Here is a 60948-nt window from a genome sequence, read left to right on the forward strand (position 1 = left end):
GTAATCTCCCTGTGAGGCTGCTGCGGCACTGAATTAACTATTCGACAATTTCGCTTCCATACTCATCCCTTAGTCCTCCTGCTTGTTTTTCTTTGTGTACGCCCTTCCCTCTTATATGGAGCAGCAATGCAAGGCCATTCCTGCTGTGCCACCCATGTCTCACCCCACCCAAGCCTCTAAAAGTGGGTGGCCAGTTTGCCCTTACACACCAGCAATGGCTGGTCGACCGGGTGACCTCCGCTATCAGCACTGGGCTCCACCCAGAGAAGTTCTCCTAAATAAATATTTATTCAGTCACTCGACCCGCCGCGGTGGCTCAGTGGTTACGGCGCTCGGCTGCTGATCCGGAGTTCCCGGGTTCGAACCCGACCGCGGCGGCTGCGTTTTTATGGAGGCAAAACGCTAAGGCGCCCGTGTGCTGTGCGATGTCAGTGCACGTTAAAGATCCCCAGGTGGTCGAAATTATTCCGGAGCCCTCCACTACTGTACCCCTTTCTTCCTTCCTTCTTTCACTCCCTCCTTTATTCCTTCCCTTACGGCGCGGTTCAGGTGTCCGCCGATATTTGAGACAGATAATGTGTCATTTTCATTGCCCAAAAACCAATTATTATTACTATTATTCAGTCACTCGAAACTGTGAAGTATTGAGGTAGACACTAGTAGGGACTAGAGCTTTTTCTCTGCTGCGTGCGTCTCTGAAGTGTTTCGCCTCTAATACACGTGTTTATGCTGCCGGCTTAGCTCCGCTCGCAGCTTATAGGCACTCAAAAATCGCCACGAACACCACAACCAAACTGCTCGGCTTGAATAACCCGGCTAGTTCTCGTAAAGCGCTCTTCCACAGTCTCCTTGGCTATGCGTTAAAACTGATCTCTCGAGTAGCCTGTCTCCCTCATTCTAATAACCACTCTCCTCCGTAATGATTGGGTCATCCTCACTGAACAACACTGACTAAAATTTCAGAGCTCTTGGCACCCTAAGCTGGTCCTAGCTGTGTCGTTTCATATGAGGTGGCATTTCACTCACCCTTTGAAAAAACATGACACTTATTCAGCCAGTCAGAATACCAAAGGTGCGGTGCTAGCGTCACACGTTTATTGTTCTGCACTTAAATGAAGCGAGCGAAAGCAAAACAAAGGTGAGGACGCGCAGAGATGCGGATCGTGCGCCATATTGCTTTCATCATAGAGGTCCTGGAAGCCGGGCCTCTTAATGAGACGTGCGCTAAGTTTAACCCGAGTGCTTTAACAGTCTCATTAAGCGGAAAACTCGGGAGTCACCGTCGTCGCCATTGGCGGTGGAAGAGGCATGAGTAACAAATTCCCACAGACGCAATGTCAACCACCTGCCACTTTGATCACGTGACCATGTGGCGTCATCACAACCCGCCCACTGTGCTATGTGGCAGTTAAATCATTCACTGCTCGCCAGAGGTCACTCGGAAGTAGCAACCTGGGTTCACAAGCCCCACCCGGTGACTGTGTTTGGCATAGCAATCTGCCTGGGCAGTGGCACACCGCTTAACGCTGCGCCACTGCGCCGGGAGTGGTATACGAGGACTGCCAGCGATTTATGAATCTAGATTAGAGCAATTAAAACAGCGGCCAACGAGGGACAGCACACAGCAAAGAGACGCTACACGAGGCTGACTAACAAATGATCTTTACTTAGGCGCACAGAAGAAAATATAGGCGAAAGGGGGAAAAACAGGAAACTAAAAACACTGCGCAATCTGGATGAAACACAAGTCGTCAACGTCCATTTGCTGCGGGTTGGTGTCCCTCGTTGGCTGCTATTTCAATTGCGGTAGGAACCAATTAAAATCGAATACAACTCAAGAATGCAGCGATTCTTCCTCGGTCAAAAGGCCCCCTTCCAGCCAGTGGCGTCGGCCGATTCTCATGACCCTGCTAGCCTGAGAATGCAGGGAGCGGCGCCGCAATGGAGAGAGGGGTCTATCCTCGACTATACAGGGAAGAGATTATCCCTGTTCATCTACCACTTCCTGCTTTGCCACACTAACAGGGTTATAAGAATCGGCCGACGCCATTGGCTGGAAGGGGAAAATTCGCTGGGTTCTTGAGCTGTATCCGATTACAGCTCAGGTTCAGATCATCTCGTAGATTAGAGAATGACCAACTCCACATATATGGCCATGCAGGCAGAACCAAGGCGACACAGAAAGAGTAATGTATCGGGAGGGCTCTCCAATGCTATGGAATTCTACTCTCAAGGTTAGGGTAAGCGTTATGTGATGGTGAAAGCAAGAATTGTATCCGTGTCTACGAAGAGGACCGCAAAGAGGACTCCAGGCTGCTGAAGGGACCCATTAACGCTGTCGCGTCATACCCTTAAGGCGGAACTAAGTGTTCCATCAATGTCTGCTCCCTGCGTGTCCTCTGAAAGCTGCGCGCCGCACTAACTGCGCGCACACCCCAGAGAACATGTCTCGTTAACCGGTAGGCGTGTACGAAAAGACCTCAGGAGTAAAATTTAGAAAGAAAATTGCACGCTCCGTACTTGCCAAGCAGATCGCTGAGCGAGGTCCCGCGCGGATGAACGCTTGGTGGGGTCGTCTTCTTTTCCTTCTTCCGTTCTTGCAGGTTTTGCTCGCGCTATTCTTCCTTCACATCCCGACGAATGCTGCGAAGAAACGTACTAAGGGTTCACTGTGGATTAGTTGGTGTAACTGTAGAACAGTAACAGCACTGCGCAGCTACAAAAAGGGGGAAAATAAAAACCACAAGTGCCCAAGATGATCTGGCGACTTTTTTTCTCGAACATTAGAACGTCACCATCATCAAAAAAGAGCAGTGATGGAGTAGAGGTAGAACAACCGCCTCGCGTGCAAGAGGACCGGGGTTCAAATCCTGGTTCCGCGCAATTCTCCATCGGGTTTAAAAAAAAAAAATCCGCGTGTCGATGGAATTGCATAACCAGGCCTGGAGTGCGGCCTTATCTCGGTGAACAGAACAGACAACGCACTCTCTCACCAGAGCAGGATTTGGCCACCCTGGTGTAGTACTTGGCCACAACCTTCTATGATCAAACCAATTAACCCTTGGCCCTCAGTCCCCAGCGGCTGCAGAGCAACTGACCACGGCGGCGGTCAGACCTGTGACGCAGCGGAGGGTGCTAAGAATCCCTGGCTCCGGACAGGCCGCCATTGGAATCTGAACCTGGCAACGTTTAACGCTAGAACTTCAGCTAGTCAGGCTAGCCTAGCAGTGCTGTTTGAGGAACTAGCGGGAATTAAATGGGATGTGATAGGGCTTAGCGAAGTTAGGAGGACAAGTGAGGCGTATACAGTACTAAAGGACGTACACATACTGTGCTATCGCGGGTTAGAGGATAGACGAGAACTAGGTGTGGGATTCTTCATTAATAAGGATATAGCTGGCAACGTAGAGGAGTTCTACAGTATTAACTAGAGGGTAGCAGCTATAGTAATTAGGCTGAATATGAGGTACAAGCTGAAAGTGGTGCAGGCCTACGCACCCACATCCAGCCATGATGACCAGACCGTTGAAAGTTTCTATGAGGATGTAGAATCAGCAATGAATAAAGTAAAATAGCAGTACACTGTACTGATGGGCGACTTCAATGCGAAGGTGAGCAAGAAGCAGGCTGACGACCACGCGGTAGGTGACTATGGGATAGGCTCTAGAAGTAGCAGGGGAGAGTTATTAGTCGAATTCGCGGATAGAAATAATTTACGGATCATGAATACCTTCTCCCGCAAACGGGAAAACAGGAAGCGGACCTGGAAGAGCCCCAATGGTGAGATTAAAAATGAACTCGACTTCATATTATGCGCTAAACCCGGCATCATTCAGGGTGTGGCCGTCCTCGGAAAGGTGCGTTGTAGCGACCACAGAATGGTAAGGTCTAGAATTAGATTAGACTTCAAGAGGGAACGGAAGAAGCTAGCGAAGAAGAAGACCATTAACGAGTTAGCCGTAAGAGGGAAAGCACAGGAGTTTAGGATAGCGCTGCAAAACAGATATTCGGCTTTAACTGAGGAAGATGATCTTGATCTTCATTCAATGTACAATAATCTGATATCAATAATTACGGAGTGCGCAGTAGAAGTAGGCGGTAGGGCAGTTCGAAAGGATACCGGGAAGCTATCTCAGGTAACTAAAGATCTGATTACGAAGCGCCAAAACATGAGGGCATCTAACCCTACCGATAGAATAGAACTAACGGAGCTATCAAAGTTAATAAATAAGCGCAAGGTAGCCGACATAAGGAAGTTTAATATGGAGAGAATCGAGCATGCTATAAAGAACGGAGGTAGCCTAAAAACAGTGAAGAGGAAACTAGGCATAGGTAAAAACCAGATGTATGCATTAAGAGACAAGCAGGGCAATGTAATAAGCAATATGGATAAGATAGTTAACGTAGCCGAAGAGTTCTACACAGACCGGTACAGTAGCCAATGTAATCAGAGCGTTAATGAGAAAGACAGCAGTGCACAGCAATGCGTCATCCCGCCAGTAACGAAAGATGAAATAAAGAAAGCCTTAGAAGCAGCTGGGGAAAAGGGGAAAAGTAGCTGGGGAGGATCAGGTAACAGCAGATCTTTTGAAGGATGTAGGGGACATCGTGCTAAAAAAACTAGCCACCCTGTATACGCAATGCCTTATGACCTCGACTGTACCAGAAGCTTGGAAGAATGTAAACATTATCTTAATTCATAAGAAGGTAGACGCCAAGAACATGAAAAATTACAGGCCGATCAGCTTACTATCCGTTGCCTACAAAGTATTTACTAAGGTAATCGCTAATAGAGTCAGGGCAACGTTAGACTTTAATCAACCAAATGATCAGGCAGGCTTTCGTAAAGGATATTCCACAATAGATCATATTCACACTATCAATCAGGTGATAGAGAAATGCGCAGAATATAACCAACCTCTATATAAAGCTTTCATTGATTACGAGAAAGCATTGGACTCAGTGGAAGCCTCAGCAGTCATACAGGCATTGCGTAATCAGGGGGTAGAAGAGCCTTATGTCAAAATACTGGAAGATATATATAGCAACTGCACAGCTACTATAGTCCTCCATAAAGTCAGCAATAAAATTCCAATAAGGAAGGGCGTCAGGCAAGGAGACATGATCTCGCCAATGCTGTTCACCGCATGTTTACAGGAGGTATTTCGAGGCCTGAATTGGGAACAGTTGGGAATAAGAATAAATAAAGAATACCTAAATAATCTGCGATTTGCTGATTACATTGCCTTGCTGAGTCACTCAGGAGGTGAACTGCAAATCATGATCAATGAGTTAGACAGGCAGAGCAGATCGATGGGTCTAAAAATTAACATGCAGAAAACCAAGGTAATGTTCAACAGCCTAGCAAGGGAACAACAGTTCACAATTGGTAGCGAGAGCCTAGAAATTGTGACGGAATACGTCTACTTAGGGCAGGTAGTGACAGCTGATCCGGATCATGAGAGGGAGATAACTAGAAGGATAAGAATGGGGTGGAGCGCATATGGCAAATTCTCGCAGATCATGAGTGGCAGTTTACCAATTTCCCTCAAGAGGAAAGTGTACAACAGCATAATCTTACCGGTACTCACCTACGGGGCAGAAACGTGGAGGCTAACGAAAAGAGTTCAGCTTAAGTTAAGGACAACGCAGCGAGCCATGGAAAGAAAAATGATAGGTGTAACGTTAAGAGATCGGAAGCGGGCAGAGTGGGTGAAGGAACAAACACGGGTTAATGACATCCTAGTCGAAATCAAGAGAAAGAAATGGGCTTGGGCAGGGCATGTAATGCGAAGGCAAGATAACCGCTGGTCCTTAAGGGTAACAGAGTGGGTTCCAAGAGAAAGTAAGCGTAGCAGGGGGCGGCAGAAGGTTATGTGGGCGGATGAGATTAAGAAGTTTGCAGGCAAAGGGTGGATGCAGCTGGCAAAATATAGGTTTAATTGGAGAGACATGGGAGAGGCCTTTGCCCTGCAGTGGGTGTAGTAAGGCTGATGATGATGATGATGATGATCATCATCATCATCAGCCTGACTACGCCCACTGCACGTAACGAAGTAGAGACATTGGATCATTTCTTACTCTCTTGCCGGAGGTTTGCACATCAGAGGAGAACACATCTAGAAATTCCCATTACAAAATTGGGTCTCACCTTGTCGGTTTCTCTCCTCTCTTTCGGCGCGAGCGCCAGGGGTTTTGCACTGCATCAAGTTTATGAATACCTCCACAATTATATAACAGCTACCGGCAGATTCCCTTGCTAAATGTTTCCAAAAAATTTCCGCATTCAAAAAAGGATTTGGGTATTTTCATATCTTTCATTATTTAATTCTCAAATATTCTCTCCCGGCATTTTGTTCCTTCTTTTCCTTTTAAATTACTCTGAAATTTCACCCAAGGTTCAATCTTAAGCTTGACTCAAATTTTTCCTATTTTATGGGGTATTCCCACTGAACCCTGGCCAATCCCCCGTCGTGGGTATGTGCCATGTGACCAAGGCAACAACAACAACTGCCCGGCAAAGGCCTCTCCCATGTCTCTCCAATTAACCCTGCCCTTTGCCAGCTGCGCCCACCCTGTGCCTGCACACTTCCTAATCTCATCCGCTCACATAACCTTCTGCCGCCCCCTGCTACGCTTGCCTTCTCTTGGAATCCACTCCATTACCCTTAAATACCAGCGGCTGTCTTCGCATTACATGCCTTGCCCAAGCCCATTTCTTCCTCTTGATTTCGACTAGGATGCCATTAACCCGCGTTTGCTCCCTCACCCACTCTGCCCACTCCCGGTTTCTTAACGTTACACCTATCATTCTGCTTTCCATACAGCTCGCTGCGTTGTCCTTAAAAGTTCGATGTAGGAATCCTCAGGCCATCATCATCATCTCAGTCGTGTGCGAATACACGTATATACTCTTTCCCGTAGAAACGGCAGCACGTAGTTATCATGCGGTGTAAAATTCGCCTGTTAGGAACGTGTGCCTAAAAAGGATTCACACGCCACCCTGATGCGTTTCGCGACGCTGCCGCGGAGGCATTCCCTTACCTTATTCTTTTCCGGTCCGCCGATAATTTCGAGAGCCGAATGGCCACCGGATGGAATTTTGAAGCTACCGATCGCAAAGGAGTGAAGCACGCAGAGCACTGCGGCAATCGACCCATTCGTCCCGACTTCTCCTTCAAAATTGGCAGACAGCCTACAAGCGAGCGCCTTCATCGGCCTAAAGTGACACCGGAAATCATCCTCCGCCATGTCCAAGGCGTCGTTCTTTTCTGCGTGCCACCTTTATCGACTGCGACCGCAAACGCCGCGAAAAGTAGATGAGGCTTAGGCGCCACCATTTTTGCAAACAGAAGCGCGTAGCGGCTCGCCCAAAGTGTGCATACTTTCCACGGTTCCATCCTCACTCTCCAAAACGGTTCCTTTCAGCGCCGTGGGCACGCCATATGGCGTGAACGATAAGCGCGGAGAAAAATTGAAATTGAAAATTGGGTTTTGAGAAAAGGAAATGGCGCAGTAACTGTCTCACATCTCGGTGGGCACCTAAACCACGCTGTAAAGAAAGGGATAAAGGGGGCCTACCGAAGTTTGCTGCCACGCCGAACATGTTGACATATATTAGGTTGGGGCGAACTAAAAGGTTAAAAAATAATAAGCCCCTGCCTGCACCACAGTCGGGTACGTAGTACATATAATCTGCATAACGAAGGACAAGGGCGTCTCCCATATCTCTCTAATCACTTCTATCCAGTACCAGCTGCGGCCACGCTATCTCCGCAGACTTCCTGTTCTCATCGGCCCGCCTCATTCTCTGCCACCCCTTCCTTTGTTTGCATTCTCTTGAGAGCCACTGCGTAATAATTGTGGTCGCTACCATATTTTTTCGGAATCGGTGCGAGGCTGGAACTGGGCAGCTGGTGGCCACGACTGCTCTAGCCTGTAGCCAGATATTTTTCCCATTGCGCGAGCTCAACGCTTCCTATTCGTCCGAATGCTAGCGTCAGTGGTGGCGCTACACCATAACGGGTCATCTGTTATCGTCATTACATGCCCTGCTCAAGTCAATTTCTTCTTCTTGACTTCAACTAGGATGTCATTAACTCGCGTTTGTTCCCTGACCAGCTGTGCTGTCTTCCTGTCTTTACGTTACGGCTATCACCTTCATTTCCATAGTTCGCCGCGCTGTGTTCAGTTTAGGTTAAAACCTTTACGTCGGCCTCCATGTTCCTGTCTCTCGGGCTAGTACCGATAAGATAAACCTGCAAATCGGTTGTAAGTGTAGCACCCATCCTGCCCTCACCTTTTCTTTGTGTTGTCTCAACGCTGCGTTCTTCGTTTATACAATACATCTAATGAGCTGGCCCCTCAGTTTACTTTGTAAAGATACAGCTGCTATACACTTTCATCTGAGTAACTTTTGCTAAGCTGCTATTAATCATGTGGGAGGACGTATACCTGCCAAATGCACTCCACCCCGTTCACATTCTCCTAGCTATTCATTCTCGCGGTCCGGATCTCCGGTGATGGTCCGCCCTAAGCAAATGTACCTACTATTAAACACTGGTTTAGATTTCTTTATATTAATATCGAAACCCATTGTTCAGCCTTACGTGTCTGAGTCCTCTACGATGTTCTACAATTCGTCGCCCGAGTTGCAAAGCAAAGCACTGCAATCAGCAATTCACAGACTACTGAGGTATTCTGCATTGACTTGTGTCCCCAAGTTTCGCCAATCCAGTTTCCTAATTACTTCCTGTGAACACGCGGAGAATAATGTTCGAGAGATAATTTCTCCGGGCTCGACACTCTTCAGCTGCCGCTTAGCTACGACCAAAGGAACCGATGTCTGAAAGTAATCGTCACTGGATCCAGCCCCTTTATTTCACTTCATGCAATCGGCCACATCATGGCTGCGTACTGCGCATGAACTAGACCTTTGACCCTTTTGGAGGGAAAAAATTGTCAGTGGTTAAAATCTGTTAATCCTAGTTAGAGCGAGCGACAGCTCCATTACACTTGGCTGCGCTAGGTCAGAGGCTTGAAACGCCTCGCAGGCGTTTCAGGCGCACTGTCAGCTGCGCGCTCATCCATGGCGACACTGCATGCGAAAGCGGCGTCGCCTCCTTAAAGGGCCCAGAAATGGGGTCTCAATAAAGGTGCCATATGTCTTGGATGTTAAAAGACGACGGTTCACAATTATCCCCAGCAAGAATTACTTTAATGCGTTTTGTGGAAGCTGAGTTATATGCAGACAAAATTTGAGCTTCCGCGTCTTCGCGCCTTTCCCTCTCCTCTCGCACGCCAAAACGGCGGCGCTCCTCTGCCGGCCCCAGTCACTCGGCCCCTCCCCCGCCGGCTGCGGAGCGCGCGGAGTGGCCTCGGCCACGGTAGCGCGTGACGTCTGCAAGAATTTGGCGCTGTGAACCAATGACTACCCCCGGCTGCAGACGTCATTTGCAAGATGTGACGTCGCTTGCCAGGTTTTCGTGCGAAAGCCCGGCGCCGCACGTCGCCGCGAGGTGCGAAAGCGGGTATTTTTAAAAATGTATTGTAAATTTCCCGCCCGCTTCTGAGGTCTCGTACGCGGCATGACGCTCGGTGGCCTGTACTCTACATAGTGCAAGCATTTTAAAGCCAAGCTCAAACACCCCTTTCTGTGGCCCTTTAAGCGAATGCCGAGTCACGTGCATAACCACATGACCACATCTGGCGAAGCGGCGGTCGGCGCACCGTGGTCGAGTAGCGGCGCGGCGGCTGCAGCGAGTCACATGATCTGACGTCACAGCCACGCCTCCGGTGCTCCTACTGCTAAAGGTCAAACTGCAACACTCGATGACCTTGTCGAAACATGGCGTATTGGAGCTCTCGCTCCATAAGAAAAAACAGCCGCTAGCTCTGCATTGGATCGCGTGGTCATGTTGAGCGAATCAAAAATGAGGAAGAGAGAGAAAACAGACCGTACTTTTGCAAGAGCGAGGAAGACAGCCCGAATCTGAGACCAGCTGTGACTCCTTAGACAGATGGACCCTACATCTAGTTACAGCAAGACCCCCCCCCCTTTCCTTAAAGGCCACAAGCTAGTCGATATTATACACTCTTAGAAAAAAAGTAGTAAAAAGGTAGTAACGGCTGCTGTTGCCGCCTCTTTTAGCAGTTGCTACCTTTTTACTACCTTCTTACGACCTCGTTACTACCCCCATGCAAAAGAAGGTAGCAAAAAGGTAATAAGTACGTCTTTTACTACCTTTTTTGACTGTTACTACCTCTGTACTACCTCATTACCACCTCACCGAGAGCAAAGGTAGCAAATGTGGCTGCTACTCCTCAACCCGACTAAGAGAAGTATGGTATATGCATATATTAGTATGGGCAGAGAAAAAGAAAGGAAAATAATGTTACCCAGCTCACACCGCCTAAGGAACAAGTGAAGTCGCATGACACCACCAGCAGCGGTGTACAATAAATGGTTGCGCCAAAATTTCGATACGAAAGTCGGGAAAAACTGCCGCCAGATGCACGTGCGCCAGTGGTGCGCTCCCACTCCTCGCGCTCCTGCTCACAAGTGTGGCGCCCGCCTACGCGTTAGTAATGGGTTTTTACATTGATCTTTGTCTTTTCAGAGCCATATAAGAGCTCTCCTTCTTAATGCTTTTAACTCTGGAGTCATATCTTTGCAAAGCAAAGTGTTGCAGCGATGGGGAAGTGCATGCGTCTTACCCAGCATTCAGATTAGCCGTTGCTTTTATGCTATCTAGAGGTAAACGTCGCTAATGGTAGTTCCTGTCTCTACCTTCGAAGGTATTACATGGAATTAAACTACAGCCACTGTTACTACCTCAGAGGTAGTAAACGCTACTAAGGGTAGTTCCTGTTACTGCCTTCACAGGTATTAACTGTTACTAAAGGTAGTCCCTGTAACTACCGTCGAATGTAGTAACTGATATTAAACGCAGTTGCTGTTACTACGTTCTGAGGTATTAAATGCTGCTAAGGGTAGTTGAAGACAATACCCCAAGGGTAGCAAATGCGACTATAGGTAGTTCCTGTTGCTCCCTCTCAGAGGTAGTAACCGTTACTACCTTGAAGTTACTACCTGAAGTAACTACGTAGTAACATATGTGACAAGCAGTTAGTACCCTGAGAGTTAGTAACTACAGCTAACTTTTTTTTAGAGTGTAGACCTTTTCACGACCCTCGGGATAACCGCTTTTCTGGGCTGTGCGGATAACGGGGGGGGGGGGGGGGGGGGTGGAGCTTAATCCTCAACTCTTTCCTGTACTGCTTGCATAACCCAGTGCGCATGGACCTCTTCTTGAAAATGTCAATAGCTGAAGAGGGATATGCTAACGACAGGCGACTTCCCGACAGACATCGGCATGAACATCATGCTGCACAATACACCGGACCCCGCATGCACTCATCAAGCTTACACTCCTTGGATCATGGTGCAATACCCTCCAGACACTGGGCAGTGACCATTGCATAGTTCACACTAAACTGGAGCAAGGGTGCTACCGCCTACCGGAACAAGCTGTGCGAATCATGGACTTGGCTAGCATGTGCAAAGCCTGGCATGGCTGGGACAGACCATGATGCGGAACGACGCTACGAATCAAGTGCGCATTTCTTAACGGGGCCGCTACCGCCACCATTTGTTTTTTTTTTAATGAAAATTACGCGCTACACTAGGAATTGGACCGACGCGCACTGAAAACTGAGTTTATTCAAAAAAGGAGGGGGGGGGGGGGGGCATGTTGCTGTCTTGCTTACCGCCACCGATTCTACCAGCCACCGTGAGCGACTTACCGCATTGGAGAGAGAAAGCAGAACAGAACCACACGATGTGAGCTGAAAGTTTCTCTAACACATACTTACTGGACAAAATTACCCAGAAAAATACAAACCATAATGAAGATTCTGCAAAGGCAATTTATTCCACATGGTATGAGGATGTCAAGAGAAGCCACATCTCGAACTCACAGATGCAACAAGAATCAAGAAGTGGGAGGACGCGCTGTCTATCTCGGGCCTTTCATACCAGCAGCAGCTGCTGGGAAAGGCCAGGGTCGCTGCGCACGCCAACAGAGTTGTGGAGTAGGCAAGCCGACCATATAATCAATCTCTATCAATAAAAGTTTTGTTCTTTTCTGCCTTCTCCTGTCGACTGCGTTCGCCATCTTTGATGTTTCACTCCGTGCGCGTACGGAACTACTTCGCTGCAGTGGTCGCCTGGTTGCTGCCTCGTAACCTGCTCGAGTGTAATAAACTCTCCTCAAGCAGAAGATTCGACTTCGTTCCCTCTTGGCCTGAACCCACGGCTAATCGCACCGCAGGTTGGATGTCACAGTTCTGACTTCTATAGGGCCCTCACTGGGGTCCCAGAAGGCGCGACTACCGAATCTGGCTCATTGAGCGTTACTCGCAAGACTAACTGCCTAATTTTTACTTTCAGATGTCTAGATTCTCACCCACAGCCTTCTGTCCTTTCTGTTGTGGTTGCTATAGGTTCCCGCGCGTAGAGAAAAGAACGTTTGACGATCATTGTAACAGGAAACAAACTGCTGTGATGTGCCACCCCACGCGCATGCTCCCGGTGAGCTCTTAATTCTCGCTCCCGTTCTGCTGTGTTCCTAGGCGCAGTTTAAGAAGTGCGCTGCATGAATCGTCGTTCAGACTTGAATCCGAAACTGCATAGGACGCAGGCGGCGCGGGCGGTGTAATGAAGCCTGCGGCACGAAGAATGGTGTGTTACTCAAGTCGATTGGCTCAGTGAGCAAATAAATCGGGGTCACCAGATACACAGGGGAGTACTGAAGACGAGCTTAGCCGCAGGACACTGGAGGCCCACCCGGATAACGGCCCTTAAACTAAGTAGCACCAGAGGTGAACCGTCAACCGACTTGTTTTGGCTGGGCCGTGTATAGTTCGGGCAGCATTCAGTTGGCGCTGGAGACATCCCACCATGGCGCTGGTGCATGGAACGAACGCAGTAGAGCGACAGTGCTTGGCGAATGTTGGTGAGGCAGGCATACAGGGCAGACTCAAGCCATCGCATCGAGGTCGCCACGCCTGTATTACCAGTGTAGCTGTGGCGGCAGCTGTGCCACGCCTGTAGCTGTGCTAACGCTACTCTTGTAGATGGCTTAAAACCTTGTTCGGTAGACATTTTTGGAGCGAGCGCTCCACTACGCCATGTTTCGCCAAGGTCATCGGGTGTTGCAGTTAGACCTCCAGCAGGAGGAGCGCCGGAGGTGTGGCTGTGACGTCAGACCACGTAACTCGCCGTAGCTGCAGCTGCTGCGCCACTGCTCCGACCGCCGCTTCGCCATATGTGGTCATGTGACAATGCACGTGACTCGGTGTTCGTGTGTAGTGTCGCTATAGATGAGAGCGCGGCTGACAGTGCGCCTGAAAATGCCTGCGAGGCGTTTCAAGCATCCAAGCTAGCGTATACCCAAGTGTAATGGAGCTTTCGCTCGCTCTAACTAGGTTTAGAAGAATTTAACCACTGCCAATTTTTCAGGGATCAGACGTTCCTTGTTTATTTACAAATGGGTGCCTGGATTGTTTTACGCATTTGAAGACTGATTTTAGTGCTACCTTTAATTCCTAAAGATATAGAAATGTTAGAGTTCATTTCTCTGAAAGAAACAGCTTAAAACAGAGTTCAAAGCTTATCTGCGAGGACAGGAAAAATGAGCCTACATTACGAGGGATGAAGTTCTGCAGTCAGGAGCGCTAAATTCTTATGAAAACACGTTTTACAGTCGCTGTGTTACTCTCTATTAAATTCAATGCACATAATCCAATGCACTGGTTTGGTTGACATTAAATTGGCAAGCATTTGGAAGGCGGGAAAGTGTTGAGCGGCGATCAGTTGTTCAAATAATGTTTCGGCTCTGGGTCTTGTTCACAATGAATGCTTTAATGAGCTAGCTGCTCTGATGTAGATGGCAGGGAGGAGCTCGCTAGGTGTGTCCAAGATCACTTCTCTTGCAAGGAAGATGACGACTAGATGCACGTTAACATGGAAAAATCAAATCCAGCTCTGCTCAGCAGCCTGCAGAATTGAAAATATAAGGTGAACCGAAATCGCAGTTAAGTGAGCCAGGAAGGCTAACCAAGAGAGGCTAACCACCTGGGGATCTTTAACATGCACTGAAATCGCAAAGCACACTGGCGCCTTAAGAGTGAACTCGCCTCCATCGAAACGCGGCCGCCGCGGTCGGGTTCAAACCCGGGTACTCCTGATGAGTAGACGAGTGCCTTAACCACTGAGCCACCGCGGCCGGTAGAAAATTTGCATTTTGTGTTCTTTTGGCTCAACAGGATTGAAAAAGAGGTGCCTGCATCTCCCGGGAGTCTGCGATATATTTAGACTAAAGAAAAATATGTGCAGCCTGCGTCCCCCTTGTCGACACCTTGTCGTAGCGTCGAACTTTTAAAAGCTACGTTGACGCAAAAGTACAGCCACATGAATCAGCAAGCAATGCGGACACAAGCAATTTGCCCGCAAAACTTGGACTGCTTTCTTTTTTAATTTTTTGACTGCGTGTTGCAGACTGCTTGAGCGCTGGACACAAAGGTGACGCAGTCTATTCACAGCACTTCCTGAGCTGTATCTTTCAAACAGGCTTTCCTTACCTGCCCGATGTGGCTGAATAAAAAATTGTTAATTATTGACATCCTGCACCATCGTACGAGAATATAGCAGGGATGCTTCTGTGATACCTGCATCACTTCAATATACGCCGGAATACGGTTAAATCTTGGACCTTACCTTGAGAGCCACACAGGGGCACATCTGAAAGATGACAAATACAGTTACGTGTGTATAAGGTTCTTGACACTGCATCACTAAACATGCTCTTTCTCATCTGTGTGATACAGCTCAAATTAGGGCACTGCAGGCAAGATACATCACTCCACAAGAAGCATTAGTCCAGATGCTCACATCTCATAACTGGAACAATCTCCAGGCCGTCATAAAGATAGCCTTTTCACTGCAATCTCAACAATCCAGTTTGAATGTGCTGTGATTAATTTGCATGAAAATGGCCCAGGCCCTTGCTCCTCCGACCAACACTATCTATGGGAGACCTAAAGGTCAAACAATGGAGGTCGCAGAATGAACATTAGCAAACAGCCTGCGCCTATACAACAAACAAAGCATGAAGTGAAAGAAAAACACTATCAGCTGTGAAGAGTGCTTAAAAAAAGTTTAGAAGTTGAGCAGACCAAGATGTCCTCTGAAAACCACTGTTGAAAAGCCTGTACCCAAAAAAAATGTACAATCTGAAGCAAGGACAACGCCACCTGTGCCCGGTGCAATGGTTTGACAAAAAAACCAAGCAGCCCTGCCTACCAAGCCTACCAAGGGCCCACTTCATTACATTGTCAAACAGCCTGCACACATACAGAACAGCCCCACTGAGTACACTACCGCAGTGCCAGAGCTCTAAATCGTAAAAAGTAGTAACACACCCGGATTGTTAAGATTATCTAAGTTCTTTTTATCCGCTCTATTCTGGAACATTGTCAACTCCAATGCAAGAACACAATGGACGCTTCAGTGCCGCATTTCTAGCTTCTACAACGTTGTGAATGCCAACGCATGCAACGCACACGGGCGCCTTTGCGTTTCGCCTCCATCGAAACGCGGCCGCCGCGGTCAGTTTCGAACCTTGGGTACTCCGGATCAGTAGCCGAGCACTCTGTTCTATGCGCTGGAGAGATTCTGCGTGTGGTGAATGGCGTACCGAGGAAGCATTGGAGAAATGGGTGACAATGGTTGAAAGCATAAACGGGGTAAGACGCAGGAGTTTGAGGACCAGTGGTAGGCCCCGAAGGCATTCTGTGTGAGGCCGGCTGTGGTGTAGTGAATGGTGCAGAGACCAAGCGAACCGGGTGTAATCGAGGCTGGTCAGCACGAAGGGCAGCTGCGTTTGTCTTCGACGAGCAGTGGGCTTTTGCTCGCGGCGAGGCAAAACTGTGCGGCTGTGTTATTTCCTTTGGCGATAGTTGTTTAGCAGGCGCATGGTCCCGAAGGGAGGAGATTCGATTTCGGGTGGAGAGCAGAGGCCAGGCGGACTATCGACGGTCCGGGCGAGATGTGGGGAAGGGGGCCGGCTGAAAGGCAGTGTGGCGAGTAGCTGTGGCTTCATAGTGAGGTCCGTTGGCTGCAATCTTGACCGGGCAAGTCTTGTGACTATAGCTCCATGGGCGTTTCCACTGTGGAGGCAGCGAAGATCACATTCATGAGGGTTGACGGAGAGGTTCTTTCCGGTAGGACACTGCTGTCCGCCTGCAGTCCTCACAACGGCTGAAGGTGCCTGTGTAGGGACACCATCCATGCGATATGTCCTGTGGAGGCAGTTGGTACAATTGCGCAAGCTGTGGCTGGATCTGAGCGAAGAGGCGGCCGAACAGGCATCCCGCAGAAAAGGTGGGCCTTAGATTATTATTAGGATGATGGCAGAAGTCCCAGTGCAATGTGCGCAGAGAAGGGTTATCCGCGGGCGGTAGCTGGATCATAGCTGGCAGCTCGGCATCCGTGAATTAAGTCGGCTGCTATGCCCGTATAGGACCCCCCCCCCCCCCCCCCCTCTAGTGCATCTGCGTCGTGTGCCACGTAAGAACGCAGTTGCAGATTTTTCGCCGGCATACCGGACTGTCTGAAGCACTGGTAGCTTCTCACGTCAGCTTTCCGCAGCCACAAGATTCTAACGGGGGCGGACGAGGATGCAAACATTGTCCCCTTCCTATGGGGACAGGTCGACAGCGTGTAAAATAGCAGCGACCACTGAGGAATGTGGGGTCGTGGCAAGATGAATTTTGATACCCAGGTTGATGATGATGGTGCGAGGCTTGGCGTGGCGCCTGAAATTTTGTCTTCCATGACGTGTCCAGATTCAAAAGAGAAATTGGCCAATGGCCGATGGTAGGTAACTCGCCGGCCTCGAGTTGATAGCCGATGTGCTCGGCCGACTTAGCTCGGACCAGCATCAGGCAACAGCTGGCCATGCTGTGTCGGCCTATGATTGGCAGAAGGCAAACAACCGACCGCTGGCAAACGCCTGCCAATATAGTTGGCCGCCGACGCATAGGAAAGCAAACACAGGCCGACACCGGGTCACCGCTGGCCGCCAACCACTTCGGATAAATTTTGAGCCATATGCGCGTAATTAGGGCACAGCCACTGGTCAAAATGCTACATGTCTTGATCGTACGTGTAACAGCCGGCACAATATTTTTTGAATATACGGAAGTATGACCTCCATGACATGCGCGTGTGGCTAATTAGTCGTGGTGCCTGAGAAAATCTGGTCTCATTACGCTTGGATAATGTTCGCAACAAAGATTACATAGTGGACTATTAATTTCTTATAGAAGGTATTTTTCAACGTAATCAGCTCTTCTGCATTTATCATTTGTGTCATCACCGAATCACAACTGAATGAAATAATATTGCTTAACGTGCCGGAGCCACTGGCTCCAACAGCAGGGTCCTAGATTTGGAGTATATAAGCTCGGGGAAATTCTTCGTTCTGTGCATGTACGCTCAGCATGTTGGTGCTACATGACCTTTCCTGGTTTGTATAGTGTTTCTATAGCTTGATCTGTGTGCCGCATCTGCTTGTCTTTGGCATTTGTCTTCGTGACAGCATAATAATATTACTATTAAGGTTTCACCAGTAAATATATGTTGGAACTGGGTCAAATGTGGCTCCGTTGTGGTAAGCTGCAAATCTTTTTTTTTTCTCATACCTAAATTACAGAAAATGCAAATTAGGCTTTGCGAATATTTTTCCTGTATTCTGTACTGCTGCCATTTCTCTAGTATAAAAGGTAATTTATGGTTGGGCCATCGTAGGGCATAACATAGCCCGGCATTGGCAAGTGGTGATCAGCTCGTACAAGGCCAATGTCAATGCCCAACCACGGCCCGAGCTGGTTTGCCGAGCTCGGAGCATGGACGGCCTGGTTGGCTGTCGGAGACTGATCATCGACGAGCTATGCAAGATTTTTCCACTTGGGAGAGGTCAGCGCCGAAGGCTCATCTTTGGGGATGCAGTCCTGTTTCCATGCTGCGGCAATGGCCGAGCCAGGAGGCCCCGGTACCGTCTGCTCTCGAGGGGATAGGAAAGCGGCAGGCCAAAGTGCGGCCGGCGGAGAAATGTGGTGTTCCGCAGTGCGGCAGATTGCTCGGTTGGCACATCTATCTTTGGCAAGCACTCTGGGTTAACTCTCCACTCCATACACAGAGTCTGTCGACTTTGGAAGTTTGGGTAACCTTAACTGCCTAGAACATACAACTCAAGTCTACCTCACAGATGCTTTGCAATGCCAGAAAACCATTTGCATTAAAGTGTCATCTTTCCTTTTGCAGCCTATAGGCAGCATTCGTCCCGAATTTTCTGCAAAGGAGCATATATGCTGCTTAGAGAAAGATACCATCAATGTTTGTAAAGAAATTGGACAATAAGACTTATTTATACCATAAAAGTATTTTATTCTGCAATGATGACTGTGTCTAAAATTATCAGCCCATTTCTTGCAGCTTCCTAACGCGCGTATACATGCGGAAGCTACACAGTGCACGTGCTTATATAAATGAAAAGCCACAAAAACACAGGCCTGCCTTGCCACACACATAAGACTGGTGCACCACTACCAGAGGACAAAACATTGAGCAGAGAAAACTAATACGCCAACTGCAGGAGCTGGCTTTTTACAAAAGAGTGACGGGGGTGTGGGTTTCGTGAATGATCAGAGGAGCCATGATGCAAACAGCACTTTTACCAATTGGCAACATTCACTACGTGAACAATTATCACACGCTAGGTTGAGCCCACTGCAGCAGACGAATCTCTCCCAATTACATCCAATTTGCTTGTGCCTTGCGCCGACGACAGCTGCTCTTTCCCAACAGGTTTCCCGGCTAAATCTCCCCATTTTATTCCATTTCCTGCCAACGACTTCGTTTCTCTTCTCATGGTGTCCAGTATGTTAGCCTAACAAATTACTGATTGTCTCTTCTCCGCGTTGCTCTTCTTGCCCAGGTACAGTGCTTGTCAAAAGTTTGGAGCTCATCGCAACCATGACCGAGCCGCGATGCTGTTATCAGCGGCGCTTGCCACTACTGAGTGTGTGCCAAGCTAGGAGGCATGTCCCTCTCGCCATCTGGCTGATAGTGAGGTATCGCATTCGCAAGAACTCACAAGCCTCCTCACCAGGCATACTCTACGTTATAGCAAGGGTCGCGGTTTCCACTGTTTGCTCCACTTCCAACAAAGACTATGTTTTCTCCTCTGGTTTCAGCTAGAATGTCATGAGCTTGCATTTGATCTCTAATCCACGTGCACATTTCATGCAAATCTACATAAGCAACAGCTCCCTAAGCTTGCGCTTTCAGGCTATTATTAGCAAAAGTGCACAATTCTAAACAGTGGACGGCAATAGCCAGTAATGCAAGCAGGATTTAAGTTCCACACAATGACATATCAAGTTAACTTGTAAGTAGTGTTTGTGCAAAAACTTATGTGATTTCAGCCAACACTAGAAAATAGTCTGACACATGTACATTTCTGTCCATGGACAATTTTTGCTTTTCACCTCACGCTGGTGACAGAGGCTATGTTTAAGAGCAGTCTGTACACTTCCTAAGCTCTTTACGGCGTCACGTTGAAAGCTACTTAAAATCATCACTATGCTTGTGCACTGCAACAGTACCTGCAAGACAAAAAATGAATTCTCTGCATATGTCACCCATGATGACAACACCGTAAAACATTAATTGCTAATTAAGTTCTAAAGAGAACCAGCTATATAACCATCACTCAAGGCTTAAGTGCTGCGAGCCCAATATGCAGCAGTTACTCAAGCTGCTTCTTTTAGTGTCCCTGCAAGCAAAACAGAGGAATGTAACAGCTCGTTGTAACACTGCATATAATACAGACTTTCCTTATCTTCTTTATTGCTTTATGAGGTGCACTAATGTAGCACAGGAAAGCTTAGATTAACAGTCGCTCTTTATAGTCTTGCATAGGCTGAAACAGGAAAAAGTAAAAAAGTACGCTCAATCTATTGGTTTGCTATCATGGCTCATCATCACGGAATCTTTCAGCCCAGGAAGGCAAAAATGAAAGGTGGCGCTGCATTATGATCAAATGCCAATATTGCTGGCAACATATTATTTCGGTACAAATCAAAACAGCACGAAGAAAAGAATCACAGACTAGGAAGAACAGAGAAGCACACGGCAGCAATCACAAGTGGCTTGACGATTCCCTCCTCCCCAGCCCTCTTTGTGGCACATACCACTCACTTGACCAGCGCTTCATGAGCACATGAATCGCATCACAGACTAGATTACCACAGCATGAACGCCGTGCATTGAAGGTGCAATCCGGCACCGGAGGCACGGCCACAACTGCACACATCCATCTCACTCAGCGCTGAGCCAACAGCATTCCAGCTCGTTTTCAAAAGTCCCCTTTCCACAGAAAAAAAAAATGTGTATAATATATATATAAATATATATAAAGCAAATGCTGCATTAAAGTGCAAAGATAAAATTACAAGCATAGATAAAGTCTTCATTTCTCAAATGACCACATGCCTGGCTAGCATGAGATGGCTGATAAAATTAGCATAGATGTAAGCTGCTTTTCAACTTCACAAACAAGCAAATACAACCGATATACAAATGGGACAGGAGCGCTATACTTATAAGGAGCACAGGTATGCTTGAACACAGCCAGGCCCGCTAGAAACTGCAGTTTAGCAAGTTTCACAGAAGCGGGCTTCTCAGAACGGCAACTCTTTTGATAGCTGCGCTCACAAATAAGCTGCAACTCGGTTTCTGCCATCTAAACCGAACAGAACCGTAAGTCTCTCTTCTCCTCAACAAATTCCAAACTGCTCAGCATGCTTGGCACAGACAAAATTGTGCCTGGTGTGAAAGAAACACACATTTCTTCAAAAATCTATTAACACTTCCTTAATGCTACAAGTCTGCTTTCCTCTGTCTGTACAAAAGTAACAGCACAATTCAGACTTCAGTTATCAAACAATCATAAAAAAATGAATACAAATAAATATGGCAGTCAAATGCAAGAGTCAAGGACAAAAAAACTAAAAAATCGCAACCCCCTTCCCTTCAGGGAAGGTACGTATTAAGACACACTTTGAGACTTCATCGTCACCATATACACAAAATTATTTCCATTCAATGACCAGTGTTATACACATCACAAATGTCCATCAACATGAGGTCTCACTGGTAAGTGGACATTCAGCCCGCATTGCAATCCATCTGGCATAAAATGAGCATTTTTTACAATGACATCTTTCTGCTACTGCATTATTGGCAGCCTTCGGTCTTCATATAGGTAGGTACTTGGTCAACTCATCACAAGTAAGCAGGAAGCCAGATATCCAACGAGAAGTTTGACCTTTCAGGCTTTTGCCAACAGCTTCGTGTTGATGGAACGTCTTTTCGAAAGCAGGTAGCATTTCCAGCATTCTCAGCTTTCGGATATTTTTTACAGTTTCACCACATGGTCTTGTTCCAGCATTTCAAGAACACCTTCAGCAACCAGTACTAATCAACGCCTCTGCCCATCAAAAACTGTTAAATCTGCAAACAATATTTTAGCACCAAGGTTCCGCCATAAGCAACACCAAAATAATAGCTCAAGAACAGCTGAATACGAGCAAAAACTTCAATACAAGTGAACACAATAAATATTTCTGCACTTGAACCATTTCCATCAGAACATTACCTACCGGACACAGTACCTTAGAGGAGTACGGACACAAAATTTTCAACTTACTTTTTCTCTGGTAGCAACTCACCAAATAACTAAGTGGAAAACTGCAATCACTCCTGCACATTACGATTAAATAAAATCATTTACTATGCCTAGTTGTCGCTTCAGGTGCAATGTGCACTTAGCATAATACCAAGCACCACAAAAACCACAGCTGGTAAACAAATAAGCTGACAGACCCTCGCCACCCCACTGAAATACCAGTGCCTTAGATAAGCCACCAAAAGCTGCCAATATCAGATGCAACAAATCGTTCTTTAATGTGACAGAAGGTAGCAGACCGAGTATACTGTAAACTCAAATACCCTACAGTGCTGCCCTTTTGAGTCAATGGCCTAGTATTCCAATATTGGGTTAACACGGTCACTGCGGCAGCAATTTTCTGAGCCCTAATCCCTGTGTGTGGTGGGCCACCTTTATATTTCCTTCAGTGAGGCGTGACCCCCCTGTGAGCCTTTGGCAAAAGCCAACTTATTGGAACCCTTAACAAACTGCAACAGCAACCTGGCGCTTGTGTTTTTCACGGGCTGTTCGAAAAACCTTATCTGTCCCACAGATTCAGTGTGCCACAGAGCATGAATGCACAACGCGACCCACCGGTGACCAACGACGCAGTGAACATGTTACAAAACGTTCAAAGCTAGCTTCCTTATTAAAAAGTCTTCATGGGAATCAGGCCACACCGATATTCTGCTCGCAACATTTTGTGGCAGTACAACTTCTAAGGTTGCACAGGCCCTAAGGTCCTACACATGTATCAGCCAAGTCCAAATAGTACAATGCGGATCACAATAGCCCCACACTGGCAGACCTCTTTCCAATCTGCAGCAAAGTGCTGTATGAAACAGACCCAACAGGTAGTAGAATTCTGATTGGCACAGGGAGTGGCCAGACTGCACAGGTGTGGACAAATATGGCTCCAGCTCCAACAATTGTGAGTATTCTCTCTTTCATTCCTTTCTTTCTTTTCTTATGTAGTGAGTATTAACTTTTTGCAATGTGTGCAATTTTTCTCCTTGCCAGTTTCAATAACCATTTTGTTTCACAAAGCTAGGTACTTTACGGACGCGGTTATCAACCACCAAGTGCGCACAGCTGAACCTGAACGTGCAAAATCCAAAAGCAGTAGCAAAACGGTCCAAAGCAATAAAATGCTGGCACAGAAAAATAGCCCAAAGCAAGCTCTACAATTAAGTGCCTATGCCTACCTGGTAATTTATAAGGCCTGTTAGGGACAACAGCTTGCCGATCGACACAGGGAGTAAGGCCTAAATAGCCTAGGATAACACACTGGCTGCAGTCGTACACTACTGCATGAGTTCAGTGTTTATCTGGCCTAAACACACTAAAGATATTGTGGTAAAAGGAGTCCCACATGAGTATTCTTTTCCTTGGCATAGACCACTGCATCTTCCATGGCACTCAGATGCAACAGGCAAATAAACAGTTTGGCACAAGGAAGCAAGCCAGCGTTTACTGGCTGGCTAAATGGATCATTTATCAAAATACTCAAGATGTCAACGAGATTTCAGTGCCAGCACATTTGCAAAGCTGGTCCTTAGACAACTCAATGCTGCCATACTGCTGGGCTAAGCTCAGTCTACTGTCAAATGAAAAGTATGTCTCTGCATGTTAAAAAAGTCTCAATGATGGGAAGCAATCCTCACCACATGCTCAGCACAGGACAGCAAGTGTGTCAACACAACCACTGCACCGAGTAAATAAAAATGGCAGGACAAGCCTGCTTTTGGTCCCATGTGTAGCCAAGAGCTACCTCAGTATGGCCACCTCAAAAATCGAAAAACTTGTGCTGCACTAGCAACAAACAAGAACAACCACTGAGTGGCTGCAGTCGCCAATCTGAAAGCCCAGCTGGAAGGGCAACACTGCAGTGTGTTGTCAACAAAGCTCAAAGAAGGCGAGGCACTTGACTGGCTAAGCACTGCTAAGTACCGCAATCTAAGCGCTGACTCCCACACAGGTTGAACATATATATAGGCAATGACAAAACTATTGCCTTTTCATCCATGCTGGGAGTAGCAACAGTTTTCTGAATATAGACAATCCAGTTGTACTCGAACAGTCTTTTGCAGAAGCGAAGCATTTGCACCAATGCAATCCCATCACAACCACATTGCATTGACATCAGGGCAGCCAGCAGGTGCAATATAAGCAGAAGAGGCACTTGAAAGACCTGGATGGCTGCATTTTAACAGCCTACATGCACGGACGGCACTAAAGCGGGAGAAAGGCTTCCGCTATGTCGACCTGGCGACGCCCTCACTCTGTTCAAAAGCAGGTGGCTGGCCCACACTGCTGAAAGCAGCCAGGGTGCACTCAGGGACTCACAGTCGGGCCGTCAGCGCTCATGCGGGCAGCGAGTGCCAGGATGCGCTGCTTCTCCAGGGGAAAACGCAGCTCGCGGCCCGCGAGGCGCGCCGCCTCGAGCTCGGCCCTGGCGGCAGCAGCCTCGGCAGCCACGCGGCCAGGCCCCAGCTGGCGTTCGCGTGCCGCCCAGTCCAGTGCCATTTGGGAGCGAAGCTCGTCGTCAAGCGGCCGGCGTGAGTAGTGTGCCAACACCTCCTGGCGTGAGCACTGGCGTTCGCGCATCGCCTTCAGAGAGCCATTCCAGTGCAGCAGCTGGAAGACGCTCATCAGCTCCTGGAACTCGAGCATGGTGCGGCCCCGGTTCGCCTCCAGCATGAAGCGGAACGCCTCGACACCTTGGCTGCCCTGTGCCGCAGGTATTAGAGAGCAGATTTTGAAGAACGCCCTCGAGGAACGAGCACTTCGGATACGTCACTTTAGCAATCACTAGATACGCCTCCCTTTTTCCATTAATAATGGCCAGTTGTTTCCCTAGTGATAGAGCATGCAATCATGCATGAAACCTGATCGTGGCAGCATAACATAAAGAAACGACTGCCTGTGCCTTCACCATGTCATCATGAAATTGGACTCATTGCCCAAATGCAGACATCACATTCCGCAAAAGTACGACACTGCTTCATGAAGTCGGTAGCTTCTTGTTGCACTTCTCTTAATGGCGCTCCCATAGAGGCCCATGTATTTTTCTATGCTGCTGTGGTGCCCCCACTGAAGCACGCACAAGGAAGAAGAAGCAGTGGGGTCACATCTAGGCTCGCGCAGTAGAGAACGTTCGAGACCTTAGCCCCAGCCTGATGCTGCCACTGCCGTTCCACAGACCTCTACACTGGTGAGTTTTTAATATATGTGGCTATGGTCACTTCCTAGGAGACCTCAATCCACATTTCATTTACACTTGTAAACACAAGTACGCTCACATGTTACCCATATAAGCCCAGGACTGTATTGGTGAGGCAGGCTCCCGCTGATGCCCTCATGTATTACAGTGCTAGCTATGGATATTGCGATCAGGTACACGTTGACATCAAAACACCAGTTTTTTGAAGTGCCAGAAAGGTGCAGAAAGCTCACGCTACAGCTTATACCGTTTCAGCCATGTGCACATAACAGTCCAGCCAGCACAATGGCAATGCCCATGGAGCACTTGTCAGAAAGGTCTATGTAAGGAAGGGACATTAACCCGTCCGACAACGTGCGGCATGTGCACAGGTGCAACTGTGCAGATTGCTCCTGTGCTTGTTCTCTCCCATATTTTCAACGCACGAAATGCATTTCAAAGCTAAATTTTAGCTTTCCCATGTTTGCCTGTTTGCTTTGCAGTTTTTGAATAAGATAATGAGCACAAGCGCAGAGCAGGGGTAGACTGTATGACCTTTGCACACGTCTACATGTACACACAGATGGACAAAAACAAGTACACAAGGAAGACCAGACACAAGAAAGTCAAAATGAAACCGTTTAATGCATTTCATGCGTTAAAGATATGAGGACAACTAGTAAGGGCATACTATTCCATATCGGCAACATGAGCACATGCAGCTACTCCCCCAATGGGGAGCGCGCATGCCGCACGCTCTGGAAAGCAGGAATGCAACCGAGATAACCATGTTACTTTGGGACAACAGTCTCCAGCATGCCTCTAGGTGCATAGGTGCCATGTTTGCCAACAACTAGCTGCTTCACTTGATTACAGCAGATTAGAGCATGGGAGTCCAACTTTCATCTCTGCAAATAAGGTCTCAGAGCATCATCTAATAACAGAGCTATCAGCCCCAATAGCCACTCACACATCCTGGAGACGTTCCCTAATATTAAACCCAAGCGATATACTTGAAATGTACCTCTCAATATATTTTAATGTACAGAGGATGTTTGTGAATATCGAGGGTTTGTCTACTCAATGGCTATAGTAGAATACAACTTCAGAAAACAGCAGTCGGCAACAATGGGCCATGGCCTGCAGAGTCCTGTATTACTGCAGAGAACAAGATCAATTTTTAATGTATGACCCAATCAAATAAGCCTGAGGCACCAAATTTTTGAGCTTGTAATTTTTTCTTGTGATTAGCTTCTTGCCTAGGCAACAAGAAATGGACTACTTTTTCATCGTGAAGAAAATGTGTGTCTGCAGAATATCACAATATTAACTTGCAGACATCCTACACACTTTTTACAGAGCTTTTCACACAGGAACTGGGATGGCAGTTGCCAAAACACACACCCACATATGTGGAGAATGTTTGCATAGCCTCACTTGTATTTTCAGTAATATGAATATGAAGTAAAAATAAATGACATTGGCTTGCGAGAACTACAGCCAATGATTACAAGGGAGATGCTTAGCCTGCTGTCATTTTGACGTGTGGATTGGCATGAATGGCATATCTGATGCTTCCATGACAATCAAGCTAAAGGTCAAGCATACACAACATACAAAGCCACACAGACATAATGAAATGGAAAGGGTCATGCAACAACAATATGCTCAGTATAGGTCCTCAGAACAGTGACCTTCTCTAAGCTTACAAACACTAATACAATTCTGAGACCCTCCAAGTAGAACCAGTAGCACTCTGAGTGAAATTTAGCAAAGTTATTTCATTCAGTTATGAACCTATGCTGGTAAAAAACAAGAAACACAAGTGAGAGCATCATGCTAGTGGCATATTTTATCAGAAAAACCATATTAGCCCACTATGCCTTCTTTGTCATGGGCATTAAGCAAACGTATTAGGTAGCAACTAGTGCACTCAAGAAGACAGCAGTGAGAGGCCCATTTATGGAGAAACTTTGGTACATTCATAGCCACACGCACTCTTAACATACGAGCATACAAGCCGTGTTCAGTTCAGTTCAGTATCTATGATGACTGAATCCATATGTCTAATTTCTCAATGTTCATCTTAAAGAAACCTAAACATAAAAGGTATTCCAACCATTAGGTACATGGGAAGATGTCCAACAGTCAAAAATATCTATTGTATAGACATATTCCGCACAGCTAATTTTGGTCAATCACAACAAGCATTGTAAAAATACGAAGCCTAAGAACTATGGAACAAGGTCTGTAGACCTAGGGTACTTCATAACGTCTCTAACAACCAATAAAATGTCCTTCTTTCAGCACACTTCAAAATTCTTCAAGTCACTGTAGCTGTATAATGTGCTGTGCTCAGTGGGCATTTCACATGAGAGGCATTAATCATCTCCTGCCTACCCCTTTACCTAGATGGACACTCTCTTGTGATACACTCCGTGTATTTCACTTACATCTTGTGCTCACTAGTGTAGGAGCTTTAGGAAGTAGCACAGCTGAAGCACACCTCATGTTGCTATTATATAAAGTAGTGCCCTGCATCTACTGTGCTTTGTTCCTAATTTAACTCTTGTGCTTTAGCCGCTCAGGTTCATCTACCTATAATAGTGCATATATTGTATGACACACCACTACATGCAAGGTTCATGGGATGATATGGTAAATACAGTTTCTGTCAGGTGATTACACATCGACTGACCATGAAAACACAACATACAAATTCTCTGCTATCAATGCATGCATGTAAGCAGTACTGAAATAGCACGCTAGTGCTACCATTTATGTTCCAAATCTGGCAAAGTTTAGTGAAGGTAAATGTAAACAAATGCACAAAACTTGGTGCACACCAATGGGTGTAGAGTTGTGCTCTGTTAATACGGACTACTCGAATTGTGGACGATTTTTCTGCAGACCAAACTTCTTAAATGCATTTACATCTCGTTACTATGGAAACTCACTACCTGGGCAATGGACAGGGTGAAAATGCAGAGAGCCCATTCGGGTCCATGTAGTTGTAGTGCTAGTATAGAGAACAAAGATAACAAACCTTAACTGCTTTAACCATGCATGTATTTCTTTTCTTATGTTTGAGTGAAGGACACCAGCAAACGGTAGTGTGCAAGTGCCAATGCCTAAGCGATAGCACATTTTTTTTGTACCTTCATGCTTTATACGCGAATGTAACCAGTCGACGCGCTTCACTATTTGCCGTGTTACATGAACTGCTGTGAAGAAAACACTCTCTGCAGCTCGTGCTATCTTTGATCGCCAACTGAGGACACATATGTGCTATAGCAGTTCGCGGGGTGCGAAAACCAAGTAGGAGATCATCACACTTCAGAAATGTCACTTGCCCATCAGGCACCATCTCTCGTCTAACAGACTGCTTGATGCTCCAGACTGCATTGCATTATTTTAAGATAGTGGCTACTAGCATAATATATCTTGAGCTGCCAATAATTTGCTTTATGTCCACTTCACTGCCACCTAGCTATTATGCACACAAGAATACATTAATCATAATGTGGTATTTTTAGCATATTTGTCTGCTTTTTCTTCACGATTTTGCTTTATGGACAGTTTCGCTCAGGAACCAAAGTGTTTATATTAATGAGGTATGACTGCACTTCAGCCTGAAGTCCCAAAATTAAGACCAAACTGCCCTCTGTTGTAGGCAGTAGCCACATGCAGTGGCTAGGCCGTCTGCGTGGCTTGGCTTGGCTGCGTGGCTGTGCGCCCGCGTGAGGCTCCCGGCGGCTGGCTGGCGTCTTGGGCTCGTGCCAGCATTCGCAGGGCTGGGATAAAGCTGTCCAGTTGGCGTCTCAACACTCTCATTTTCCTCAACCAAACATGGCGTCAGAAGCAACGGAATTCCCACAGTAAGCCCAGCCGGGGCTGTGTCCTCTCACTCGGATACTCATCGACAGTGGCACACGTCACAGCAGCGTCTACGGCCTGGACTACGCAGCCAGTACATGGCGTCCTTCATCATTCAGCTGCCCGAGGCCTTCTGCTTCACGACTCCTGCCAACAGGCCGAAATGGAGGAAGTGGTTCGAGCGTTTCTACACAGCTTCCGGTCTCTGCGACAAATCAAGGTCACACCAAGTCGACACGCTCCTTTACTTGATGAGCGACCAGACCGAGGACGTCTTTGGAACCTTCAAACTCTCTGGTGAGAACGCTCAGTACTTGAAAGTCGCCCTAAAGCAGTTCGACAGCTACTTCATACCGCGACGCAACGTCATTTTTGAACGGGCACACTTCAACACGAGGGTCCAAAACGACGGCGAATACGTGGAAGAATTCTTAACTGCATTTCACACGCTTTCCAACCATTGTGAGTACGGCACCCTCCGAGAGGAACTGGTTCGAGACAGACTGGTCGTCGGCATTCAAGACCAGGAATTGTCAGCGAGACTGCAACATGACGCTCATCTTGCTCTTCAGAAGGCGCTTGAGAGTACCAGGCAAGTCGAAAGCGTTCGTCAGCAGCAAGCAGAGCTTCACCCCGAAACGCTTACCGTCAACAAAGTTGCATCAGGCAAACAGCAAGTCAGGCACCCCACGAACGCTGCTCACATCAACGACGGCCATGAGCACTCTGCATCAAGGCCACATCCGCGTCCAGCTGACAGCATTCCGTCATCGTGTCATTGGTGTGGGAAAGAACGACACCCGCGTTCACTGTGCCCAGCGCGCACGCAGGTATGCAGGGGCTGCCACAAAAATGGCCACTACGCGTCTGTCTGCATGTCACACCGGGTTGACATCATTAAAGCATCAGGACCCCACCATGCAGGTGGATTTCTCGGAACTGTCTCGTCCTTCGAGTTTCCTTCAAGACAATGAGAGAGAGTTGCAATGGACCTGTTCTTCTTCAATAGCCACTGGTGGTTAATCGTGGCTGATTATTACTCCAGATATCCGGAACTGACTCATCTAGAGAACCTGTCATCTAGTACAGTGATCAATCACTACAAATCAGTTTTCGCCCGGCACGACATTCCAGAGGTGGTAGTCTCTGATAATGGTCCGCAGTTCTCGTCCTCTGACTTCGTTAAATTTGCTCAAGAATACGGGTTCAAACACGTCACATCAAGCCCACAATACCCTCATAGCAACGGACTTGCTGAGGCTGTGGTAAAAATCATCAAAACTTCAATGAAGAAGACCCAAGACACGTACCTGACCCTCTTGTCCTGCAGGTCAACTCCATTGAAAAATGGCTACAGCCCCTCTGAGCTATTGATGGGGAGGCGGTTGTGGACAAAGATTCCTCTGACTTCCGGAAGGGTTGTTCCCCATTTGCCAGATGCCCCTAAACTTCGGAATTTTGAAACACAATGCCGTGAACAGCAGCGAAGAGATTACAATAGACGACATGGCGTACGGCAACTTCCGACCCTTCTGGAAGGGGATGAAGTCTGGGTTACAGACTTAAAGCGAAAAGGGAACGTGCTGTCGCCCGCAAGCGAGCCTAGGTCATATATAGTTGACACTGGGAACGGCACTATACGGTGAAATCGAACCCATCTTATCCCTTTTTCTCAAGCCTGCGAAAGATTAGAGAGACCACCAAGACGTCGTATACGACGAATCTCTCCCTGGGATTTCAGTTTCTCAAGAAGATTTACAAACAACCTGTGCTGACGCCTCCTATGAGGAACCTCCCCCTGGGACTTCAGTTTCTCAAGAAGATTCACAAACAACTTGCACTGACGCCTCCCACTGGCACACCAGGTGTGGACGTTGCATCATTCCTCCCAAGAGGTTGCTTTTTTATCAGGGGAGATGTTATAGGCTGCAGCCACATGCAGTGGCTAGGCCGTCTACGTGGCTTGGCTTGGCTGCGCGGCTGTGCACCCGCATGAGGCTCGCAGCGGCTGGCACGTGCCTCATGCCGGCATTCGCCTGACTGGAATAAACCTGTCCGGTTGGCGTCTCAACGGTCTCGTTTTCCTCAACCCAACACCCTCTGGCAAACGTCATCACCATCCTCCTTGGCCTGCTCACCTTTTACCCACACTGCCACGGGGGGTGGGGGGGGACTTTCAGCTTAGACACTCATAAGTAGCTAACAGAAAGGCAAACAAGCTACTGCTGAGCCAGAACCACACCTGTGTTTTGAAGCCAACTGAAGTGGGGGGCCCCAAGCTGATTTCAATTGCATGAGGATCACAAACCTCAATTTGCCAATGCTTTGTGTATTTTGCCTTCAATGAAACACGATCACTTGGCTAAGCTAATTATCATATGCACAACCCTGTACTCTGCAACAATATGCCGAAGCGACTATGCAACCGCAGTGGGTCATCTGTTTTGTAGAAAGATATTTATCACTTCACCTTCAGATCAGTTCTGCGTCGGGTTCAAGCAGTGACAGTTCTCACCCTGCCATTAAGCATGAGGCGTGTTCAAGTTCTCAGGTCTCCAGCTTGTTTCTTAAGAAAGTTGTGACTTCAGAAAGCTCAAACTCTCTTCATACTTCAACATAATTCACTTGCAGCCACACACTTTTCACAGCAATAACAACACAACTGCCTGGATACTGTAAACGCTTCTTTTTGGAAGTGTTTTGCTCATTGGAAAACTGCTAACACAAGACTGAAACAACTTGAATGTGCAGCTGCAGAGAGCTTTTGAGGATTGGAAAAAGCTAAAAACATCCAAAAACAGCCAGCCAATAAGCCAGAGCATTTTCTTCACTGAAGTTTACAAGTGCAACCCTTTCTGGATGTTTTCTCTGCAAATGCTTGCAGAAACTTCACCGACATCAGCCGCTGCTGTTGTGCCCTCTACACCGCAATGAGTGTGTGCAACACTTTCAATGACCCAAAAAATGGCTGCCATTATGTTCATTGCACCGATCATAACCCAGCATAAAGCAAAAGTGCCGTTCATGCCATTATCATGTGTTAGCACTGTCTGACACACTGCAAGGCCTGATGCCTTGCGCTTATCCTATACGATCACCCCATCCCATACACTGCCAACACAAGCTGCTGACCAAAACAGAATGACAGGGTGGCAACCATGGTCAGAGGTCAGTAGCAGCAGCATGACAACTTAAGGTTATGTGATCCCGGTAGCAAGCAATACTAAACTTTTTTTTATTAGTATGCTAACACTACTAGGGTCACCAGTGAAAAAGCCGTGGCTTGCCATGCTGAAGCCTCGGAGTTACTCAGGTAAGCTTGGAGGATGGCTGTGCCAGCTGTGGCCAAGTGGAAAGGGTGTGAAGGTGAAGGGAAAGAAATACAGATGCGTGCACATGCAGATGCCAGAAAGAAGAAGCAAAAGATGAAGTCGACGAAGGATTGTGCAGTGGAGCAAATGGTAAATCATGGGCGAAGCCAGTCCTTTGACTGAATCCGATGCCGGATGACGTGCACAGTGAGCTGAACAGCAACGCAAAAAAAGAGAGCGCCAACGTGACTCAATGGATCCATCGGATATAGCACGGCAGCAAGCTAAAGCAGAGCGGCAAGGACAGTACAACCTTGCTAAACAGGATGCGGGAATATTTGAAGAGCAAGAAGTGCGAAGAAGAGTGAGAATTGAAAAGGAGAGTGATGAAGTCGCCGGAGGAACATGCAGTCCAGAGGCTTCAAGCAGCTTCAGAGACCGCCGAGCAGAGGGATCGCGACTCAAATCGCAATGAGCAGCTCAGGCAGCTCATCACAAGAGGAACGCTAAGGAACCACCACAGGGACATTTTGGTGCAACTCGAATTGCCAAGCTTATGTAAAGCTAAACAAAAGTAAACAAAGCTAAAACAAGGGCAAATGTGCTGGCGCACCTAAGTCGCACTTAGCTTAACCAGGTAAATCAGGGTCATTCTTTTTTTTCTACGAGTTCTTCCTTCTCTCTTTCTTCAACAGCAAACAATGCTTTGGGCCTCATTTCTAACCTCTGCCTTCCATCCAGTTCCTAGTGCTACCAGTGCACCGAGAGTGTCCCGCTGCCTAGCCACATGGCAGAGGATCTGAGATCACAAGAATATAGCCTTTGCATCTTCCATCCCTCTTCGCACAGCACAGCCAAAGCCGTCCTGTTCAGCTGCTTATTTAAATACAGGTGCAGCCTGAATGCGCTTAAGGGCTAGGTGCATTTTTGTCTGCCAGAAGCAATGCATAACAGGTGACGCAAGAGCAGAGCTGAGATATAGATGGACAGCTCGAATTACGAACATTTTTTCTGGCAGACGAAATTTTTTCAATACATTCATGCCTCGTTAATATGGAAGCTCTCTATCCAGACAATGGATTGGGGGAAATGCACAGAGCAAAGGAGCCCGTGTATTTTTGTTGCGTTAATAAGGATGGTAACGACAACAAAAATTCTACTGCCCCAAGCAGATGTTTCATTTTCTGCGATTTGAGTGCAGAACACCAGATTAATGCAGTGAAAGAGTGCGAATGGCTGAGTGATGGCCCTTTTCTTGGCTGGTTTCATGCTTTACAGTACAAAGTTTCCGAGTCGACACACCTTACCATTTGTCGTATTGCATGAATGGCTGTGAAGAAAAAATTCTCTGCAGTTTCTGCTATGTAGAAAGCCTAATTCAGCAGTTGTCAGCCAACTCATTCATGGGCTCGTGGGATGTGAAAATTTGCAGCAGTAGTTATAGGTCATCTAGCCATGAGACACCATCATGCGTATCATAGAAAAATCACTATAGAGACATGAAGCTGCAATACACTATTTCAAGCATAATAGCAACCAGGATAATAGACTTGAAGCTCCCAAAATTGCGTCTGATTTCAACTCCACTGACCATTAGTATGCACAGAAGCAGACCCTTTCTTTTCTGATTATTTTTTTCTTTGTGATTCGTTATTATGGACAACATGCTTTATGAACAGTTTTGCTTGGGAACCAAAGTATTCATATTAACGAGGCACGACTCTATTGGCAAGAAGCTAAGGTGCGTGGTTCACCTGCTTGTAGTGCTGGGCCCCTAGCTGCCACCACTGTGCCCAAAAAACATTTTTCTCTCTTTCGTAATTCGAAAGTGCGGCACACCCCAAGTATATAGTGTGGAGCCACCAAAGCTGCTGCTGAATGCTGAAGTTTATCTTTCCTTACCGCACCTTTAAAATTATTCAATTTGAATGATGGCGTGAAATACGAGCCGCTTCTGGAACAAGTAACACTATCCAGTGTGTTGCAAAAGAGCTGTACATCAGTTTCAGATTGGCTTTCTTCGTCAGTCTTGCTAGAGAGTATTGTAACAAAGTAGCGCCCGTCGGCTCCTGGCAGCCTGTGCCCCAGAGGCTTCGTGGACCGAGAATCATTCGCCCATCTACTTCATCATAGCGGCCAGCCACTCATCACTTTCTCTTAACTGTTGAACTATCCCCTGAAGCCCTTTATTGTAAAGCTCTCAAGAAGTACAGAAAAAAACAAAAACGAAAAACAATGTGAGAGGAAGCCCGCACCAAACCATAGGTTATCACAGGCAGAACCAATTGGAAATAAAAAAAAGGGGGCCCCAGGTAGCGTGACGAAGACGACGAAGCTGGCAGTGGTGCGGGACGGAGCGCTCGCGCTAGGCCAGCGGCCATTATACATCATATCTTTGCCATCGTTCATCGCACCTAATTCTTCAGCCGCCCACCATGTAACATTTGGTGTGAGGTGCTGGGGAGTCATCCCCATCCTGGTCCCGGAGCTTCAGTGTCCTGCGCCTGCTGTGGTCATCGGCCGTGTGTACCTGTATCGCACTGCCAGTTGTACCCTGTCCTCCAGATCTAAACTGACCTCGCCGCTCACCCCAGCTCCGTCCTCCGCCGCAAACCCAAGATACAACCAAATGACGACGCTGCTGCGACCACCCGACCGACCGACCCCGACCGCCCCGAGACGCTGGCCACACGTGAGGAAACCTGCCCATGTCGTTCAGTGCGTCCAAGGGTCTCGGCCGTTGGCTCCTGGCAACCTGCGGCCCAGATGCTTCGGGGACCGGGAATCATTTGCTCATATCCTTGATCATGACAGCCAGCACCTCAGCACTTTCTCCTTACTGTTGAACCATCCACTGAAGCTCTTCACCATTTCGTACGACTCTTTGTCAACGATCGAGACGATCGCTCAAGGCCCTGGATAGTGCTACGAAGACGACAAAGTTGGCGATGGCTCGATACGAAGCGCTCGTGCTAGGCCAGCGGCCATTAAAGCATCTCTACCATAGTTCATCACGCCTCATTCTTCGGCTGACCGCCACATAACAGTATTAAGGAGATAGCCTTTAATGGCTCATACTCGCGGTGACCGTCCGCCCGTTACATCGCCACGTAGGTCATGTGACCTTGTGATGTCATGTGACCTTAAAGTCACGTGACCTATATTTCGGGGCAAAAATTGTTCAAAAACGAGGAAACGGCTTTCGTCTTCCCACAGTTAAGAGATATTTAAGTGCCTCCAATGAATTTTTTTTAAACTTCGGTCAAAACCTGTCAACACGGTGCAGTCATGGCAAGCATGGCATTCAATGTGGTGTGCTTGTCTTGTACTAATACTGTTCAGCAACTGCAGTGTTCTCGAGATTCTGCAGCACCAACACTTTACACTGCAAATGCAAGCAACACTTTGGTGCAAAAAATGACGTCCAACTGTCTGATCTTACAGTAGTATGGACAGAGATGGCTGCTCCACCCAGCCTGGACTGTCGACAGGAGATTAGCTGCATTCTGAGCCTCCCTTAACGTACCACGCACATTCTGAACAATTCCGGGACACTAGCAGTGTAGCGGATGAAGTTTTCTCCAAGACAACCTGGGAGCGACCTCAGTACTGCACTGCGGAGAAGCCCAGACTTCCAGTTTTTCGCTCGAACAATTTTTTTTTACTGATTTTTTACTGAGTTTAGCATGAAGAGTTCTGTAATTCCGAATTCTGGTTTCTGACATAGTAGCGCATAAAACGTATTTTCTAGATTTTTATTCTCAGATTTTCTGTCTGAAAATATCCATTATTTTTCCAATCTTTGTTACAGTCCATCAAATTCTTTCATAAGCCATAAATATCTTGATTTTTTTCTCTATGTCATTAAAAAAGGGGGCTTTGTTAGCTACACTGTGATGTGCTGCAATAAACAAAAATTTTACATTTATTAGCGAATAAATTTTAAATGCATACCTTCATAAAATTGACTGTTTTCTTGTGGTAAGAAAAGAGTTAACCTACAAGCACACTCAACACAGTTCATATTAAGCTGAATATTTTAAGCTAAGTATGTGGAAAACATTTCAAACATTCTCGTAATGTTTACTGTGTCCCAAAATTTGGCCTAACAGAGTATGCGTCAATGTGAGCCAACTGCATGCAGTGTGCAGCTTTAACATGCACCACATCATCATCGCACTACTAACACACCCAAACAAAACAAAAGCATGTGCTCGAAACTCAGTGCAGGACTTCTCTGTAAGCACACACTGTTTATGCACCTCATAAACGACACTTACGAAGCTGGCCTAAATGCTTTCACCAGGTAGCAAAAACTGGTGTATACTAAGCCATCAATACGATCTCAAGGTGTGGACCACTGTCACCAGGCCCCCACTCAGTCATGCTGAGTGCAAACTGCCACACAGTTACAATGGCAAAGACTAATGTCGAGGAGCCAGTACTCACACCAAACGAGGCTTTGGCATCATGCACTGCTTGGGCAACAAATTCATCTGAAATGCGCCGGCTCGGGTGTTCGTTGAAGACCGAGTTGACCAGGGCAATTTTGGCTGCACTGCGACGCGCCTCTGCCTTGGTTGGGCAGTTCTGCAAAAAAAAAAGAAAGACAACAAGATATGAAAGCACTTAGAGCCATGTACCCTTCCCAAATATGTACCGTGCATACCCATGTGCAGTGAACCCCCAAGTACCCTCGAATAGACATATATGTTTGTCGGCGATGAGCAGTGTAAACAGATTGAAAACGTTTGATCTGTGGGGCATGCATCTAAAGTTCAAACTGCACTCGCATCGCTCCTTACGCAAGTCTGTTCACATACATAACACTATCACAAAACCTGCCACTTAAGCTCCCATTTTCTATCCATAGAGATAAAATGACACAGCATGGTCCATTCATTGCTAATTCTGTCCGCACCACCACAGCCGTGTATGCATTCAATTGTGCCACTCGCCACGCATACCAAAAACAGGCTTACAGACAAGACCTATCTTTTATGGTAAAAGCAACGATACATACTCAAACTATGAATAAATATTAGAAATATTGCCTAACTTCACAGTGGTTCATTTGTTGTCCAATTCATACATTATATTTCTTGTTTTATGGTTGTTCTTATGGTTTCAAGTGACTCCTGCATGTTTAAACCTTAGTTTTTCACCATGTTCTCTGTTTATCTACTGTTATTTTTTTTAAACAGGTCAGCGCTAAAAAAAGACACACGGCGAGAGAACGACGACACGACAGAGATGAGCGCTTAGATGCCTAACCAACTAGCCCAGCACCAAGTTTTACTAAAGCAATCTACCGTTACGTTTTGTGTCTACTTTTTCAATTACCTGTTGATGTATCTATGCATTAGCACAGCTGCAAAGTTTCTCAATCAAAAATTGTAGCTTACAATTTATTTTTTCACATCAGTTGATGTATTAACGTGCTAACGCTGTAGCAAAGATTTTACAATTCCCTTGTATTTTATACTGCTTTTTTGCTCCTCCTATGCACTACCCTCAAGAATGAAGGCTTTTAGGGATATTTGGAATAAAATAAAATGACAAGCGATTTAGTGTGGTTAGGCCAAATGCGAACTAGGTGCCCTAGCACTTCGGTTTTGGTTCAAGGCTCGGTTTTCAAGGTCAAGCAGGCTTCAGACAAAGTGGGCAGGTTGCCCACCGTGGCAGGTGAACCACCTGCCAGTAGGTTTCAGGAAAGATCGGCGAAGTCGGTGAGTGGGAAGTCGGTGAATGAGAAGTCGTACTAAAATGTTAAAATGTTCTTGCCTAAAGTGCAGCACCATAGGAGCTGGAAACCATTTGTGCTGCATTAAAGTAACCAAAAAGCTCCCTCTCCCAGTGATTCCTAACATGCTGACCAATTTTTTCATCTGGTTCAAACATGCTACCACCTCTTTCCTATGACCCTTTATTTCTTATCCAATTTCACATACAGAAGACCCTCAAGAATTAGAACTCAAAGGACACCAACGATTTGTTAAAAATGTGCAGAGTCTGAAATAAGGGAGGGGGTCGTTTTCTTTTTTATGTACACTTGATGCCAACTATCGTCATGAACCAAACATTTAAATTAAGTGAGTCTGAATAATTGAGATGCCACTGTAGCAAGAAAATGAGTATAGTCAGCAGGCAAACAACTTTTACTCGTCATGCATGGTGGATAATCTGCACTAAGCATTTCTTGCAACCAGAGCATGAAAAAATTTAAGCAAACTGAAGCAGTGTAGAACAGAAAGCAACTGAAATCAGATTCCCGGCTATCAGACAGAGGACAGTGCTCCTCAGTAGATGTACAGTTTAGAAATAGATAAAACAGATGCTTGTTTGCAGTTTGCAAGCTGTTGGTTGAGCAGGAAACAGATGCCCTAAGCAAAACTTAACATTTAACTTGCACACTCCCACATGAAAGAGTGGGACCACTTTCTACCATGCATGTGATCAAAGGTTCATTTAAATTTTACACCCAAAAATGTGTTCAGTAGAAGTATTCAAGAAATGCAAAGCTTTTTCTGAAAGATTCAGCACAGTTTGTGCCCTAACGAATTGCTGACCAGTTATTTCCCTTTGCATGAGCCCAGTCACAGATGGCATGACCTGTGATTTGAACATGTTCTTTCTTTCCCGGTAGTACTTGCATAGTGCATGCTATAAAGTGGCCTTAGCACTAGCAATGAATAACATGATGCACACTGCATTCAGCACTGCATAACATATTCCAAGGCCATCTATGTATTCCCCACTGCCTGTCTTAACCCTTTGTGCACGGCATTTACGATTGTGCATGCAACTTTTCAAACTTTCTTTCGCAGTATCTAGAGCTGTTTTCACGAAGTCAGTGATGCCGGCAACATTTAAAATCTCTGCTGGACAGATTGGTAGGGCCATTCTGATCGCTGATCAAAAACAAGAAATTAAAGAAGAAGTTCTATGGTGCACCTAAGAAGTGTTGTCTGGTGCTGTAACCTTTTCTTCTCTCACAAAGTCGACTGTTTTGCTAAAGGACATTTTAGCAGATTTTTTGCTGCAGGGAGCTGCTTTAGATGGTAAGCAAAATAGTTAACTGAGCATAAATCTGTTTTTTTGAAGAATAATGTTGAAATTTCGTGAGCGTGGAAATGTACACGTGAATTCTTCAAGTTTTTGGGCTATTCACGCTGTTTTTGTAAAATAGGCGGTTGGAAATATACACCCATAAGTTTCAAAGTTTTTCTCTACAGAAGAACATACTGCGCATCAGAAAGGGTTAAACAGTCAGTCTTTCGTCAGAGACGAGTAAAAAGATATTGCCATATTTTGTTAAGTCTTACTCTACAGTGGTAGAAACAAGTGCTAAACTGGCAGTATTGTCAGTAATTTACATTGTAAATTGATTGACACAGTGAGGCCAGGCCCTGCAGTGGTGACATAGTGTCAAAGTTGATGCTGTTCTAATAAGCGGGCAACATCATCTGCAGTAAACATACTGCGTATTTTTATGAAGAGCACTGAGCAAAATAGAGTTTCTAGCAGGAAGCAGCATTAGACACGTTTACATTTCGTTGCTTTTGCCTGTTTTTGACTGTTTTTTATCACCTATTCTGAAATATTCTGTACAGACAAGCTGCCACCATGCTCATGGTGCCACTCCCATTGGCACTAATCTGCAGACACATTTCACCGATAGCAGCACTGCCAATAGCAGCATCTCTACTGGGCAGAAATGGATGCAGACATCTTCGATAGATATCAACAGTCTCATTTCAGTGACAAGTCCCTTAAAGCGACACAGAGGGCACATTGAAGAGTGCCTGTATCAACAGATTGCCACATTCTAATGACATAGAGGACAATTTCCCTGAAAATGGAGCTTTTATAAGACAGAAAAAACATGAAATGCACAGGTGCTGCCACCACCGGCTGTTTTCGCAAGAAAACTGCAGTACCGTCAAGGCAGCTTCTCATGTGCAAACCCCCGATGCTAGGCTAAACTGTCGTTCACATCCTAACGGAAAATCACAGAGTCCTTCTTGCGCCTGCCATCACAAGTTTGACCTGAGTGACAGAAAAGAGATTGTTCCATTTTTAAATCCAATTTTCTCAGCAATAAAAGAGTTTTTTGGTGGAAAAGAAACGTTTTTGGTGGAAAAGAACTAACAGACTTGGTAGTTTACTGCAAAACACGGAAGCACTGATTTAATCCTGCACTAGAAGTATTTAGAAAAATAGGAAGATCGTCCAAAGTACATTTCCATTTTTTTTCGGCAGATGTGTTGGTATTCATCACCTATGATACACAATGATTAGTGAAGATCAGTGTGCACACAACACACCCATACTATCGCCGGTGAAGGCATGAAGTATACTGGAAGCTGTGCACCGTGGTGAACCACCACACAGAAAGGCTGTAATCTGCTGGGCAAACTCACCTGGAAGCTTCCGAAGCAGCTGCCGCCAGGCAGCGTAACGTAGCACACGTAGGGCGGGCTGCACGCGGGAACCAGCTCGTACGTCACGGGTTCACCGGGGCGCTTCATCTGCCAAAACTCCTGCAGGGCCTCCACCACGTTCACTGCGGGCAGTGCAAAGGGACGGGGTGTGTGCACACAGGCTGTTCAAAAAACACGGCCAAGCAGCACAGCACAGTGCAACCACAAGAAGACCACAGGGAGAGAGACCACCGATGAGAGCATTAGGACACAGCACTTGTGGGCACCAGTCACACCGGAGGCAACGATGTACCTTGAAAATGCGAAATACAGGTCACAGCCTGACGCTGCTCTCTCCTTGGATGCATTTCAAATGCCTTCGAAACACCTTGCTTACTGTGTCGCCAGCTTCTTAAAGGCAGCTCCAAGGTATGTACAATTACGCTCAATATGAGCTGCAACGCATGAGCTGTGGCAGGAACTTAGTTCACGAAGCACTGCGAGCCATATGGTGCTGAAAATTGATGCATTTAGTAGTCGATGCGAAGAAAAAGGTAGACTGAATGGTTGTGCAGGTTGGATGCTCACTGTGAAGGCGCATTGATTTACTATAAAGCAGGAACCTCAGCTGACTTACTTCGGTCGCCTTGCAAGTCATATTGAGCACAACATTTCATAAGTGCGTTGCTTATGGACAGGCACTATTCATTGCTCAAGATGGAATCTCGTGTGGTGGCTTTCAACCTGCATGATTCAGGACGCTCACCCCAGCAAGTGTCAAAAATCGACAATCACATCCATGCTCCAAAGACAAAGAGGGACAGAACAGCATAAATAAAAACTCTCCAATTCTGACAGTCACTACTTCAAGATAGCGCCAAGATAGCGCCCACTTTTTTATGTCCCATTTCCTATATATCGCAAACTGCTCCATGTTGCTCGAGGTATCAAACTGGGATGGTTCGCTTCAAACACACTGTACGCCATCTTACAACTGCTGCTTTCACCAAATGAGATAGGCAAAAGCCTCTGCTGTCAATTGCTTTCAGTAAACCTCCTGTCCCAAAGGGAGCAATTCCTCTTGTGAAGCAAAAGGCCGGAATCTAATGGAAAGCCTCTCAGTTTTGAGAAATCTCTGCAAATTAAAATATTTCACTCGCTGAGGGCCTTAACCAACAATCACCACCATTTCAGTGTACCTGCTCTATCCATACGGCCACCCCCTGTAATGACTGTGGCTGTGGCACTTCATTTAAGCAGACATCAATCGTGCTGATCCTTTTTCTTTCCTATAAATCCTAAAAACCAAAGAAAGGCAGACAAGAAAAGTGGAATCCATATGCCTAAGGAGTGGCATCTTAATGAAAGTATTAAGAACAGTCATGGTTTCAGCTACATAAAACTAAAAGCATAGCCCAACATCTGCACCGTCTACAAAACTAATCTAACTTCTGTTCAAGTAACATGAGCCGCCACGGTGGCTGAGTGGTTATGGCGCTCGGCTACTGGCCCGAAAGACACGGGTTCGATCCCGGCCGCGGCGGTTGAATTTCGATGGAGGCGAAATTCTAGAGGCCCATGTACTGTGCGATGTCAGTGCACGTTAAAGAACCCCAGGTGGTCGAAATTTCTGGTGCCCTTTACTACGGCGTCCTTCATAGCCTGAGTCGGTTTGGGACGTTAAACCCCCATAAACTAAACTAAACTAAACTGTTCAAGTAACGTGATACAAATGTAGTGCATGACTTGGTGCAAGGCTTTGGTGTACCGATTCCCACACTGTAACCCAATGACTTCAGATTCTTTTCAAGAGTTGTTTTGCTTTCTGTACAGATTTATTTTCTGCCTAAAGCACATGTACTCAATTAATGCTTGTTTTAATCTAAATATAGGCATTCGTAAACGAAATTATACAGAAGAACACTGACCAAACATGTTTGTTTACACCCTGAAAGCAATATCCAATTTTTGTGGGCGCTATATGATATAGCTAGTTTGGATGTAGCGCATTTTGAGGGCCAATTTTCAGTTGCGCCACATAACTGCTCTAAACCTTGTCAAGGCTGTCACTTCCTTCAATCCATTGAATCCAACTTTTTTTTTTCTGTACACACAGTCGTGAGCAACATGTGAGGGAAAAAAGTTTAAGTGTTGATTTATTCACTACTCCATAATTATATATGTGTGACATGCACGGTTTTTCTCTTTTTTAACTAGCTTTCCTCTTGGCATGTAATATTCAAAAGTCATTCTCAAATTTAGTTCACAAATAAGAAAAAACTTGCAATTTTGTGCAAAAGGTTTGTTCCTTCTTATATTGCACTCAACTGTACTTATCTTGATGCACTGCCTTTGCCACATTAATGTAACTTTTGTTAGTCGGAGCCAATCCTCTCTGTAAAGCCACGGCACTTGAGTGTAAAAAAAAAAAAAAAAATTTTCACGCCAACTGCCGTGCTCCAGTGTTCAATTCTGTTCACAGAGAGATGTGAAGCCATGGACCCAAGGTTGAATTACTACAGTAATCGTAACTGGCTTTATGCAATGAGGTCAACAAAAGCCTCAGCACGTAGCTCTGAGAAAAAAAGTTCAAACGAATTACAGTGTCTGTTCCCATATCACGTGTACTGCAGAACAGCACTGAGTAAGTCCGTTGGTGACAGTCTGAAAAAATATCCCACCATGCCAACACTTTCATTCCGACAATTTCAGTATCATATCATTTATGCGATGGCGTAGAGGTAGAACATCCGCCTCGCATGCAAGAGGACCGGGGTTCAAATCCTGGTGCCGCGCAATTCTCCACCGGGTTTAAAAAAAAAAAAAAATCCGCGTGTCGATGGAATTGCATAACCAGGCCTGGAGTGCGGCCTTATCTCGGTGAACAGAACAGACAACGCACTCTCTCACCAGAGCAGGATTTGGCCACCCTGGTGTAGTACTTGGCCACAACCTTCTATGATCAAACCAATTAACCCTCGGCCCTCAGTCCCCAGCGGCTGCAGAGCAACTGACCACGGCGGCGGTCAGACCTGTGACGCAGCGGAGGGTGCTAAGAATCTCTGGCTCCGGACAGGCCGCCATTGGAATCTGAACCTGGCAACGTTTAACGCTAGAACTTTAGCTAGTGAGGCTAGCCTAGCAGTACTGTTCGAGGAACAAGCGGGAATTAAATGGGATGTAATAGGGCTTAGCGAAGTTAGGAGGACAGGTGAGGCGTATACAGTACTAAAGGACGGACACATACTGTGCTATCGCGGGTTAGAGGATAGACGAGAACTAGGTGTGGGTTTCCTCATTAATAAGGATATAGCTGGCAACGTATTAACGAGAGGGTAGCAGCTATAGCAATTAGGCTGAATAGGAGGTACAAGCTGAAAGTGGTGCAGGCCTACGCACCCACATCCAGCCATGATGACCACACCGTTGAAAGCTTCTATGAGGACGTAGAATCAGCAATGAATAGAGTAAAATCGCAGTACACTGTACTGATGGGCGATTTCAATGCGAAGGTGGGCAAGAAGCAGGCTGACGACCACGCGGTAGGTGACTATGGGATAGGCTCTAGAAATAGCAGGGGAGAGTTATTAGTCGAATTCGCGGATAGAAATAATTTACGGATCATGAATACCTTCTTCCGCAAACGAGAAAACAGGAAGTGGACCTGGAAAAGCCCCAATGGTGAGATTAAAAATGAAATAGACTTCATACTATGCGCTAAACCTGGCATTATTCAGGATGTGGCCGTCCTCGGAAGGGTGCGTTGCAGCGACCATAGAATGGTAAGGTCTTAGACTTGAATAGGGAACGGAAGAAGCTAGCGAAGAAGAAGACCATTAACGAGTTAGCCGTAAGAGGGAAAGCACAGGAGTTTAGGATAGCGCTGCAAAACAGATACTCGGCTTTAACTGAGGAAGATGATCTTGATGTTCATTCAATGCACGATAACCTGACATCAATAATTACGGAGTGCGCAGTAGAAGTAGGCGGTAGGACAGTTCGAAAAGATACCGGGAAGCTATCTCAGGTGACGAAAGATCTGATTAAGAAGCGCCAAAACATGAAGGCATCTAACACTACCGATAGAATAGAACTAACGGAGCTATCAAAATTAATAAATAAGCGCAAGGTAGCCGACATAAGGAAGTTTAATATGGAGAGAATCGAGCATGCTATAAAGAACGGAGGTAGCCTAAAAACAGTGAAGAGGAAACTAGGCATAGGTAAAAACCAGATGTATGCATTAAGAGACAAGCAGGGCAATGTCATTAGCAATATGGATAAGATAGTTAACGTAGCCGAAGAGTTCTACACAGACCTGTACAGTAGCTAATGTAATCAGAGCGCTAATGAGAAAGACAGCAGTGCACAGCAATGCGTCATCCCGCCAGTAACGAAAGATGAAGTAAAGAAAGCCTTAGAAGCAATGAAAAGGGGAAAAGCAGCTGGGGAGGATCAGGTAACAGCAGATCTGTTGAAGGATGGAGGGGATATCGTGCTAGAAAAACTAGCCACCCTGTATACGCAATGCCTTATGACCTCGACTGTACCAGAAGCTTGGAAGAATGCAAATATTATCTTAATTCATAAGAAGGGAGACGCCAAGGACTTGCAAAATTACAGGCCGATCAGCTTACTATACGTTGCCTACAAAGTATTTACTAAGGTAATCGCTAATAGAGTCAGGGCAACGTTAGACTTTAATCAACCAAATGATCAGGCAGGCTTTCGTAAAGGATATTCCACAATAGATCATATTCACACTATTAATCAGGTGATAGAGAAATGCGCAGAATATAACCAACCTCTATATATAGCTTTCATTGATTACGAGAAAGCATTCGACTCAGTGGAAACCTCAGCAGTCATACAGGCATTGCGTAATAAGGGGGTAGAAGAGCCTTATGTCAAAATACTGGAAGATATATATAGCAACTGCACAGCTACTATAGTCCTCCATAAAGTCAGCAATAAAATTCCAATAAGGAAGGGCGTCAGGCAAGGAGACACGATCTCGCCAATGCTGTTCACCGCATGTTTGCAGGAGGTATTTCGAGGCCTGAATTGGGAACAGTTGGGAATAAGAATAAATGGAGAATACCTAAATAATCTGAGATTTGCTGATGACATTGCCTTGCTGAGTCACTCAGGAGGTGAACTGCAAATCATGATCAACGAGTTAGACAGGCAGAGCAGATCGATGGGTCTAAAAATTAACATGCAGAAAACCAAGATAATGTTCAACAGCCTAGCAAGGGAACAACAGTTCACAATTGGCAACGAGAGCCTAGAAATTGTGCCGGAATACGTCTACTTAGGGCAGGTAGTGACAGCTGATCCGGATCATGAGAGGGAGATAACTAGAAGGATAAGAATGGGGTGGAGCGCATATGGCAAATTCTCGCAGATCATGAGTGGCAGTTCACCAATTTCCCACAAGAGGAAAGTGTACAACAGCATAATCTTACCGGTACTCACCTACGGCGCAGAAACGTGGAGGCTAACGAAAAGAGTTCAGCTTAAGTTAAGGACAACGCAGCGAGCCATGGAAAGAAAAATGATAGGTGTAACGTTAAGAGATCGGAAGCGGGCAGAGTGGGTGAGGGAACAAACACGGGTTAATGACATCCTAGTCGAAATCAAGAGAAAGAAATGGACTTGGGCAGGGCATGTAATGCGAAGGCAAGATAACCGCTGGTCTTTAAGGGTAACGGAGTGGGTTCCAAGAGAAAGTAAGCGTAGCAGGGGGCGGCAGAAGGTTAGGTGGGCGGATGAGATTAAGAAATCATTGTCAGTAAAGCAGCTGAATGGGCTAGTTGGTTTTGCATCTTGGTGAAAAAACAGCGCACAAGCAGACACAGACTTGTCCCCTTCTTTCTGTCTGTGTCTGCTTGTGCGCTGTTTTTTCACCGAGATTAAGAAGTTTGCAGGCAAAGGGTGGATGCAGCTGGCAAAGGATATGGTTAATTGGAGAGACATGGGAGAGGCCTTTGCCCTGCAGTGGGTGTAGTAAGGCTGATGATGATGATGATGATCATCATTTATGCACATTTCTCTAATACCGAGATGCACACTTGTGAAACTGATTGCACAATGCCAATGCATTCCATTCACGGGTGCTGTGTCAATCCAGAAATCATCTTCTTTCATGGGCTGAAGATCTTTTAACACAGTATGTACAGTGATTATGTGGCCATGTCCATCTTGCAATACAGCTCTTGCAATTTGACTAAAATACAAATGACAGTTGCAGAAGTCAAGTTCACAGGGCTGCTCGAACTCTGATAAAGTTTTTCCTCTAACCTCAATTACAAGCAGTGCCCTCCAAGCCCTGATCATTCACATTGCTAGCAGAATAACAGGAGCCCTGCAAAAGCTTCGCCGTCATCGTTATTGTCTCAGCTACCATGTAAGGAGACTGTTCAAATGATGACTTGAAAGTAAGCAGAGCACAGGCTTGAGCTGAACCGACTGAACATTCACATTATTTTCAAAGCTTGCACTGCCTATTCTCTCCCACCAATAAGGGGCTACACAGTCTTGGTGAGCCCATGCCTGCCAACACTGCACCTGCACAATACTTGAGAATACCAAACATGTTTATTGTTCCCACAACACTCATCTGGTGACATAAATTTTGCTTTTCCAAATATAGCAAGTAGCCAAAGTGATCAACAGTATTTTGTTTTAGGTCCAATATTGTTTTAGCTCATGGCATAGTTTGCCATGAAAGAGCGACTGCTCCGATCACAGTGCCATGCATTTGGTCTGCCCTTTCTCAAAACTGCCGAGCTGCATCTTCAAGCTCACAAGTCACACGCTCAATTATTAACACGACCGACGCAACTTTCACTTGGCTCACATAAATTCTCGTGAAAGTAGCCAGTTCTCCAGACATTCCCGACGACAGCAGATTATTTACAGAGTGTTCTCAACAATTTGAACAGCCAGTTTATATGGACGGACAACTTGGCCTCACCAATATCAAATACATCAAAAAGTTTAGTTTGTTTCATGAGGTTTTTAACGTCCCAAAGTGACTCAGGCTATGAGAGACGTCATATTGGAGAGCGCCGGAATTTTTTGACCACCTGGGGTTCTTTAACGTGCACTGACATCGCATTAAAAAGGTTCTTGTTAATTAAACCTCCATATCAGTCAAACAAATTCTTAGTCCCCTTCAAGTTCAAGCAAGTGAAAGTCCTGTACTGAACAAATATACTGAGCATTTACAGGACAAGCTAGCAGCTGAAAAAACAACTCTCGATTCTGTCCACACCATTGCAGTGATATGAACTTTAGCGCTGATTAATTAACTGTCTTAAATAAGAATGCAGAGATAACTGTATGTGACTGCTGCAAGCAACACACAGCAGACCATCCTGGTGATTTTTCCAGTGTCAGCCAGGAGGATTATTTTTTACGTCAACCTGAGCAAAATATGCAACACACAAATTTAAGATACGTGAACAAAGGAAAAATAATGGCCTTTGATGTAAAAACCATGCGTCGTAATAAGCCCATCACATATGCTGCCAATCTTGAACAGCTTACAGGTGCAATTAAGGAATGATCTCTAAAAATAAAGGCTGTGAGTCACTTTTTCCTCACATGGAAAGGCAACTTATGGTGTGTACTTGGTAGGCCGCAACTGCTATCACACCTAAAAGGAAATAAGCTTCACTCTAATGTAGTCTGTGATGAGCAGCAAGGGGTGCCTCGGCAAAGAAAACACCTGTATCTTTTTGCATCACACCAACACAAAAAGAAGTCCGCAGAGTAATTTGAGCATTGAGTACTAAACAGCACCTCATGGCAATCCCCTTTTTTATTCCACCTGTCTCATTTCCTTCAAAAAAAGATACAGCATCAAATGCTTGTTGCTTCAAGCATGCAAAATAGCACAGCACTTCTATTCACCCTAAAGGCCGATATGGGCATTATATAGGGCATAACATTTATTCCTCACAATAAGAAACATTCAAATGAGCCGAAACTTTAGACAACATATATAAAATCAGCCCTAAAGTGGGGTGTCATGTGCAGACAGGTCTAGCAGCCAGAACTACAGCTCCAGATTATGGTTTATGGGGGTTTAACGTCCCAAAGCGACTCAGGCTATGGGAGACGCCGTAGTGAAGGGCTCCGGAAATTTAGACCACCGGGGGTTTTAATGTGCACAGACATCGCACAGTACACGGGCCTCAAGAATTTCACCTCCCTCGAAATTCGACCAACAGAGCCGGGATCGTACCTGCGTCTTTTGGGTCAGCAGGCAAGCGCCATAACCACTGAGCCACCGCGGCAGTCTACAGCCCCAGAGATAACTTCTTCCCTGCTATAACAAACTAAGTGGCACCCATAACACTTCGCCGGTGTCGGCTTGAGCAGAACAACACCTATGTTGACACTTATCAAAGAGAGGCTAAGGCCTTAGCAACTGCAAAGGACTCCTGACCAACTGCGCCATGTTACATACAACAGTGTCCTGTGCACTAGTGTAATCCTGTCATTTTTCATTCCTTGGTCCATCTTACAATAGCCAACTAGCCCAGATTTCTGCCCCTTAAGACGCTGAAAGCCTGGGTCACACTGCCCGGGTTTTCATTTACACCCCAAATATTCGTAAAGTCAAGCATGAGGGAGGGGAGGGTTAATTAAGGAACAAATGGAAAAACTTGCATCTTGTCACTGCCAAGCCTACCCACATAGCCAGAATCCATTTTAATTGTTTAGATGCTGCTTAAGAGGATCAACACAGAACAACACAAACTATACACAAGCTTTATCAACCAATTTATTATGTGCATTTCAAACCACTTGCACAAATTTGTGACAAAAGACGTGAAACCACAGTGCCCTTTCACTCAGTTTAAGCCCTTATCCTGAGCAGTTCTCACCTTTACTGCATCTGTGCGATTATCTTTTGCACGTAATAAACCTGCCACTGCACACGTTGTAAACCACTCGCTAGTTCATGCATCACTTTTGTTGTCTTTCGTTTTAAGCAACATGTAAATAATTTGCACATTCAACTAACCAGCCCCAGTTCTGACCTTGCTGGAGCCCGTTCCCTGCCAACGCACTAATGGAGAACAGAAAATAAAAACGCCATGGGCTACATTCCTTGTGGTATCATCTTGCTGCTGTCTGAACTACGAACTGGGGCTACTGGAACAGGCATTAACACATGTACACAGATATAATGCTGTGCCATATGGGCTCTCCTCATTTGCAGCTATGCCTCTATGCCCTTGATGGCTAGCAGGGTCATCGGCTACATTATTTTTTTTTTTAAAACTCAGTAGTGATACATGAAATTTAATATGGTGAAATAAACAGGACTTCCAAAGTCACAACAGGGTTGTGGTGTCAGTGTCCACCAGGTGCGTTGTCCAATACTGCAAGTGAAACGCATCGATGGATCACCGCTGTTGATCAGTTTCCTTGAGAGCACAAAAGGTCTGTTTAGCAGCGTTGTGCTACATTGCGTGGGTGACATGCTCTGACCACAAGGCACAGCTTGTACATGATGGTCCAACTATTTCAAGCCTGGCAGACAAGGAATGCTGACATTTGACTTGCTAATGTGCAGCTGGACACGGTGTACGCAGGCGTGGATTAAGAGATTGCACAAATGTCGTCTCACCTGTCGCAGCAGCATGCAGAGGGAATATAAAAAATATTCAGTTATTTAAAAGTGAAATTCCTTTAATGAACTGGCGCCATGGGCGGAAATGTCAAAAGTGGTAATATTACGGGTCAACTGACTACGGTAATTCATTGTGTGGCTGTATTCGATATATCCAAGCGCTCGCGCACCTGACGACGTTAGTTGCACGAATGAAAAGCGAAACCAATGCCGTGAATTGTTTTCCAACGCGCCAGCTATGCAGTCAAGAAAGTTGCGGGAATGTCATGGATCGGAAGACGGGATTCCAGCCGCGACTGTGGGCAACACCAGGATCGAGAGAAACGAATTGTTTGCGTGAGCCTGGGCTGCACGCACGGGCAGTGTTGTGCACACAGCGACGCGGAGTTTCGTCGGCCGTCGCTGGCGAACTCAGCTGAGGAACGCGTCTCAGCACGTGCGCCGCCACCCGAATAACCGGTCTCGGCCCGCGCGACGGCCGACGACCCTGGGCCGCCGGTCGAGACGAACGACCCCTTTATGGCGAGTGGGTCAGGGGCGGCGTGATCGCGTTGGCCTACCTCGGCTGCAGCCCTGGGGGCCCCGGGCGAAGCTCTCCACCACGGCGTCGACGGCCTCGCGAAGCATCGCCTTGGCCCGCTGGTCGGCGTCTCGCTGCTGGGAAGAGGCTGTCGACGCAGACGACCCAGCGCCGCCGCGACGGCCGCCAGCGCACTGCAGCGACGTCGCCGTCGCCGCTTCGGCGTCGGCCGCGCTCCAGCCGAACCCCGCGGCCGCACGCATCATACCCACAGCCGGACGACGCGACGACACGGGAGCGTGGGTGAAAAACTGCCGCCGCACCAGCAGCAGCGCGAAAGCACACGTGGGAACGCGCTCTTCGCCAGCCGAGTCCCGCTGACAAGCACAACCAAAACACAACACAGATGCGCCGACAGATGGTCCCGACGCCAGACGGGGGCAGACGCTCCAGACGCTCTCTGCGCTGGCGGAGGCAGGCGGGGCCAGCGGCGGCGCGCTCCGGATGGCTGGGGAGAGGGCGGCGCCATTGACGAGAGAGAAAGGCGAGGGGAATGGTAGAGGAGAGGGCACAAAGTGGAGTAATGTAAACTGTGTATGGGCCAGAGGCTGGTGCTGCCCAGCGCCATGGTTGTTTCCTTGAGGGCACGGTAGTTAAAAAACCTGTCTAAACGACTGCGCCTTCTCGAAGGCCGCTTTTTATTTCTTTTATCTCGGAAGTCGCGCACGGCTAGTCGCGTTTAGCGCCGCTCTCTGTTACGAGAAGAGCATGAGTCAAATGCTGTTCTCGTCTGACCGCAACGGAGGGGGTGTGTTATTTCTTCAACGATGCTGGTTCAGTTTCACCCCCTGGCGCAGCAGTATCCATCCTTGTTGTACGCTTTCTTCAAAGCTTTCGAAATGCAGTGGGCCGAGTCTTGCGAATCTGACGTGATACAAGACGGTTTCTTGCCATGTATTTTATTTAATAACGCTGTTTACACCGTGCCTATTGATTGTGGTCGCCATATTGATGTACCGCTTTTGCAAAAAGTAGTGTTCTAGCTTCTAGAGCACTGCGCAAAAGTAACCAGGCTACACAGTTTGCTCCCGAGCCTTGTAGTAGAGCACTTATTCCTTCCGTCAAGCGCTATCGTATATGACAATGAAGACCCGCGTCCTTAGATTTAAAGATTTTTTTTTACTCTTTGGTGTTCTTTAAACGAACCCTCGTCCTAGGGTTAAAAAAAAGCCGTAATACGCACGGATAGATATTGCATTGCCTATAACCCTCGCGCATTTTTTTTTATCTTGGATATTAGCACTGGATACATGAGCGGCTAAAAACGGCCACCGCATTTTTCATTTCATCTCATACACCTGACCGAGGAAGAAAAAAAATTAAAAATTTAATTTACCCGCCGTGGTCGCTCAGTGGCTAGGGCGCTCGGCTACTGATCCGGAGTTCCCGGGTTCGAACCCGACCGCGGCGGCTGTGTTTTTATGGAGGCAAAACGCTAAGGCGCCCGTGTGCTGTGCGATGTCAGTGCACGTTAAAGACATCCTGGTGGTCGAAATTATTCCGGAGCCCTCCACTACGGCACCTCTTGCCTCCTTTCTTCTTTCACTCCATCCTTTATCTCTTCCCTTACGGCGCGGTTCAGGTGTCTAACGGTATATGACAGATACTGCGCCATTTCCTTTCCCAAAAAAACAATTATTATTATCATGCCGGCACCACACTCCGCCATGAAAGCATGAACCAACAATGCAACTCGATTCAGTAACTTTTTTTATTAGGCTCACTCTCCCGCCACGGCTAGAAGCTAAAGAAGAATAGACTAGAGAGCTTTAGTATGGTGCTACCATAGTTTTAGCTTTGCGAGATCCGCTTCCTCATGGCGCCACTGCATGTGCGCAGAAGCTCAGATGTCGCCACGTATACGTCAGCAGTGTGCACGTCTGCCCAATCAGCGCGTAAGCAGCGGTGATCCGTGACCACTGAGTGCGCGCGCTATTGTTCTCGACGCGGCAGGCGTGCACGCAGATGGCAGGCACGTGGCGCCATCTGGCGCGCTCTCATGGTGTTCTGCGCAGACGCAGTGGTGCCTCGCAGAAGCGGTTCACGGTAGCGGACGCCACTGCGCCTGCGCAGAACGCCCCGAGGGCGCCAGACAGGGTGACCACCCGTCCTGCGACTCGCGCGACTGTCCCGCATTGAGGGCTTCCCACGTCCCGCAAAAAGATGCGAAAACTTTCAAGAATGTCCCGCATTTCAAACTTTCCGCATTTGAAGTCAGCTAGCTGCACTAGGGAGCCGCGCTGTTGCCAGTTGACATCGGTCATCAACATGTACAAAGTGTAGGATGAATTGCTGTCGTCAGGCAGCTAGCCGCAGTGAAGTCGAAAGAATGTTTAGGGAACAAGTGGAACGGCCTGCTCAAAAGTGCTGCTTTTCCAAATCTCTCAGCTGCTGTCAGTTGGGCTGAGCATTCCAGTGACTATAGTGCGATAGTACGATACAACTTAAAGAAAACAACTACAGTTGTTAACACTGGGCCATGGTTCGCGGCCACCTGCCTCTAGCCAATCACAACAGTAAGCGAAATCAGCTTTTTAATGTATGACTTTATTAAGCAAGCCAGGTATGAAAAATTCTAGAGCATAGAATATTTTTCTTCGAACATGCTTTAAAGAACGGAGTCAGCCTAAAAGCGGTGAACAGGAGACTATCGATATACAAAAACCAGATGTATTATTTAAGAGCCAAAGAGGGCAATGTCATTATCAATATGGATAAGATAGTTAAAGTAGTCGAAGAGTCGTACACAAATCCACGCAGTAGCCAATGTAATCAGTACGCTAATTAATGAGACAGGCGGTAGCGCACAGCACTAGGACATCCCGCCAGTAACGAAAGAGGAACTAAAGAAAGCTTTAGGAGCAATGCAAAGGGGAAAAACAGCTTGTGATGATCGGGTAGCAGCAGATCTGTTGAAAGACGGGGGGGGGGGGGGGGGGGGTGATTGTGCGATAAAAACTAGCCACCCTGTATACTCAATGTCTCATGACCTCGATTGTATCAGAAGCTTGGAATAACGCTAAAATCATCTTAAGCCATAAAAAAATGAGACGTCAAGGACTTAAAGGGACTATGCAATAAATTAGTTGAGGTTACATAAAGCAGACGAGGGATAGGCATTCGATCACACGTCAGCCGAGTGCAAGAATTTTTGAGCTAGCATCATTAACAACCAAGATATAAACGATTAAAAATTACGCTCCTCCTCTCCCCCTCAACTCGTACACGCGGGGCACCAGAAAAAATGAAGAAAACAGCCCTGGAACTGGGCCCCGCCTATGAACATGTCATCCGCTGACGTTCGGTTTACAACTTCCGGTTGTCGCACCAGCGCCCCAGCAGCAGCATCGGCAGCGTCTCCACGGTCTCTCTCCTAGTAGTAGTAGCTCTATGCTCTCCGACTTTCTTGATTGCGACGCGCGTCGGATTCCTTTGCTTGTCGTCTGTTGTTGCGGATGAAAAAGGCACTGCAGGTGGCCCCGAAACTCCCGGCAAAAGAGGCAGTAGAGGTAAATTTAAACCATATGCGCGAAGGCGATGACCTGGCTCGCGCGGCGGCACGAGCAGACGACCTTCACGGCTACCGGAAGTGTGCCCGTGACGAAGTGGCTGCCGTGGGTCCAGCGAATGACAGGGTGTAGTCGCCTGCCGACGCCACTGAACTATAGTCACGTCTATTTTCAGGATTTTGGTTGCAAAATCCGTCACTACGAAAACCCCAATCGGCCCGCGAATTTTGAAAAGCATTCTTATAGGAACAATCGACCCGGGTTCGAACCCTACCGCGGCGGCTGCCTTTTTATGGAGGAAAAACGCTAAGGCGCCCGTGTGCTGTGCGATGTCACTGCACGTTAAAGGTCCCCAGGTGGTCGAAATTATTCCGGAGCCCTCCACAACGGCACCTCTTTCTTCTTTCACACCCTCCTTTATCCCTTCCCTTACGGCGCGGTTCAGTTGGCCAACGATATATGAGACAGATACTGCGCCATTTACTTATTTCCTTTCCCAAAAACCAATTATTATTATTATTATCATAATGAATTGCCGGCTCAGTTCCGAAGACTCATACTTAGTGTAAATGCTCCTTAGCATATCATTTATAAGCACTGAAAGCACTGATGGAATCACTGAAGGAAAGAAGTTTCCATTAAAAAAAAAACTTCGCATTTGAAAGGAAACCATTTGTCTCTGCTAACTGCTGACAAGGAGTGAGCGTTTGTGATTTTACCTGAACAATTGCACCTGTCCAAGGCCGCCGAAGCAATTCAGTCAGAAAAAAATGACCGGATATTTTAGCAAGCAAGCAAAGAAATTCAGCTAAAAAACTGTGCCAAAGATTGAATCTCGAAAAGCTGTCTCGTGCAATAGAAGGCAACAAGAACACTTGCTTGCAAATGTTCTTCACTTCAGAAACACACAAGATAGGGTGCCCTCTGCGTGTTATTGTTTCGGAGAAAAATATCTGGCAGAAAGACGCAGCTAAGTACTTTCAAGATAACCTGAATTTGCTTTCTATTGATGATCCGTGCCTGGTCAAGAGCTCGGAACAAGTCATTGGGTTTTTGGATGAGACTAGAGGTAAAGTCTTTCGCGGGTTTTCTATAGACGTTAAGGACTTATTTTATTCTATCCCTCAAAATGGCCTCATGAAATGCGTTCGGAAGCTATCGACAATCACGCAGCCATATCCTTCCAGAATGAGTGTGGAGTTTCGGTGGATGGTTTCTTGGAATTGCTCTCTGTATACCTAAAATCAACAGTTGCAGAATGGAATGGTTCACGTCTCTTTCAAAAGCAAGGAATCTGCATAGGATAATGCCTTGCCCCCGTGCTCAGCGATCTTTTTCTTGCCATGCATGACAGAGCTCTCAGGAACCGCTTCGAACAGTCGAGCGTTCAAAAAATTTTCCGCTTCGTGGACGATTTCTTAGTCCTTTCAGACTGCGACGACGAAGCCTTCATTCAGGAAGTGCCTTAAATTATTAGTGTTTTTAAGGGTACCCTAGCTCCACTCGAACTAACACACGAATTGCCGGACAATGATTCCATGCGCTTCCTGGAGCTAAGGATTTTCTTTACGCCCAATCCCGTGCGCTGGGCATTTGAACCAAGGGGCAAAAAAGCCATCCTACCTTACGACTGTTCTCACTCGAAGCTGGTGAAAAGAAGTATCATTCAGTCTACCTTTATTAATGCCTTGAACAAGTTATGCGAGCACAAATTGCAAGAAAGCTTCACAAACCAGATATGCAGGCTTACGCAATCAGGGCACCCGTCACAACCGCTTAGCTCTGTTGCAGAAAATGTGCTAAAAAGTATCAAGCGAGAAAAAAGTGCGTCACCGGCTGAAGCGCGCAAGCAATATAAAAATGTTGCTGTTATTTCTTACATGCACCAAATTTCATACAACCTTAAGAAAATTGGAAGGAAAGCAGAAGTAGACGTTGTCTTTTCCGCCCCCCACCGCCTATCACAGCTCTGTCGGGTTCTAAATTAAAAAGAAAAAAGGAACAGAGGATGCACCACTCGGCACAGAAATCCCTCAACGGCATGCGCGGAAGGCGAAAGATTGGACTCCTTTATTCCCTCCCTTACGGCGCGGTTCAGGTGTCCAACGATATATGAGACAGTTACTGGGCCATTTCCTTTCCCCAAAAACCAATTATTATTATTATTATTATTATTATTATTATTATTATTATTATTATTATTATTATTATTATTATTATTATTATTATTATTATTATTATGCGCGTAAGGCGTCGTCTACTCAATTCCTTTGTCTTGTCGCAAGGTATGCATCGGCCAAACAGGCCGATGCATCAGTGAAAGGCTAAGGGAGCACAAGAATGATTTATCAGGTACATCCCTCTGGAATCTACCAGTCCACTGCCGAAACTATGACCAAAAAAAGCCATGCCACCCAATGTTTGAAAAAGCCACAGTGTTAAAAAAGCGCCGGAACAAGCCGACGCGTTAAATAGCGGAAGCCACCGAGATTTCCAGGCTCGAGGGTGAATGTGTAAGCGCACCCTCGGTTTCACTGTCGGAAAAAGAGTTAGCCTTTCTTTCTGGATCTGTTTGACTTAATCTTGGTTTTACAACGAAGTTACATTCTCTGCTTTTTTCGCCAATCTCCATTTTATCAATTTCATTACTATCTTTTTCTTGCTTTTAAACTTCCTTTTAGTTGAATTTCATTTTTTGATATTTTATCTTTCTCTCTCGGTTTTACTGCATGCCTTTAGTCGTGTTTCTTGTTGGCTTCGCCCTTATTGCTCATCGCCGTTGTTTATCCTTTTAGTTATCTAGAGCACTTCATCTTCTGTGTTTAGCTGCGTTAAATGTTGGCTTCATCTGTTTGCTAAATTTTCGTTTGCGTACCCGATCATTATTGCGTTTTCATTGCGTGTTTTTTTTCTTTCTTGCCACTACGCCTTTCTCATTTTTCACCACATTTGATCTTTGTTGGTGTGTATGTTTTGGTTCAATGTTATCGGACCCCTTCTTGCAAATTCCGTTAGTCAAACCGCACCACTATTTCACGTGTCGGAGTTTTTTTCTTTTTTAAATGACTTGGTAAAATATATTTTTTTGTCTCATCTCGTTCTGGTTTTATCCTGCCCTGTTCAATTCTTTGGTTTTTAGCCTTTGTCATTTTACCCCTACTTTTCACATCATTTATGTTGCCACGAGCGCATAAAATTTTCGCCGCTTGTCGGCGCCTGTGTTTTGGGTATATTTGCAGTGTTTCGGTGTTCTTGAATAAAGTTGAGGTTCAGCGCCTGTGACGTCGTCTTCTATGTCTTCTGTCCGTGTTTTTTGAGCGCTGTCAACAAACAAATGGATCCCCACCTACTAGCCTGACAACTTGTCCTAGTCATGATCAATGAGTTATACAGGCAAAAATTAATATGCAAAAAACAAAAGCAATGTTAAACACTCTGAGAAGGAAAAAGCGGTTTACACATTGTTGAAAATTCCAACATGATTTCTGCTATAGTAGGATACAACTTAAAAGAAAGAGCAGTTGTTAACACTGGGCCAGCAGAATCCACGGCGCACTGTATTACTCCGCAAGCCAGTCACAAAAGTAAACGAAATAAGGTTTTCAATGCTTGACTTTATTAAACAAGCCAGGTATCAAATTTCAAGATCTTATAACTTGTTTCTCGTCATTAGCTCCTCGTTTAGGGGACAAGAGAAGTTTTAACACCGGACTATGTTTTTGTAGTGGAGGAATTATGTGCGCCGGTTCTAAATGTGGCAGAGCTCTTAATGGACACGTTGGCAACCCCGATGAGTGCGTTGGAAGCATATTGACGACGTTGGAAATAATACTGGGCTTGGTGGAAAGATGTTGGGTGAGGTGGTGGTCAGGGGCATAGCCATGGGTGTGTTTTAGTGAGAGAACACCCTTCGAAATAATCTGAGCGCTGCATTCCTCCCTCCTTTCTGCCTTTTTTTCGCCCGTGCTATTCACACGGCATCTATATATTAATATATAACAACGAAAATAAGAAGAGTGTCGGTTTCTGGGCAAGTAATTCCAGTTCTAATATGAAGCAGATGTTATGGTAGAAAATAGGGACAATTCGCCTTCCCACGACCTATGGCACTCCTTTTAATTGTAGGCACAGTTCACCCAATAAAAATACCTTTTCTCGTTAGCCTACTTTTCTATCATTTGCATTGTTCTCAAATGATCCTAAACTATCGCGAAAATAAACAGTGAATTTCTTAAAGCGCCTCTGCGTACGGGCGCAGGTTCACATGCACAGGGAAGAAATTTTACAAATGTCATCCGTTCGCAGCTGCGGACTTTGTTGTTGAGCAAAAGCATTTTTGTTGTATATTATGTGAAAATATTGTATTGTAAATATCCGCGATTTTTTGGTGTGTGTGTGCGTGCGTGCGTGTGCGTGCGCGCGTGCGTGCGTGCGCGTGCGTGTGTGTGTGCGTGCGTGCGTGCGTGTGTGTGTGTGTGTGTGTGTGTGTGTGCGCGTGCGCGCGCGCGCGCGCGTGTGTGTGTGTGTGTGTGTGTGTGTGTGTGTGTGTGTGTGTGTGTGTGTGTGTGTGTGTGTGTGTGTGTGTGTGTGTGTGTGTGTGTGTGTGTGTGTGTGTGTGTGTGTGTGTGTGTGTGTGTGTGTGTGTGTGTGTGTGTGTGTGAAAAATAAATACCCTTTACGAATCAAGTCCTCGGGGTCCTGTGTGCACTAGTAATATGTAGATATTACAGTGAACGAAACAACCAAGCCTCCGGCTTTATTACAGAAGAAAAATTACTAAGATATTGTTTGCGCACAGGCTCACTTTCTTTTATTTTTTTTTTACCGGCGGCGCATAACACCCCCCGAAATATATTTCTAGCTATAGACTGATGGTGGTGGCTATAGACGTTATGGCAGCGGTACAGGACAGATTGCTGGGCATTTGCCTGACGCGCTGGAGGCGGTGCACACTCATGCTGGTGTGACATTCCTTGTGTGCTACGAGGTACATTCCTTGTGTGTGCTACGAGGTACATTCCTTGTGTGTGCTACGAGGTACATTCCTTGTGTGTGCTACGAGGTTCCGCGTTCCACGGCGCGGCGTAGACGGAGACCCAGATGACAGCGGCATCATCAATTACCCAGCCATGCACTTTGAGTGACGACCAGAACGAAGGGGTTTAAGCCCAACCGGACCCAACCGGACCCGCCGCCGCCGCCGCGGGGAAACAGGCTTTATCCTATAACCCCAATTGGCGTGGCGGTTTCAGGGGCGGCCCTCCCGGGCACATTCCAGGACAAGGGAACTGTCAGCGGGCCAGAGCGCGCCTTACCACAGCCGACGCTATGCGCTACCTCGAAGTCAACCTTCTTTCCCTCGGACTCAACACGTGAGGGGGTCGAGACAATAAGTGCGGTGGTATGTTTGTGCGCCCAAGTGAAAGCCCTAGCCCCCCCTCCTTCCCCTCCGGCGTGGGCGTCCTCACCCTAGGGAGTGTGGAGAAGAGGATATAAAAATCGAGAAGCAGTACGGAAGAAGAAACGCTCAGGACGACATCGTTCGCCAAGAGGGCCTTCAGCGCCGAAGCCCGACGGCGTGCAGCTTCTGCCAGCAACCGCTCGAGCCCAACTCCGGAGCCACTCCATCGCCCCCATGAAGTCGTCGGCACGTAAGCTCCGACGCCCCAGCCTCTGATGTATAATCTTAATCATGTGTAATTATTGAATATACCTGTTTGTTTAAACTGAGCCATACGGTGTCTCTTTGCCTCTCCGTCCCGTGTGGACCTGCGCATTATGGGGGTCATCACACTGGTGTCAGAAGTGGGGTCTCAAAAGCAAATGTCCTCTGAATGCTGCGACATTCATGACTTCAAAATTGTAATCAAAAGGGAATCACGGGACTGATTGTGGGACTTTTACCCCCATTTGAGAGGCTTGAGGCACCGGAGGGCTTGAAAAAAAAATGTCTTTATCTGAGGGAGCTCCCACTCCACAGCCGTCGCTCGGAGCAAGCATGCTGGCATTAGGAAGCGTCATTCCGACGTTTACAGGAGATAAGACAGGGGTTCCAATCTGCGATTTCTTTTCCATGCTAGAAGAGATTGGGAAAATGGGGGGATGGTCCGATGCTCAAATGCTGGGAATGGCGAGGTGTAAGATGGCAGGAGCTGCTCATGATTTTGCATGGCGAGACGAAAAAGTAAAATCCACAAAATCATTTGCGGAATTTAAGAAGCTCGCGTTTGAGCATTTCGACACTGAACCACGTCACGTGCGGGTACAGAGGTTCCGTGACGCCGGACAGATGGTAGGGGAGGACGTGCGAACGTTTGCGTCGCGGCTTCAGCGCTTAGCGCGCGATACGTTAAGCAGGGAGGAGGAAGGAGACCAGCTAAGGAAGAAATACGCGGAGGCTCTTCTTAAAGAGGAAATGACCGCTTTGTTCGTGGCTGGTCTGCAAGACCCCGTGCGCCGGTTCGTGCTCTCGCGCAAGCCGAGCAATTTCGACCAAGCCGTGGCGGCCGCATTGGATGAGGAACGAAATGAGGCGTTAACGACAGCCGCAGCGAGAGTA

At 46.6% G+C, this 60948-nt stretch overlaps 1 protein-coding gene and 1 long non-coding RNA gene across 2 annotated transcripts in view; both read right to left on the bottom strand.

Moving 5' to 3' along the window:
- LOC144110089 (uncharacterized) overlaps positions 1-2561 on the bottom strand; it is a 5256-nt gene extending 2695 nt beyond the window's left edge. Inside the window, exon 1 of the long non-coding RNA XR_013309700.1 lies at positions 2521-2561. This is a non-coding gene — a long non-coding RNA (uncharacterized LOC144110089). The remainder of the gene's footprint in view (positions 1-2520) is intronic.
- Positions 2562-19056: 16495 nt separating this feature from the next.
- Positions 19057-51278, bottom strand: LOC144111285 (protein limb expression 1 homolog). Its single transcript, XM_077644524.1, has 4 exons — positions 50861-51278; positions 40649-40791; positions 36675-36815; positions 19057-24566 (listed from the first exon to the last, which is right to left on the bottom strand). The coding sequence occupies exons 1-4, from the start codon at positions 51084-51086 to the stop codon at positions 24171-24173; spliced, it is 906 nt and encodes a 301-aa protein (XP_077500650.1). The 5' UTR covers positions 51087-51278; the 3' UTR covers positions 19057-24170.
- Between the last annotated feature and the right edge of the window lie 9670 nt (positions 51279-60948).

This window comes from Amblyomma americanum, chromosome 11, assembly GCF_052857255.1.
Source record: "Amblyomma americanum isolate KBUSLIRL-KWMA chromosome 11, ASM5285725v1, whole genome shotgun sequence".
Taxonomy (NCBI): Eukaryota; Metazoa; Arthropoda; class Arachnida; order Ixodida; family Ixodidae; genus Amblyomma; species Amblyomma americanum.

Coding starts and splice junctions, on each gene's coding strand:
- LOC144111285 (XM_077644524.1), bottom strand. CDS start 51,086: ATGATGCGTGCGGCCGCGGGGTTCGGCTGGAGCGCGGCCGACGCCGAA. Junction 40,792..50,860: donor CCCCCAGGGCTGCAGCCGAG/GTAGGCCAACGC, acceptor CACTGCCCGCAG/TGAACGTGGTGGAGGCCCTG. Junction 36,816..40,648: donor GCTGCTTCGGAAGCTTCCAG/GTGAGTTTGCCC, acceptor TTTTTTTTGCAG/AACTGCCCAACCAAGGCAGA.